The sequence below is a fragment of the Mercenaria mercenaria genome, chromosome 4, assembly GCF_021730395.1.
Source record: "Mercenaria mercenaria strain notata chromosome 4, MADL_Memer_1, whole genome shotgun sequence".
Classification (NCBI taxonomy): Eukaryota; Metazoa; Mollusca; class Bivalvia; order Venerida; family Veneridae; genus Mercenaria; species Mercenaria mercenaria.
In genome coordinates, this window is record NC_069364.1 from 100,153,959 (window position 1) to 100,215,236 (window position 61,278).

At 35.3% G+C, this 61,278-nt stretch overlaps 4 protein-coding genes across 5 annotated transcripts; 3 read left to right on the forward strand and 1 right to left on the reverse strand.

Moving 5' to 3' along the window:
- The first annotated feature begins 336 nt into the window (after positions 1-336).
- On the forward strand, positions 337-11,291 carry LOC123552527 (eukaryotic translation initiation factor 1A, X-chromosomal-like). The gene is made up of 6 exons (XM_053542032.1): positions 337-497; positions 3,455-3,538; positions 4,093-4,196; positions 4,578-4,710; positions 7,437-7,528; positions 9,259-11,291. Exons 1-6 carry the CDS (start codon positions 482-484, stop codon positions 9,262-9,264), a joined length of 435 nt encoding a protein of 144 aa, XP_053398007.1. The 5' UTR covers positions 337-481; the 3' UTR covers positions 9,265-11,291.
- Positions 11,292-15,739: 4,448 nt separating this feature from the next.
- LOC123552525 (all trans-polyprenyl-diphosphate synthase PDSS2-like) lies at positions 15,740-24,321 on the reverse strand. Its single transcript, XM_045342243.2, has 6 exons — positions 24,015-24,321; positions 21,496-21,624; positions 20,659-20,857; positions 19,379-19,627; positions 17,699-17,830; positions 15,740-15,977 (listed from the first exon to the last, which is right to left on the reverse strand). The coding sequence occupies exons 1-6, from the start codon at positions 24,278-24,280 to the stop codon at positions 15,804-15,806; spliced, it is 1,149 nt and encodes a 382-aa protein (XP_045198178.2). The 5' UTR covers positions 24,281-24,321; the 3' UTR covers positions 15,740-15,803.
- A 528-nt stretch (positions 24,322-24,849) lies between these two features.
- Positions 24,850-29,642, forward strand: LOC123526280 (uncharacterized). Its single transcript, XM_053542364.1, has 3 exons — positions 24,850-25,091; positions 25,139-25,296; positions 29,061-29,642. The coding sequence occupies exons 1-3, from the start codon at positions 24,850-24,852 to the stop codon at positions 29,609-29,611; spliced, it is 951 nt and encodes a 316-aa protein (XP_053398339.1). The 3' UTR covers positions 29,612-29,642.
- A 1,488-nt stretch (positions 29,643-31,130) lies between these two features.
- LOC123552524 (malonyl-CoA decarboxylase, mitochondrial-like) lies at positions 31,131-53,416 on the forward strand. Of its 2 annotated transcripts, none has more exons than XM_053542033.1 (10): positions 31,131-31,260; positions 39,818-39,985; positions 40,648-40,788; positions 42,184-42,324; positions 42,554-42,703; positions 43,300-43,464; positions 45,932-46,055; positions 48,398-48,547; positions 48,933-49,208; positions 50,624-53,416. In XM_053542033.1, the coding sequence occupies exons 1-10, from the start codon at positions 31,189-31,191 to the stop codon at positions 50,824-50,826; spliced, it is 1,590 nt and encodes a 529-aa protein (XP_053398008.1). In that variant the 5' UTR covers positions 31,131-31,188; the 3' UTR covers positions 50,827-53,416. The 2 variants fall into 2 exon arrangements, with proteins under 2 accessions (XP_053398008.1, XP_053398010.1); XM_053542035.1 differs by having other exon boundaries at positions 39,818-39,984; positions 40,652-40,788.
- Positions 53,417-61,278: the final 7,862 nt, after the last annotated feature.

Sequence of the window (61,278 nt, forward strand, 5' to 3'; positions counted from 1 at the left end):
GAAAAAAACCCAGAAAATCCTCCTTGTTAAATCGATTTTTTAAAGCAAAAAAGTTCTTAAAACAAACGAAAACTTATGTACATTTTTAGCATAAAATATACTTATTTGAAAGAAAAAACCGTCTTAATTTATTATACTTTGATTTTTTTTTCAAAAATACGTTTTAAAAAGGGGGGCCGAAAAGGGGGGACGAAATGACCAATTTGAAATCGCCGAGGGGGACGAAATGACCAAATCGGGGACGAGTTGACTGGGGGACGAGTTGACTAGGGGACGAGTTGACTGTAAATCGAGATGACAGCGATGTAGGGAGATATCATATTCGATAAAATTTACACCAATTCACCCAGAAGGCTGTTAACTTCCTGTTGAATTTCCAGCGCAATATTTTTCACGTTTTTCGCAGTTGTGAAATACGTTGTTAATCAAATCAAAAAGAAGAATTGTTTATTTATAGAAAAGTAACTGAAGTAAGACAGTCATGCCGAAAAATAAAGGTAAACGTCGGAATAAAGACGTCTCATTGTGAAACTGCCCTTGAAAACCTGGTCTCATAAACCTGAATTGATAAAATTTGTTCTTAAATTTTTGACATATGGTAATACCTTACTGGTTTGTTGCTAAATGTATCAGTAATAGTGATGTCGGCTTGGTTGAATTATAGCCAAGATCAGTAACTTGTTCTGTAACATTGAAATGACCAGATTTTCAGAAGGGATGGAAACTTAACAGGCTGGGCACATCTCCCCATCAGGGTAAAATTATACCTCTTGTGGGGTAACATACCTCGATCGGGGTACAACAAGAACAGTATAAAAGTACAAAATATTTGATTACTTTTTTCATTAATAAGGAAGTGCTAATGCTCATATTCTCAGATTAACTTTGTAAATCATACTAAATGTAAGGTAAATTTTATTTACCGTCGCTTTGTGAAACAATTAAAATAAGCATATGAAAATAAGCCCTACAGAGCTTTTGAGCGACCCTATTTTAAGAACAGTTAAAACCAATTATACCTTACCCCAAGCAATTTGCTGGTACCCATTTACAGCTGGGTCGACTGTAGCTAAAAAATTTCAGATGAGAGATGTTTATATGCTGCTTCGGATCTCTGAGCTGAAAGGAATCCTGCCGGAAGTCTGTCATGCTATAATTTCATCAAATGAAATGCAATGGACTCACCTTTTACTTAAAAATATTTCTAATTCATTTTCCTTTTGATCTGGCATAAAATAGTCCATGCAACATAATTTGAACACAAGTTATACACACAAGTTTCAAATTGATACCCCTGTCTGCAATATTTTGTCCGCCATTGCAATTGTCACCTGATCAGGGTACTCTTCATTTTGAAAACCAATAGGCGGTACAGAATCGTTATTTATTGACCTTTTCTGAGAGTTTAAACCTAAGGTGTTTTTTATGAATTTTATCTAACATGGTTATGTTTACGATTAAATTAAATTCACAAATAGGTAAAACTCTGATCTTGAGTTTCAAAAATAACCACGTGCTCTTAACTGTTGCATGACGTCATCAGTTTCTCACGAGAGGCTGTGCGAGATGTTGCGGTTTGATACTGGTTAGTTAACCAAATGGGGTTTCGCCATAAGTTAATGGTCACAGGTTTTTTTTCGGCCGTTTTTATAGCCGTTATTCGGCTATATTCCCAATGCCAAAAAGTATGTATTTTTCCCAAAATTAATGCAAAAATTCCCAATCTACATTCCTGAAAGTCTGCGAGTCCTCCTGAAAGTGTCGTAGACAGTTCTGAATGTTTTGAAAGGACAAAGGGATTACTTGGACGGTGTTTTCACCCTTGGCACCAATTCCTGGAAGTCTGCGAGTCCTGAAAGTGTCACAAGACCAAGAAAAATTATTTAGAATGAGTAAAGAATCTTTGGCATGATATAATCTCCCTTGACATAGATTCCTGAAAGGCTGCGAGTCCTGAAAGTGTCGTAGACAGTTCTGAATGTTTTGAAAGGACAAAGGGATTACTTGGACGGTGTTTTCACCCTTGGCACCAATTCCTGGAAGTCTGCGAGTCCTGAAAGTGTCGCAAGACCAAGAAAAATTATTTAGAATGAGTAAAGAATCTTTGGCATGATATAATCTCCCTTGACATAGATTCCTGAAAGGCTGCAAGTCCTGAAAGTGTCGTAGACAGTTCTGAATGTTTTGAAAGGACAAAGGGATTACTTGGACGGTGTTTTCACCCTTGGCACCAATTCCTGGAAGTCTGCGAGTCCTGAAAGTGTCGCAGACCAAGAAAAATTATTTAGAATGAGTAAAGAATCTTTGGCGTGATAAAATCTCCTTTGACATAGATTCCTGAAAGGCTGCAAGTCCTCCTGAAAGTGTCGCAAACAGTTCTGAATGTTTTGAAAAGACGTAGGGATTAATGGGATGGTGTTTTCTCCCTTGGCACTAATTCTTGAAAGTTTGCAAGCCCTCCTGAAAGTGTTGCAGACCAAGAAAAAAGAATTAGAACGAGTTCAGAACCTTTGGCATGATGTTATCTCCCTTGGAACTGATTCCTGAAAGTCTGTGAGTCGTCCTGAAAGTGTTGCAGACCGAAACTATCGATTGTGGAAGGAACTATCGGCGATTGTTATTGGATCGTGACTTTTCTATCGATGCATACTATCGGGACACCCAGTATCGCAATGCATCGATATTTCGATGTATCGTTACACCCCTATAATTTATCATATTTTGTTTATCTAAGGTAGCAATATTTAAACATTTTTTGTCTGTTTTTAATTTCTTCTTAGCAACATATGTATACAGCTTTATCAAATTGTCTGTAAATCCATCACATTGAAGCTCTCTAATGTTGGTGCCCTGATAATTTATGAGGTACTTATTTTGTTTCCTACTTGCTGTCATTGACATTATCAAAGGGTGTTTTAACAGGTGAGTAAGAGTTTGTAAACAAGGTGATTATGTGCTGTTAAAAATAACTTTTTTTATTATTTTTAAATATATCATCCATGGCGAAATGTTTAATAACACTATAATGCAGAATTAAATCAAGTTTGAGAGTAATTTCAAGGGAGTTAAAGACACAGCGACTATCAGATTGGACTAAAAAAAGCCATGAATCAGGGTTCGAATTCTGGTTGTAGCTGATATCCAGACTAATGTTCAGTAAAGATGATTTACCTTTTATGTAAATTGGTTCTGTATCCAGCAGTATGACGACGTCGGTCAACTATTCACCATTAAGAATTCCTTTTTTAGCTTTTTTACGTGTTTTATGTTAGAATAATGTAACACAGTTTATTTCCTGTTATAATATCTGCAGGAATCTCCTAGGATTCATTGTTGTCAATGTCTTTTAGATGTTCTTTCATCAGACCTGTGCTTTTGTTTGAACATTAAGCCTTGTAGTGGAGGATTGATTAAATAATACTTGATATCAAATTTTTTATGTATAACATTTCAGGAAAGGGAGGTAAAAATCGCAGGAGAGGGAAGAACGAAAACGAAAAAGAAAAGAGGGAATTGGTGTTTAAAGATGATGGTCAAGGTCAGCTGTTGTCTATTCTTTATGTGATTTAGCCTATGTGATTAGTAGAATATTACTAAGAATTTAAGTAACATTTCAGTTTTGACGTCACATAGATATTTTAGATACAATATTTATACCCACTCTGACTTTATTTGTATGGCTTTAAGATCATTTCTCGACCTTCTAATGAAATTAAGTTTTGCAGTAACAGCTATAGTGAAGTGAAAGCATTAACTTTATTCATTAGAAGGTCAGTAAGTTATCTACATGTATAACCTATTTATAACTTAACATATATTAGTTACCCCATGTATGTCATCTTAATGATCTGCTTATTGGATTCACTTAATATATACTGGCTAAACTGGCTTGATTAACCATGTGAGTCAAAAATTTGGAAGTCTGGTTTTTGACTAGTAGCCATAAAAATTATAGTAATTGATCCCTGCTGGTAAAACACTGGTAGTCAAACTAGTGACTGTCACTTCTATTGTCTGCCATAGTTATTCCACAATATTAAGGAAACTTGGTATTTCCAGGTTCAATTTATGACATCTTGTCTTGTTTTACAGAATATGCTCAAGTTACAAAGATGCTTGGCAATGGAAGATTAGAAGCTATGTGTTTTGATGGTGTTAAAAGATTGTGTCACATTAGAGGAAAATTAAGGAAAAAGGTAATGGACAATAAGTCACATTAATGTTTTTAAGTTTTTCATTGTATGTCACTCCAATATAAATACTGCCATTTTAGCTAATATCATTGTCACATTCTCCTTATTTGAAGTGTCTTTATCAAAACAATTGAATATATTGTGATGTTGAAAGAACAGTATTGCCTCTTTGGATTTTGTGTTTTGACTTCATTTTGATTACCGGTATCTGTCCGACTGATCTGTGCGATAATTAAGTGGATTCTAATGTAGAAATGTGATTTCTTTCATAATTCCTTTCATAATCATTCCATGTCACTTTATGTAAGTAAGTAGGCTGTTCAGTTAAAAAGTTTTAGTGTAGATACAAGTTTTTAATTCTGACGATCATTTTTTAATGCTTAGGTTTGGATAAATTCTGGAGACATTATTTTGCTGGGGTTGCGAGATTACCAGGATGCTAAGGCCGATGTGATATTGAAATATACACCAGATGAGGCTAGAAATCTGAAAACATACGGAGAACTGCCAGAATCAGGTATTTGGTTAACATTAAGATAGCATAATATCATAAAACTTATAAATATGTGGAGGTGTTTTACTTGCCTTTTCTCCGGTGTTTGAGGGGCCTCTGCAGGCCTCGATCTTAACCTACTTTTGCTGGTAGCCAGCAGGGCTACCAACTTGTGAAATCAAGTAGCCCGACCAGGTTTCTGGTAGTCCCGTTTTAGAAAAGAGAAAAATATATTACAGTCTTCACCTTAATTTTTTTTTCAGCAATTGTCCTTTCAGGCAAGTAAGTTAAGAAAACCATTTGCCAGAAAACATTTTTAATTGCCCGAAATCATTTTGTTTATAAATTTGATGTATTTTAGTTTATGCTTGATTCAACATTCAGTTATTTAAATGGTAGGCAACAAACCTACCCACACTATCCATGGGCAGGCTAAGCCAACGTAAGTGGATAACCATGTTACAATATTCAAGTAACTAGCAGACAGAAATTATGGGAGAAAACTGTAGAAAAAAAGTAAGACCTATACCAGTATCTAGTTATATGCCAGGCGTGGGGTTCAAATTTGCACTACCCTTCTAAAACTTACTTTTTTTAGCAAGGGCCTTTAAAATATAGTGTAGCTGTTCAAATTTAAGTACAATAATCGTTCAGCCTGGTTAGCCCCACCCCCACCCCCCTGCCCCCAACCCCCAAAAAATGTTGTGTTTCTGGTGGCATGGCCAAAAAGAAGTAGGGTCGGTAGGTCGGTATTTGTTTTTTTTGCATTATGATCAAGTAAATGTAGCCTATTATCACAGTCCGGGGCGACGTGGACACAATAATGTCTATAATCATCATCAACCCACCCGTGTTTAAAGCGGAAAAAAAAACATTAACAATTATCGGTAATTATTCTGTTGATAAACAAGTAATTGGCCTTGTTTTCATCATCAATTAAAACCCCTCAAAGAGCTAAAAGAAGTGTGTCGGTATCATGGCATCTAAAGTGGAGATCAAAGGGGTTTAGTTGCCCGAGATTGTCATGGCATTACGTCATTTTTTCGCGCCATGTGACACATCACTGTCTGATCGTACTGCCTCGGTTCTTTAAATTGCTGAGAAGAAATCAGTAAAAAAGTATCTTCTTTAATTTTTTTTAAAAGCGAATGCAATATCCCGTATAAACTGACAGGTAAATGTGTCAAGCGATAATAGTAGATATCCTACCTCTGTGACCTATTTGCCCTCAAGGAATTTACATAATTGTTTGAAAAGAATATCTGACATAGTGTCGAGTCAAAAAAGACATGTACAAAGATTCATTTACTTATTAAACTTATTAAAAACCACAGCGACATCATACTGCTTTATTTTAAAATAATCATTGTTTTTATTTACGTTCACGAGGTCCCGTAACCTATTCATCCGCACTTGCAGAAATCTGTTTGCCAAAATCGTTTTACTCGATGTATTTAAATTGCTGCCGCTTTTTCATTATTTAAGATTTTTTAATTCTGTTTTTTGTACTTCCTTGTCAAAAGTCTGAATTTTATGACCATAGTATGTATTATTTATTTACTTTAGAAATAAATAAATAATTAAGATCGCGCTGTTTGAAATTTTACAAATAATTGTATGAAACTTTGATCGTTTTTATAGAATTTTGCCTACATTTCTGTCGACATCATATTAAAATCGTTATAGAATTCAAACTGTATTATTTCTAAAGCGGTGCTGAAAATTTGAAGCGATTATATTAAAAAATGAATGCACTACAAGCGTTTTTTGTGTACGTGTCGATAAACATTTAAGTAACGGCGATACGATAGGTCGCACGTGCTCGTGGAATGGAAAATTACTGGCATGACGTTTTGATATCTTTACGATTCGCGGGTAAATTCCAGTCAATCCAGGTAATTTTTAGGGATGTAATTTCTGAATTTTGTAAAGTTACTTTATATATTGCAAATCTGAAGACATCAATTCATGCATAAATATACGAAAGCTAGTATTTAAGATGTACATTTCAGATTCATGAAGTTCTTTTTGTAATTATTGTGAAAATTAAGGGATTTAAATTTCGGAAAAATGGCCGACCGGTGTTATGCGGACCGAAAATATCGTTGTCATTTAAAAGGAAACATCAGATAAATCGGTGAAATTTCACGCTTTTATTATTAACATGTTTGAAAACTTAGTAGCCCGACGGACTACCCAGCTTGGGAAATTCGGTAGTCCGTCTGAAAAACTGGTAGCCTCGGGCTACCGGGCTACCGTCAAGATCGAGGCCTGCCTCTGTAGTTCAGTGGTTCTACGAAGGTACCCTTCCATGCCTGTAAAAATGACCTGAGGGGCACCTTGTTTCTTTCTTCACCATCAAAAGCTCGAAAGTCACCGTATGACTTATTTGTCAGTGTGATATTAAACACAAGAAGATCTGGTTTTTGTTAAGCTTTATTTTTAATTTTTTGGAAGCAGGACTCCTCATAAAAATTTAGGAGAGGCTTTAGAGGTACGATTCTGTAGCTCATATTTGCATGTACAAAGGTGCAGCAAAGTTTTGATCTTCTTTTGTTAATGTTGCTTTCTCTGCAGTAATTTCACAAATAAAGAAGTATGTTATAGAGCAAGGTAAGCCTAATTTGCACAAATTAAAATAAAGAATATGTTAAATTCTTTTGATGATATAGATTAATTCTGATTTATGTACTGGCATTTCTAGCATGGGTGGTAGTGGTTTAAAATAACATTGTTTTCTTTTTTTTCAGCTCGTATTAATGAGAATGTTGATGATGGAGACCAGGAGGGAGACAACATCACATTTGACGACTTTGATGGATCAGATGATGAAATTGATGACGTAAGTTGTTACATCAAAGTACATTGTACATATAATGTATATTGCCGTTGTGGAATACTTTAGAGGGAGTGTCACGAGTATGATGGTTCTTTTTCTGCTACAGCCAACACTGGAGAGTAGAAACTTAAAGATTTTCTTTCTAACAAAAAAGCAACACAAGTGCTTGATTTAACCTCCCCGCAACACACTCCCAATTTTTACCAGGAATCCAAGACTGGTAGAGAAGCGTCCATGGTCAAGTGTTTAAGGTCACCAATTCTGAATCACTCCCCATTTTGCTGTAGGTTCAAATGTTCCATTTACACTTTTTTCATGTGATGAAGCTTTCCAGCAGGCTTTCAAAGATTGGTTGTTCTGCCCAGCTGAGACTGCGTGACTTTAAGTCCAATTAACAAACAAATAAGACCGTTAGACTTTGACTGCCGAAAGTCTTACATGAAGACTCAGTTTTGTTTTAAGAAGTCACCATGGCAGAGTGATTGAGGTCATAGACTTCAAGTCACTTGTCCCTCAGCTATATGGGTTTGAGTCTCACTTGGGATGTATAAACTTTCATGTGAGGAAGCCATCCAGCTGACTTACGGAAGGTCGGTGGTCATACACAGGTGCCTGCTCGTGATGAAATAATACCCAGAGAGGCACCCGAGGTCATCCTTCACCATGAAAAGCAGGAATTACTATGCGACATTGAACCAAACAAATACAAAACAAACATGTACTCTAATCATTTTTGTCGAGCTCGCTTGCGGTGAGCTTGACTTAGTTGTCACATTTGGCCGGTTGATGTATGTCTGTGCATGCGTGCGTCCGTCCTATTTTGTCCGGACCATAACTTTGACATGCATGGACTGATCTTCTTGATATATGGCATGAATGTTAACTTCAATGAGGAGTGTCATGCGCAAACCCCATGTTCCTATCTCAAAGGTCAAGGTCACAGTTGGGGGCCAAAGTCAAATTGAAATTTGTCTGGACCATAATTTTGACATGCATGGACCAAATGTGTTTATATTTGGCATGAATGTTTACCTCAATAAGGAGTGTGAAGCCAAACCCCATGTTCCTATCTTAAAGGTCAAGGTCACAGTTGGATGTCAAAGGTCAAATTGAAGTTTGTCTGGAACATTTCTTCATGCATGGTGGGACTTTGATGTAAATTGGCATGAATGTTCACCATGTGCAAGAACCATGTCACTAGGTCTAAGGTCAAGGTCACACTTAGAGGCCAAAGGTCAGATACAAGAATGACATTGTCTGGAGCATGTCTTTTTCATTCATCAGAGGATATTGATGTAACTTGGCACATGTGTTCAGCACCATGAGGCAACCTTGTTTTTTTTAGAATTACTTCCTTTTGTTGTTACTATAAATAGCTTATATTGTAACTTTTTTTTACTGGCCGTGGGGATAAATTGAGACTACTTTTCTGTGGTACAACATGCATGTTGCATCCAATTTTTATGTGTATTTTGACCTATCTCTATCTGGTAAGGAGTTTTGTGTGGACTTATATTATATAGATTATTGTTCATTAATGGTCAAAAAATTCCATATGCAAATACAGGTGCTAATGTAAATCAGTTCTGACACCGCCAAATGGTATGATAAATGTTACTTTTTTTAGACAGCTGGCGGGCTTGACATTCTGCCCATGGGCATGCAAAATGTATTTCTAGTTTTTTTCACAGTTTAAAAGAATGATGATTGAAACTTAATACCATCTTTTTCAGATATGATGAAGTTGGATGTAAAGTCATTGTGTATGAATGCTGTGGAAAAAAAAGAATGCTTGGAATCAGGAACATTTTGTATATAGAATAGGACAGTTAATAAATTTTTAGAAGACTTAGAATTAAGTCTTCCATGAGTAAGTCTTTCAGACATTTGACTTGAACAGAGATAGTATATGGATACTACTGTGATTTTCATAAGGGATTATACAATGTGTCTAACACAATGGTTTCTATTGTGTTAAAGATGTAAACCTAGGCTGTGAAGGATTAATAATTGATATACACATGTTGCAGATAGATATAAACCATTTATGTGTGTGTGTGTGTGTGTACTCATACTTCTGTCTGGCTGGTAACATTTATGTATTAAATAGAATACAGGCTGCATTTCCATATCAGGGAAATAGTAATTATGTCTCCCACCTGGTGTGGGAGACATATTAATTTACTCCTGTCTCGTGTATCTTTGTGTCACAGATCTTGTCCGCACTGTAAGTCAAACATTTCTCATCCGATCTTCACCAAACTTGAACAAAATTTGTTTGCCAATAAGTCCTCGGCCAAGTTCGATAACTAGCCAAATCGGCCCAGGCACTTCGGAATTATTTTGATAATCAAAGCACTGAAAGGCTGATAATACGGTTGTGGGAGACATGCACTTTTCTCAAAAGCAGCTCTAGTTGTAAGTAATATCAAGAAAATAAATCAAGAATTGACTCTTAGAAGGTCAAGTATTTTTCAGAATGCATTTTACTTAATTACTGTAATACAGTATCTGCCCTTTATGCAGTTTAAACAGAGTTATGGGACAAAAAGTTATCAACTTCTCTTAAAGAATCTGTACACAAGAAGAATGAATGATGTTGCGTGATGTTCAATTTATTATTATTTGTTAAATCCATGTTAGGAGAACCAGTACTGTTGTAATACTTGAAAATGTTTATAAAAGCATGTATTTGTTTAATGGTCATTTGGAGAACTGTATCTAGGTAATGGCCTTTCGGGAATAACTTTCAAACTGTTGCTATGGGTCGATCAGCTGAGGGTAACAGGCCTAAGTTTTGTCCCCAAATACCAAGACAGAGGGACAGTAGTTTTGACTTGTTTCTAAAAATCATGTTCTATTATTGAAGTTGTTAAAAATCTGTTGATTCAACAGTGCTTTGAAATGCGGTCTGTAAAACACGAGTATCAGATAATATTAGTTCTCGATTGTCCATTGTCTGTATCAGTAAATAGTTTCTACGTAAGAGGTTCAGTAGCTAGCATACCGGGTAAATATTACAACATATGGTTAAAAAGCTCTTCTTAGTTTTAGATTAACAATCATTTGGGTCAGTTCATGTGGAAATGTAAAAAAATTTAATGCAGATAATGAAAAAAATGCTATTATTTATTGTGTTTTGTAAAAGTTTTTATTTAATACGAATATGTCATTGAAAAACTTGATGTTTAACATTGTTAAATTGACAATATTACAAATGCTTCATGTAGAGTCAAGTAATTTCTAACAGTTGATTTCATTTGATTTAAAACATTTTGGCCTTAGAGATATTTTAGAAGTAATTACCGGTAATATGTATTTAAAGAAGCTATCACAAAGTAGTAGATTGAAAATAGGACTCACAATTAAGATTTTCTCAATATACATGTACTTTTTGTAAGGTTTTGACAGTATACTTAATGTTAAGATTTTCTCAATATACAGTGTGTTAAGTTTTCTCAGTACACAAAGTTAATCAAAATAATGGTTCACAGGTCTACAACGATGTAAACCAAATATGTGTAGCTTTTTGTGCCTCTTTGTTTCATTATTGTTTTGTCTTAAGTCTGCAAAACTTTATTTAAATATCTGGGTTCTCTGGTCTTTGTTTTCTCAATTATGTCATGTCAAATAATCTCCATCATTTAAATGAAAAAAAAAACAAGAAAAAAAGAAAGATATTTCAAATTGATATTGTTCTCCGAGAGAAAAAAAATGTTAAAAATTTTGAACATCAATAAAAATTAATAAAACATTTCCATTTAAACATTGTTTACTTTTACTTTGTCTAAGTTGGCGTAATTTGTACTTTCTCAAGGTAATTGAAAAGAGTGGCTGACTTTGTTACATTTTTCATAATTCATTGGGACCTATTTTGATTACGCTGGTATCTTTACAGCTTTTGAAATGAGTCATGGTCCTTGAAAAAAAAAATTTAAGCTGACCAGAGCACAATGTGCACAAGATGAACTATTGTGATCACCCCGTTTGTGTGTCGTTTGTGACCAAGAAATTTACTGTTAAGACTCCTAGAGGTTGCAATATTGGCCCAGTCTCAATGAAATCTCAGAAAAGTTTGAAACTGGGACATCAGCAGTAAAAATCAAAGGCCTGAATGGCCTGAGTCGGCTAATGAATGATGTACTGACAGTATAGTCTACCAGTTTCAGTTTGTTTTTAGTCTTTTTCTTAAAATTTCATAACACAGCTCGATATTTACCGAAAATATTATATCCGGATACGATTACACTTTTCTCCAGTTTGAACAATATATTTTACAAATTGTGATGATAAGAAGACATTTAGCAGCAATTGGCAATATCTGACATTGAAGTTTACGGTTAAATTACCTCTTATTTAAATCTTTCCATAAAAAAGTTGTTTCGTTTCGCCAAACATAGACGATCTACTTTCGATTTCAAAAACTACAAGAAAATACAATTTAATGTTTCGCCGATTTGTTTATTTCTCGAAAAATAAGAATTAAAATCATTTTTAATATCAGTAGTAACTAAACAAACCAGTAAGAGCTTCTTCTTCCGATAATTTATCCGTTTACTGACTGCAAAATTCAACCCACGCAAAGTTTATAGAAATCATACGATGCGTGTTTACGTTCAATGTGGGAGAATTAAGGCTGATCGGCTATGTTACCTAACGCATCCAGACGATTCAGATTTTGTTTTTAAAAAAGCATTGTGTGCGTTTCTGTAATTTTATATACGTTTTTATACGCTTAGAAATTATTAGACATGCGTATTTGCATTATTTCTATACGTAATTTACGCTAATACGCATCTTATCTGGAGCCCTGCTGGAACTATTTTTTGTCTTTCGCTGGATGTTACCCAAGCTTTGTAAGCCTGCGCAATTCTTAAAATGCACATTTATGCTTAATGAGTTACATTCGAGAATTGCACAATTACAAGTCATAAATATGACAGATTACATAGTATATTGGTCATAGCAAAGGGAATTGACACAACTTAACTTCATTCATGCAGTGAACTGTTTGAAGTTTGAGTAATCTAATGGAACTACATCCCTTCACTGTGTTATTTGGTCCATTTGGAGAATCGTTGGATAGCAAGGACTCGTCAAAAGGCTTTCAGCCTTTAGCCGACTCAAAAACCAGGCCACTTAATAGGCAAACCTTGTCAACACCCTAGTGCACCTGGTATTCTGTCTGGAATTCCACTAAGCAAGACCACAGTTATAATCCTTGACTGGGTTAAAAATACACATAAAATGGTTAAAAGTTTATGTTGGATGTATTTTAAAAATATTAAATTTCACCTAGTCATATAAAACAATGTACAGTGACAAAAATGGGTTTAAAGGCACCAGTGTCCTATGGACAGGCATCTACACTGACGAGAAATGTAAACGACACATTCAAACTCATTGTACAATCTTTTGCTATTAAACCATGATTCAAAACTAGAAAAGAAAAATTCCTTTTGCAAATCTGATGATTTAAAAGAATTGTTGGTTAATTAGATAGCATGGTCGCATTATGCTTCAAATCCTCAATTTCAATACACTGGTCAGAGGAATTTCACCGATACAATCAGTAGCGGCGATGATAGCTAATGTGGCCAATTCTACTGGCAACCACAGTTGCAAGACATCACCCCATGGACCTGCACCATGGATGTAGCAGATACCATATGATTCTGACCCACTCTTGATAGAAGTGCTGCTATCAGTTTCTCAATGTTGGCAGGCTGAGGCTGACCTAACTGCCGTCCACGGTAATGTATGTAATTGTCCTACACATGGTCTACCCTATCAACAAGTGTTCACATGTCTCTGACACATCAAATAAGATACAATATTATCAAATGAGAGACGTTAAAATGTCTAGCGACTTGTTCTTGCATTCGCCCACATTCGAGCATGGCCAAAACTTGACCCTTTCTAAAATTTAGCCTCGGCATAATCAAAAACTGTCAGGAAATCTGGTCATATGTTGACAAACACATGAACCTGTGTAAAAAGTTGCTCAGTAAAACCACATGGTTGACACACACAAGCTGCATAAGGAAATCATCGGCAGGTTCATGAATTTAACAATGGGCTGAATAAAATCCACTGAGTTTCGGTTGACTGTGTTTGTCGGTCAGAGTACATGTACATTTCTGACATTGCCCAACAAGTTGAAACTATGTAAACGAAAATAACACCAGCTTTCGATGAGGCGTTTCTTTATCTCGTCGTTATAGTTTCAACTTTCCTTAAGCAGTTGGATTGTTTCACTGCATTGTCTGGCTGCTAAGTTCAGGTTAGAAAGTATTTCATCCTGTATGTCATTACCAGCATGTGTATAGTATTGATGGAACTGGAATATTGTTTATCCACATGTTGAAGTTGTAGATGAGGAGGTAGACCAACTGAAAATGAACAGTCACTGTGATTTACAGATGCTAACTCAATGGTTTCAATGGTTTGCTAATTTTAGTCTTAGAATTTTACATTCCTGGAACAAGAGCAAAAAATAAAGTACCTTTGTGATAAATTTACTGCTTACTAGAAACTGTCCTTGAAAAGGCTAAATATTTTTTGCTGTTAAATTAGTACCGGTAAAATTTGTCGGAATAAAATTTTGTTACGGCCAAAATGACTATTCTGTTGGGATATGAATTTGTGGATTTCAACTTTTGAACATAAAATGAATAGTTTTACTTGGTCGTTGCAATGTGTGAAATCCATGAAAATTAGCACACCCCAACACACACGAACAAATATTAATGATTTCGAAGTATTTCATAATTTTATTAATCCCCCGCCACAAGTGGTGGGGGGTTATAGGAATGGTCTCCGTCCTTCCATCTGTCCTTAACACTTTCATGTCCGCTCCATATCTCCTAAAGCCCTTGAAGGATTTTCATGAAACTTTGGTCAAATGATCACCTCATCAAGACGATGTGCAGAACCCATGAGTCAGCCTTGTCGGTGCAAGGTCAAGGTCACAATTCAAGGTCAAAGGTTTGAGCCTTCCATTTTGAAACTGCAAAAAACTGAAACTGCTTTATTTGATTAAACGCCTAATTTTACACATAGTATATTCACTGGCGTTGTACATTGAATCATACCTGATTTATATAGCGCCCAAGGCGCTTTACATAGTTCAAATGCAGCCACACAGGGCGCATAATTCATCCTCTACTAGTACAGACACAGAGCGATCTGACCAGAGGGACAGAGTGAGACAAAGCCCCCACGACAGAGAGATCAGAAATCAGATACAGGCTTATCCGGCTAACTTAGCCTAGCTCGTTTCGAATAGACAGCCTGGTTCTTTAACGTGCCCAGTGTATAGCACTGATACACGCAAGGATTGCCTGGGTTCCTGACCAGTACACCTCTAGTTGGGTGGGAAACACTGAAAAGCGTTTCTGAAAATTCCCGAGTAGCTGTCGGGGATCGAACCCCGACCTCAGGATTGGAAGGCCAGTTGTGTCCACTCTATATCTCCTAATCCCCTTGAAGGATTTTCATCAAACTTGGGTCAAATGATCACCTCATCAAGGCGATGTGCAGAACCCATAAGTCAGCCATGCTGGCTCAAGGTCAAGATCACAACTTAGGGTGAAAAGTTTTAACCTTCCATTTTGTGTCCACTCTATATCTTCTTGAACGATTTTCATCAAACTTGGGTCAAATGATCACCTCATCAAGGCGATGTGCAGAACTTATGAGTCAGCCTTACCCTGCTAAATTTCTATAATGAACTGTCCATCTTTCAATTTTGACAGCACTTTTAACTGTTAAAAGGGGTATTTACCGAAAATATACTGTATGAATTGCGAACAGTGCAGATCTTGATCAGACTGCATGGATGTGCAGGCTGATCAAGATCTACTGATCACAAAGGCAGAATCACTGAATCAGTCGTTTCTAGCATGGTAAGGGTTAAACTGCTTGTTTGTGAAACTCGCTAGACTCCACTTCATCGGAGAGGAATGTGACAGAAAGTTGATGCAAGCTTGAATGGTAAAATATCGGTTACCATATTAAATTGGTCAAATTCAAAGTACTTGGCATTATTAGAGGAGTAGATGCTGCTGTTAACAGATGGTGTGACTATTCCATTGAAAAAATACCGTACCAATACAACAGCACTGAACAATTTTCTTTGACTTGACAGTGCAAAGTGGACAATTTTTGTACTAGATTTTCTTAATACTGGGAAATTGGACAATAAACTATAGATTCGATAGCATTTAATTTATTCATGAAAATTTCATAAAAGAATATGATAAAATATAGATGTATGTCAAGATTTTGATGATTTGAAATTTGTTGTAGCTTGCACTATTTTAGTGAGAGCGTTTTTAGCGTCTGAGGGTTTAAAACACTCGAGACAGTCTATTGCAGTGTGTCCATATTCTCCACATTTCTGTTTACACCATTCTATAGCTGTACCATTCTGTTTAACTGTACTGATGATCTGAAACAGAATTTAATTGGTTTTTGTTTGTTTGTATGATTGATTGACTTTTGGATTAAACACCATTTATTAACCTTACATGGATTTCAGTTATGCACAAGCATCAGTCGACCTAACCAGTGTTCATGAAATCTGTATCAGTGCTACCTAGTTCTGTGCAAGTAAATGACAACTTCCACACCTGACTCAGAGGGAAAATGAATGACTTTAGACAGGCAGCGTTGTGTCAAACAGACAGGAAGAATATATGCTGTACCACTGAATCAAACTTGTGGCCTCTCAACTGATAGATGATTTGCTGTAAATTACCTAAACAATGGTTACTAACTCACATTCCTGGTAGGGCACAAATAGCACTGCACATCCACATAATTACACTTCTGCTAATTGTACCTGTCCTATATTACAACACAATATCGTGTTCATAAATGTGACCTTTTGTTACAAGCAAAAATGTAGTGCCTCGCTTATAAAATACTGAGAGATACATCAAATGATTAAAAGGTGTTTTTTTCCCCAACAAATAATCTAACTAAAACATGTGAAGCAAAGGTAAATCATACATAGATTAATACGAATACGGTTACAAATCAAATCTCAAAATTTCAAAGTTCTGATATAAAGAAACTTTGACAAAATTTAAATGTTTAACATAATCTCTGATTATCTGAAGGAGAAAGAAATCAGTTTCTAGACACCACTTTAGTGTTTCAATCTTTGAAAAACTGAGCATTTATCTCTACAAATGGTATTTTAAATGTAACCAGTCTCTACTTTTATTGATTTCATACATAACAAAAAGCTGCTGTTTATCGTATGTAGTCAGTATTATGCAATAACAAACATAATATATTTTTAGCATAAAAGAAGAGTGATGACTGAATAATTCATCTGCACAAAATTAAACCACCAGCTTGAATTTGGTCTCGAAAAACATATTCTGATTTTGTGTTGCACTTATATTTTCTAAAATCCATGTAACTCTAAGAAAATTTAATCAAACAGAAAGTGGAGAAGGTTTGTTTGTTTGTTTGTTTTGGATTTAACACCATTTTTCAACAGTATTTCAGTTATGTAACAGTTGGCAGCTAACCTAACCAGCGTTCCCGGATTCTGTACAAGTACAAACCTGTTCTCCGCAAGTAACTGCCAATTTCTGCACACGAATCAGAGGTGGAGGACGAATGATTTCAGACACAACGTCTTTTATCAAATCGCCACGGAGAACCATTATCATACACCCCACCCAGGGATCAAACTCACGACCCCGTGATCTGTAGATTTTCGGTCTCTCTATTGAGCTAAGTGGGTGGGCTTTGGAGAAGGTAGGTCCAGGTTGTACTGTGTACCTTTCAACAAAGTTTGAAGAATTAGCAGTGAAGAGGGGTGCAGACTATTGATTAAAAGTGTCTGAGTGTTGACGAAATCCGAATTGGTTTATTCTGATTAAGTCATGGCTGACATTCTCCCTTTAATGTTGGAGAAAGATAAAACAGAACCCTTACTTTTGAAAAACACTAATGGCTGTCTGAGTAGAACCAATGACCTTCCAAAATTTAGCTTTTTCACATTATTCGTTTCTATATTCAACCCATAGCTGTGAGTATGAGACTTTTAAATTAGCAACCTTCACTACTCTACTCAAACAAAAAGCCTTAAAATTTGTGCATAATTTAAACAGTAAGTTTTATACTGAAAATTGCAACATTATCATTCCATACCTGGTCGCTTGTAAAATCGTGGTTAATGCTGCTGTGTCCGAAGTACTCTGTATGTTTTATAACAGGGGCTGATGATAAGATACCGTTGGCATCCATACCTTTATTGGTGAACGGTAACATATCCTCATGCATCTAAAAGGAATAAAACTTCCCAGTCAGCATTTTGTTATTTACAACACAAGTACAGTTCAGAAGTAGCATGTGGCCTCTACATTTTTACTTTTTACTTCTTGAAAAGGAAAAATAAAGCAAGCAATTTTTGTGCAAAATTTGATAGCAAAGCATTATATTCAGTCAAAAACTAGAGCTGCTTTTGAGAAAAGCGCATGTCTCCCACAACTGCGTAATCATCTATATAGATTGGCATTTCTCCTCCATCATGTATCTGAGTCAACCATGCACCAAGACCTGTATCTCTGGCATCAGTATTTTCGGGTCAAGGACCATAATTCCAAAGTGTCTGGGCCGATTAGGCTAGTTATCGAACTTGGCAGAGGACTTATTTACAAACACACTTTGTTCAAGTTTGGTGAAGATTGTATGAGAAATGTTCCACTTAGAGTCACACAAGATTTGTGACAGATTGACGGACACACACACAGACAGGAGTAAATAAATATGTCTCCCACCACAGTGGTGTGGGAGACATAATAAGGAACCTGGTTCAGAGTGGTAATTTCATGATGTCAAAGACTTATGTAGGGATAACGCATGTTTTTTCGTGTTATAACATCTGCAGAATCCCGAAGGATTGGTTGGTACCCGAGCCCATAGGGCGAGGGTACCAACGTATCCCAATGGATTCTGAAGATGTTATAACACGAAATGAACATGCGCTAATGCTATTCTAGCATAAAAACGAAAGAAAACACTAATAAATGAATACATTCTCCCTTAGCGTCATTATTCCATGAAACGCGCGGGAACATCTGCGTGGGTTTTTTTCACGTTGACGTCATTTCCGTTTTAATTATCTGTTTTGGGCCCGTAATGCGTTTACGCTTTGCCACGGAACGCGCATATATAAAAAGGTGTTATAACAGCATGTGAGCGCGAGAATCTCTCTGTTAACACACGTTTTCTCTCTTGTTAAAACACCCCCGAAAAGTGACAAGAACAGAAGTTTTATGCTAGAATGAAGAATTTGACAGCATTTAGTACAATAGTTCCTGATAAACCAGCTAACATGCAAACTTTCACCATAATTTCTATGTTATGAAGAGGCATAACATGTGTGAAGTTGAAAGCATTAGGTCTAGTAGTTTATGAGAAACCTGCTTTCATGCAAAACTTTAACCTGAAATTCTAAGTGAAAAGGGGGCATAATTTTGACAAAATAAAAGCTAGAGTTATATAACTTGTCCGAGAAGGTTAATTCATTATGCCGAAAATGTGTGAAATTTGAAATCTTTTGAGAAACTTGCTTACATGAAAAACTTTAAAGACGCAGAGGCAAAGGAAGTGTGATTACAAAAGCTCTACAAGCTGAAAAATTTCATACTGTTCGGCTTAATACAAAACTCATCACTATTTTCCCAGACTGGCATTCCTTGCTGTAAAGGGTAAGGTACTGAGCAGTTATGCGTGATCATTAAGAAACTGTCAAAAGAAATCTTTCAAATTACAGAAAGAATAGAAAACTGTTTGTGGTATGTGTTATTTAAGAGTATATATGTATACCTGTCTGGCATAGGCAACATTTTCACCAAACTTTGCAGCTGCCTGTTTCAGATCATCATCATGTCCCGCTAACTCCAAGGCAGCTTCACAACTTCTCGACAGCAAACTTCCTGACTGGAGATACGTCTGGCGCTCCCAGTCTGGGAACATCACAGTATCTGGAAGTAACATTTGGCCATTGCGGTCCCGCAACTTGGTGAACTCTGCTGACATCATATCACCAATAGCTTTTGAGATCATTTCTACAACCTAAAAAAGAACACTTTCAATAAGCAGTTCTTTTAAATTTATTCAAATTCATAAACCAATATCAATTTAGAGAAAGTATTAAGTCAACAACTTAACTTTCAAATGGCAGCCAAATTCATGACCATAACATGCACCCAATCATAGCTATCAGTAATGAGCTGTGTATGACTGAATGCCAGAAAAAAGTTTTCAAGCTACTCAAACTTTGCATCTCAGTGGCCAAGTGGTTACAGTTGCCAACTTCAAATCACTTGCTGCTCACTTCTGTAAGTTAGAGCCCTCTATTTATGTCATCATATGAGGAAGCCATCCAGCTGGCTTAAGTTAAGTTGTTGATTCTACCCAGGACCTGCACATGCCTGAAATGATGCCCCAAGGGGCAACTGAGGTCTTCCTCCATCTGACCTATGTCCTTACCACTTAAAACTCTTTTTGTAACAAAGTAATTACCGGTACATTATCATTTTTACAAATAATGATTATGAAGCCTTCCTACCACCATCTGTAAACTATATATTTGTCTATATTTAGTTAAACATCGCTTTTTAACCAAATCTTGAATTTTTTAAACAATAGTCAATTAACTGAATTTCTGACGAATATACAGTTATCTATTTGTTCTATGTAAGAGACTGAAGACTTGGAAACAAGATATGTTGTCACATAATTATGGGAAACAAACATTTTCTCTGCAACAACTCATGCAAATCTTAGACATTTTTAGTTTGGATTATATGGTGGAAGAAGTTTAAATATAAGAAATAAGTGATGTATCTAATAAAACCCACTGAAAGATATTTACTGTGATCACACTTTTTACATTTCACTATATTTCCATAACGCTTCAATACAGGAGGGTCACCAGTGCTAGTACCCTTAGTTCCATGCAACACTTTGTTGTTACTAGTTAGCACTATAGTTTGAAATGGCAGTGTTTATTTCATTGCCACAGAAGGGACAATAATTATTATCCGAACTGAAAGTGCCCATTTATAAAGCTAGCTAAAACGGGCACAGTCTGATGCACTTACCAATGTATTATTTAGTTCAGCAAGGCCTGTGCTAGCGCTGGTAAGCAGAAAATCTCCACTGAGTACAGCTATCTTGTTCCCAAACTCCATATCTTTATATGATCCATTACTCTCCTGCAGGGTGTCCAGGTTAATCACACCCTGATGTACAAGTTTTGCTGTGTGAATCATCTCCGTGATTTCTGCCAGCTGCCTTTGACTGGAATACAACATAATTCTTACATAAATCTGGTATAATAATAATTCTTGATCTTAGAATACTCATTGATAAGTAGTGTGATCATTTTCTACACCCTTTAATGAACATTACAATTGTTGCTTTTTTTACACTACCAGCTTTGAATCTCGATACATTGAAAAAGTTACCTCCAGAGCTACTGTATATACAATGTATAATCAAAATGATCCTAATAAATTACAGTCTATGTTCCTGCAGATGATGTTTTACCTGACTAATTGTTAATATGATAAACATTTTCAAAGGTGGTTTACATACAAAAGCAGCCACTACTCCTCTAGCAGAAGAGACACAGGGTGATCTGAACAGAGTGAGACAAAACTCCCAGAAAAGAAAGAGAAATCTTAAGATAAAGGCAGTCCGGCTAATTTAGCCAAGCTCTTTTTGAAAAGACATGCCTGGTGTTCTAAGCAATGACACAAGCAAAGTCCTCTTTCCGGGATGGAGACATTCAAGAGCATCTAAGAAATTTCTACTGCCTGGACTTGAATTTACATATCCATTTTACAACTCCAGCACAAAACTACAATTACTGTATTAAACTTGGTAAATAAACAGAAACTGCAGTTCACATTTGTTACTAAACAAAACTGACCTACTTTGGGTATATACCACTGACCATCTCATGTTGGTCAAATGATCCCTCTATGGCTCCAGCTGCTTTAGCCATCAGCAGTACAATCAATCCTCGAGTCTGTAAACTGTGCTTGCCATTGTCAAGAAATCCCCTGTGTAAATTGATAAGTACTATAGCAGTCACTATATTGCTAACAAATGTGAGAAGTTTGAACAGATATGGGGTCAATTACATCGAAATGCAATTAATTAATGTACAATTACATTTCAGAGACCTTTAATTAATTACCATTACATAGATTTCAAATATAACTACTTAAACTACAATTACATTGGAATGTAACTGACTAAATTACAAATTACATCAAAATTAATATTTTTATTTTAATTCAATACTCCTGAACAGAATTTTTGGTTGTCTAAATGGAAAACCGGTGGTCCCAGAAACTCCTTAATATGTCCCTCAAATCTATTGACAAAAAAATTAATGTTACAAGATGATATAATAAATAGTCAAACATAGACCTGTCTAAGATTGAATAAAGACAACAGGTCCTCCCCCAGACCAAATAATAGGACGTTTTAGGACAGCATGATAACTTTTGAGTGTCACTGTCCCGTCACATCTTAACTTATTCTGCATATTTCTGTTAGGAAATTCCCAAACCAGCGTACGGGTAGATATTCCAACGCACATATTCACAGATTTAAAATCTCTTATTTACAATTATGTTAGATATGTGTGTCGTACACACACTGAAAGAGATTGTAAGTAATTCTTACAATATGTAGGTTCCTGGCAAACTGGACAGAAAATGGGCCATTTATGAAAAATTGGAAACAATTGTGTTTTTCATGGCCTAATAAAACAAAACTAACCGAAAGCTAATTTTTTCCGATTATTTGGACTAATCTTAAATAATTGCTCAAACAAAATGCCGACATACAACTATGAAAAATTGAGAACTTTGTTTCTATCTACTCTAAATTCTGAAACCATAGGCTTAACTTATTGCTTCAAAATGAACATACAGTCTAACCTGTCTTAAGCAGCCAGGCAGGGGAAACAGACAACTTGGCTGCTTAAGCCAGGTGACCGCTGATCAGAGAGGCAGCCAGTATATATATATTTCAGACTTCTGACCAGTGTTCAATCATGACTTGAGCCTTTAGGCCCAATTCCTTTTTGTTCTACTCTTATGATTTTACCAGGATACAATGATGTGCATTTGCCTTCGCAATACGAATGGTCTTCTTAGCAATCAACAACTAATGCTTCTTTTTTTACAACTAAATTTCTATAGACGATTTTCCAACTTCAAAACAAGTTTACGATTTTCGCCATTTTGGTAAAGGGAAGCTACTCTCTACGCTTACTGTCCACACTAAAATCTAAGATTGCCGTAACTTACTGTCTACACTAAAATCTAAGATTGCCGTAAGGTTCCGTAACAGATCAAGTGGTTTACAATAAAATTATATTTCTTTCAAACAAAATTAATTTCATATAAATTTAATAGTATTTTGATGAAAGAAATATAAAAAAAATCACAAATTTTATGATATTAATTAAAGATTGAGTATTATTTTTAACCGAGATCAAACTGTGAACAACAAAATTGACATGAGGTGACACGCTAATTGCTGATAACTGCTGGCCATTTGATCGTAACAAAAAGAGGATCACATCTTTGGTTATCAGTTTGAATTGAGAAGCTCATGTCATTTCGTCGTTTTTGTGGTGAAGTCACGCGAAACTTAGCAATCACATGTTTCTCAAAATGTCATCATTGCACATCAAATATACAACTTCTATTGTCTACTGGCCGTTCGATTAACTTCGGTGTCATGTGCCTGTCATCTGTGGTTGATTTCTTGTCTGTTGCTATGGACACATCTTGCAATTTAGCAACCTGTTAAATCCAATTTTAAACATGGCTGCGGGACTGACCACTGACCGTCCAATGCAGGCATTTTAGGCTTTGGAAGCCAATTTGAGTGACCGATGGCAGTGGACAGGAGGTGACCGCCAAATCAAAGTATAAAATAGAGGGAATTTCATCAGGGGCGTCTCAAACTGACCGTTAACGTCAGGTAACTGCCGATTCAAGGTGACAAGTAAGGCAGGTTAGACTGTATCTCAAATTCCAAATCAACCTAAGGTATATGTAAATTGCAGGATCTTTGGGAAGAATCATATTCATCAGCAAAGGAAACTGACATTAAAGCTAGAATTATAGGTGTAGACGCTCAGATGAAGTCTTTTGACTTCATGTTTGGTGAAAATAGAATGTGAACAGTTGAAGTTTGTTGTACTTTGTAAGACAATTATCATGATTATAGGAAGTATTAGGTATTTTTACTTCTTCTGAACAATTTCGTATATATATATGCTATGTTTATTATAGATCTGTCAGGTATAATTTCCAAAATGAAAATTTACCCTAGGGCTGGTCTCGAATGCTTAACATGATCCTTTAAAACTGAAACCACTTGCCCCACTTACATGTAACTCTTAATTTATCAAGACAACTAAACTCACCTTGCCGTTTTTAGTAGTGGATGTTTAGTTCCCACTAATTTTCTTATCTGTACGGCAACATTAGCTAGTTCATCACTAAGTAAACATCTCAAACTCATAAACGAAGTTGGGTACCCCACTATCTTCTCCGCCTCCGAGACAGCCTGCTTCCAATCGCTTGTTTTGGACTGATCAAAGAAACTTATTTGTCTTGCTTGGACAATATCTAACTTACTTCTTCTTCCTAAATGACGAGAAAATTGATTAAAAACTTGACTAACCTTCATGCTCACATTTCATAATTTTTTAGGGGAAGTAACTCTCATTCCACTATTTCAAGCATTTTATGTCATAAAATCTTTTAATTAACAAATATAACAGCGATCATATAATTTATGGTTTTATTTGGTTCTATTCTATTCTATTCTGATAGTCAGAATGGATAAATAATTTGGTAAGCAAGATTTCTTCCCCTTTAATACTCTTCATAATGAAAGTCAAATAAATCTTAAAATTTACACATGAATAACTTTGTATTCATCCGCCGATAGTTTAAATCAGCTGTTTTGCTGGGACTACTTTACAGTTTTTGTTTGACACGATACTATACACATCGTTTTAGAAAATCTTTGTTGAATTTGGCGGTCTTCACTGTGGCCATATTGAAATTTGGATCAGTTTAGAAAAATTAAAGCAGAAATAACTTTTGATGATGGACTAAATTTTAAATTCTTGAGTGAGAGTTTACCAGTGGGGAATTACATTGTATAACGTTTTTTAAAAACGGCGAAATCCAGTGACTTTGTTCATGAAGAAAAGTGAAAGATCTTCCAGAAAGAAGATAGATTATAAGAAGATGGCGTCGGGGTTAAGCCCGGTTACCGAAGTGAAAGGGAAGGAGAAGAGTAAAATCGCCGAAGTGACAGCTCCCGCTGGAGCCTCAATAGCAGATAAACTTTCTGAGCCGAAAGACACATCTACACCGGTAAAACTCACACTTCCGGTGAATCCAGGTGATGAAAAAAGTTCACTTCTAAACAAGTTAGCAGAGTTGGATAAGAAACAGAAGCAACTCCAAGAGAAGAAAGAACTAGAAACGTTACGGAAACAGGTCGAGGAACGAGAGGAGGCGGTGCGTGAATTAGAGAAATCCCTCACATTGAACCGGTACGTAAAGGTAAATCCAAAGAATCATCTTCAGAGGAATCAGGCGGTGCCAAGCCGAAAAAACACAAATCAAGATTAGCAGCTAGTTTTCAGGAAGGACAAACACCATCTACCTCAACAGAATCAGGACAATCAGGTACGAGTTTATTAAATATTGATACGTTGAGGCAGATGCCCAACCTCAGAGAACAAGTCAGAAAAGAACTGAAAAAACTAGGGCTTGAGATTGCAGACTCTTCTAGCAGTAGCACTGACTCTAGTTCAGATTCAGATAGCTCAGAGGACGAAATTGATGACACAGTGGTAGAACAAGTGTTAAAACGTAAAAAACATAAAAAACACAAAACAAAATCTGGCATTACGTCCAAGTCATCAGATTCAGTGAAGAACAAACAAAAATACCCTCATTCGAATCTAAGATATGATTTTGTAAACAGGAACATCTCTTTTGAAAAAATAGAATTCAACTTATTTATAGCAGGAGAGTTGGAAATCATTACCTCCACAAAAACAGGAACAAAAGAAAAAGAAGCACGATTAAAACTGTTAAAGAAATTAATGTACCTTAACAGTTCTTATGAATTTTCAGTAGTTAAGTCATTATATGCCGCTGTTCTGAGGGAAATCGAATTAGGCCATAGTCAATGGGGAGATGACTTTCAGTATGTTGAATCGACGGTTTTACCCAGGTACAAAGTACGTTATAGTAGAAACCCAGAGCCCGTTTCATTAAGACCTAAACCGTTTTTTGAATTACCCCAGGAAAGCACAAGTACTGGTTCAAATGAAGAACCTAGAATATGGTTCTGCAGTAAATATCAAAGGAATAAATGTCCTCAGAAATCTTCACATATTATTGCACTAAAAGGAGGTAAAACTCGTTTTGCAAAACATGTTTGTGCTACGTGTTGGCAAACAGACAAAAAAGAATTAGTACACCCGGAATGTTCAAGTGCCTGTCCTCATGCCAATCCGTGACTCTTTAATGGTATTCAGTCAATGTCTTCAGATTCAAAACATGGAAAAAGTTCAAATGAATTAGTTGATATTTTCTTACCAAAATTTTGTAAAAAATCTATGAATGCTCCAGATTCAACTAATAATAAATCTTGGTCAACTGATTGCTTCTGTAATCACAGGAAAGATTGCAAAGTTTGTTCATCTGTTAAAAAAGAATTATGTACTACGTCTCAAAGAAAAATTGAGATTAGTGAAACAGTAAAGGCATCTGGTAAATACAATTTTGAAGGCTGTAAAATTCCGGTAAATGAAAAGATTGATACTGAATTTCTTCGTAAAATGTTGTGTGGTTATACAGACACATTAGTATGTGATTTATTGAAATACGGATTCCCTATTGAAGTAGATCAAGAAGATAAAAAGGTTTTAATTTGCAAGTCAAAAAGTGTAAAAAATCATACGGGTGCTCTAGCTTACCCAGGTCACATGTTAAATTACTTAAAAACGGAAGCCTCACATGGTGCTATTATTGGTCCATTTACTACATGTCCTTTTCAAGAAGGTATGGTTATTTCGCCCCTCAACACAGTACCTAAGGCAGATCCTAATAAACGTAGAGTTATTCTAGATTTAAGTTATCCAAAGGATGGTACTGGAGTGAATGAATTTGTGTCAAAAGAGTTATATCTGGGTGAAAAAGTAGATTTGGTTTTTCCAAAGATAGATGACTTTGTGTCTTTAATTAAGACTAAAGGTCAAGGTTGCCTGATGTTTAAACTTGATCTTCAACGGGCTTACAGACAAATTAGTATTTGCCCGTCCAGTTATAACTTTGTAGGATTTACTTGGAAACACCATATATTTTTTGACACTGTTCTGGCCATGGGTTTAAGGTCATCTGCTCATATTTGTCAGAGAGTAACTAATGCCTTTGCCTTTATGATGTATAAATTTGGGTTTTGTGTCTGCAACTATTTGGATGATTTCTGTGGAGTTGAAAGAAAAAAGGAAGCTATATTTGCCTTTTCTTTGCTCAGAGAACTGTTCGTTAGGAGTGGTATTGAGGAAGCCTTAGATAAAGCTTGTCCTCCTTCAGAAATAATGGTTTTTCTTGGTGTTCTTTTTAATAGCCGTACTATGACAATGGAGGTCACGGAGGAGAGACTTGAAGAAATCAAACAACTAGTTTCAACTTGGTTAAACAAAGAAACTGCTTCTTTAAAAGATATTCAAAAATTACTAGGAAAATTAAATTTTGTAGGTGCATGTGTTAGATCAAGTAGGATTTTCGTGAATAGAATTTTGAACTGGTTACGTGAATGTTATACTGATGCAAAAAGTGTGTTTGTAATTCCAGTTGAAGTTAAAAAAGATTTGATATGGTGGCACAAGTTTTTGCCTTTATTTCAGGGGAAAGCACTCATTGATTATGGAGAATGGTTACAGGTAGATTCGGTTTTCAGTTCTGATAGTTGCATGACAGGTTGTGGGAGTATTTGTGGAAACAAAATTTTTCATAGTACTTTCCCTGAATTTGTTCTCAACCAAAATCTGAGCATCACTTGCTTAGAAATGTTGACAGTTGTTGTTTCTGTGAAGTTGTGGTGTGATGAATTACGTGGGAAAAGGGTGGTTATCTTTTGTGATAATCAAGCAGTATGTATAGTTATCAATTCAGGTAAAGCCAAAAGTATCTTTTTACAGAAGTGTTTACGTGAAATCTGTTTCATTGCTTCAGTAAACGAGTTTCAACTCCGGGCAATACATCTCAGTTCTAGTGAAAATCGTTTATCAGACTGTTTATCCAGATGGGATTTAGATCCTATATACAGGAAGCAATTTTATGACCAGATTCCTCATGTGTCTCCTCTAATAGATGTCCCAGTATCGGAAGATCTTTTTAGATTGAACAGTGATTGGTGATTTTGTTGTGTTTCAGAGTCACAGATTGGAATCTTGAGGCAGGACCTACAAAAATCCCTTAAATCAGCCTTTGCTGAAGGAACGCATGAAAATTTGCGTATTCAGTGGGAAAGCTTTATTTTATTTTGCTTATATTTTAAACTTTGTTTTTTACCTGCATCAACTGCTACATTACAGTTATATGCTCAATTTTTGAGCAGATCCTTTAAATCAGTTCAAAGCGTGAAAAATTATATTAGCGGGGTCAAAACGTTACATTTATGCCTAGGTTACAATATTGATCATATTAATACTTACTTATTAAACTTATCTTTTAAAGGAATAGCTAGATTGAATCCGTGGTCTGTTAAACGTGCTGAGCCTATAACATTGGAAATTTTGATAAAGATATTTTCAATTTTGGATTTTTCTCATGTAGACAATATTGTTTATTGGTGTTTATTTCTATTTGCCTTTTTTCTGTGTGCAAGAAAGTCTAATTTGGTTCCCACATCTTTAGATGATATTGAGAAAGGTAGATTTTTAAGCACTGATTGTGTTCAACTTTTTGACAATTACATTTTAGTACATTTTAATTGGTCAAAAACCATTCAATTTGGTGAAAGGGAAGTAATTAATCCATTATTAAGATTAAAGGATAAAAGGTTATGTCCTGTAGCTGCATATGAGCGTACGCTTGCATTAAAAATTCCTTATCATAGAAAGGTGTTATTTACTTTAACCAATGGATCAGTAATTACCTATTATTTATTTCAAAAGAAGTTAAGGGACTGTATAAAAGATATAGGATTAGATGCTGACCAGTTTTCAAGTCATTCGTTTAGACGAGGTTTTACTACTTTAGCTCATCGTCTAGACATTCCACATTCACATATACAAATTCTTGGAGATTGGAAATCTGATGCTTATAAAGCATACTTAGAACTCAATTGGTGTGATAAAGTTACAATTCTCTCTAAAATGTTCAATATTGAAAAGTAGTCAAGGTTGGTCTCAAGTCCCTTTTTGTTATTACAGGTGTGATGGTTCATATTATTTCGGATTCAATTGCCAAGGATGTGGGTGGTATTTGGCATACTAAAGTGATAGCCTTTCCTGGAATTGGTATTACTCGTCTATCAGTAAGGATTCAAAGTTCACCTTACTTAGTTTCTAAACCCGTCACAATTATACATGTGGGTACAAATGACATAAACCCTAGAAATCCCAACGAAGAATATTCTGTGGACGATATTATTAGTTTTTATAATAATATGATTACATTGATCAGAAATGTTAACCCACATACTCATATTGTTTTTTCATCCATTTTGCCACGTCCATGTGATTATGAACAGACTAAGGATAAGATCAAGCAGGTTAATCAGTTATTAGAAGTTAAGTGCAAAGAAAGATACTGCCAATTTATTCACTCATTTAGACCATTTTTCAAATACGGCAAACCAGTACGTGCTCTTTTTGCTGTTAGAGATAAAGGCCTCCATCTTAACCTGGAAGGTACTCGTCAGTTACGCAAGTTTTTCATTAACACAGTATCTCACTTACTTAAAGGTAAACTTGCAATGTAATCCTTAAAACATATTAAGGGTATCACCAACACATAGCACAAACAGATATATCCTTATCATTAAATATCAAACAAAAATTTTGGTTCATTGGATAAGGACATAAAATGTGTTTACAATATATTATTTGATTCTTAGAATACGTTTTTCATTACTCATTAGATTGTACTGGAAGTTTTGATCGTTTGTATGTGTTGTGATTTCAAAATTTTTTGGACTTGATAGTTGGACTTACAGGGTTGTGAAGGAAGTACTTTATTCCTTTAGACCTTTACACTTGTAATGATAGTACCTTTATATCATTCTAGTGAATTTCTCCTTCTGAAGAAGGTACCTTTACTTCTTTGAAGGTTTAAGACATGTGGTAATGGTAGCTTTCACGTTACTCATGTCTCACTAGGACTCCTTTGATGTTGAGATCATAACATTCACAATCGACCAGGGCTTATATCTTGTATGGTTTTTTATTTTAATATTGTAATTTATAAACATGATGTATATAGTGTCATTAGTAACATCTTGTCATGATTTATTACTTTACAGTTGTAACAGTATGCAGTCATGTAAGTGATTTCAAGTTACATAAGTATTTAATAATTTTTGCTTCATTGACTTCCTTCAATTTAATTACCATGTTTTATTTATTTTGTCTTATTTGCTTCATTTCATTTGCTATAATTTCTTTAATTTGCCTTTTTTTTTTGGTTTGGCGGGTTTTGGCGGGATTTGCTCAGTATAAGCTCTTTGGCTTATTCTTGTTTATTGTTAACATATGATTTACATTGAATTTCATATGATATTTATTAGTTAGTAATAACTGATTGAATATTACTGATTCATATAAAATAGTTTGATCTTTGGTATCGTGTCATGCATTTAGATCTAATAAAATTCATTTGATTATTTATTCTATTTGTTGTTTTGAGAACTGGTTATGAGATAATTTCAAGCATTTTATGTCATAAAATCTTTTAATTAACAAATATAACAGCGATCATATAATTTATGGTTTTATTTGGTTCTATTCTATTCTATTCTGATAGTCAGAATGGATAAATAATTTGGTAAGCAAGATTTCTTCCCCTTTAATACTCTTCATAATGAAAGTCAAATAAATCTTAAAATTTACACATGAATAACTTTGTATTCATCCGCCGATAGTTTAAATCAGCTGTTTTGCTGGGACTACTTTACAGTTTTTGTTTGACACGATACTATACACATCGTTTTAGAAAATCTTTGCCACACCCGCCCACCCAAATTTTGTTTAATCTTGTTGTTTATAGTTTTTGTCTTTGTATATTGTATTTGTCTTGCTTGTATTCCTATTTGTGTTGCTTGTATTGCTATTTGTCTTGCTTGTGTTCCTTATAAATAAGGATTTATCTGAAGTTAAGCAGTAGTGTTCCCATGATTCATATTAGTTTGATAGCGGGATTTGCTCAGTATAAGCTCTTTGGCTTATTCTTGTTTATTGTTAACATATGATTTACATTGACATTTTACAATTTACATTTATTGCGCAACATTTTATTTACATATCGTGAGAAATGTAATGACAGCAAAGTTCAGGAATCAGAATGAGAAAGTTGGATGCAATATTCAGATACTTGCGGCACTGGAGACATACAGAGAGAGCTTTTTCAACTATTGTGAGTATGTTTGCAGCCAAACATTGTCTGTTCGATTTGTTTGCAACCTGACAGTCACTAAGCAAAGACCCAGACAATGAATACAGTACTGTCAGTAGTCCGAGTAGACATACCGAAGAATATTCCTCCGGCCAATAATCGATAGCGGTCAGATTTTCTATATAGAAATAAGAAGGGCATGTACACATTTTACTTAATAACAAAATTACTAAAAATAAGAAACCTTAGGTGCAAACATATTACCAAAGTTCAACAGTTGATTCATCACAAGTTTTTTTTAAATTAAATTTTATCTTAATTTTTGATTCGTTCTTCGCATGAAGTTTGATGCCATCATTTCGCCATTTTTTCCCTTCTTTGTTTCCATATAAAATGTGCAAAAATCTCATACATGCATTTCTTCAAAGCATTTTTTTGTATAAAACCATTGATATGACAGCTTAGGTGCAAGAACTTTCCTACTCTCATTGAATTTATCTTTTGAATGATATTTATTTCATTTTTGTGAAATAAAAATTTGATTCGTTCTCAGACGGTTTATTTCCACTAATTTCGAAGAAAAATTAACTTCAGCGCGAAGTTGTTGTTGTAGCGTCATAAGCAGACGATATTATAGTATGCCGCGTGAACATGCGGTATTGTGATCAAAAGGTTAAAGTAATGATTTAATCATTTAATGTAATTTTACTTCGCGAGTAATTCATTTTGTGTTAATATCACAAAAACAATATAAGATAAATATTGCATTTTATTATTTCGGTTCTAAAAAGAAAGAGATGCGCATTTCTTCTTATGTTGTTGTTCTCACCTTATTTCATATACATTTAAATATCAAGTGTCAGTTATGCCAATTATGTCAATTAAACATTAAAAGAGATAGCTTTCCTATCGACCCTTGGATCACAAAAGCAAACTGTCGTAAAAAAGTAAAATACAGATTTTTTGTATATATTTTACTTAATAAATTTGAGTAAATAAATTCAAGGTCCGCCTTGATCAAATTAAAGCTGGAAAATATATCCGGAGCATGTTTTTGTGTACAAGAATGTTTTTGCAATGTAAATAATATCTGCATTTAAAACAGAATTGAATTTTACTTCAGTAACTTAATGATATATTTTTGTTTTCGTGAACATTTTACCTGGTTTCATGATCTTTTCAGTTATCATAAATGTCGTCGTGATTAACTTACTTTCATAATTTATTGTACATGTTCAATTCAAGATAATTTTACATGAAACAAATTTCTATATAGAAGTAATAAAATGTTGTATGCATCGCATAAATCCTTTTTATTGGACCTGTAATAAAACTTGCCAATTACCTCTAAATAAGGAACGTTAGAACAACACAGACGTTTATAACACTGATAAGGCTATAATTGCGTTTTGAATTTAATACGGGTATTTGTTTTGTAATTACAAGGTAAAATTATCATGCGATTTTAATCTCTTGCATATTTTTTATAGTTTTCATATATTGGTGGAATATGTGTAGTTATATTAAAATGAATAATGTCTGCTTGAATACGGCAAAATACCTGTACCACGCTGATTGCCAATATCTTTTTTTTTTTTTTTTAATTTTACAAACATACCATAATTTTCGATTCATTAAACTTCCTATTTTGTCTATATGTTAAGAATTACTGAATTGATATACGTGTGATGTTCAACCATTTCAGAATAAAATAATTCAAAACCTACACCTGTGTAATTATAAATTGTAAACAGCTGTTTAAAAACAAACAAACAACAAAATAACTTTGTTTGTTTTTAAACAGCTGTTTATACGTACGTAACAACAAAATAACTTACGTATGTATTTTTGTGACATAAGAATGGACGTGGTAGTGGCAGCAGGTATATCAATCAGACAATTTTAAAATATATTCGTCAATATTATCAGTATTTTGTGACTTCCCTGATTGATATTTTTCTTTGTTTTTCTTTTTTTGGACAAGAATGTGTTATGGCCGTAAAAGTTATAAAATCGGATAAAACATGGTTCGATCTTCTTTTTTTTTTGTTGGGTGTGTGTGTGTGGAATGTAGGACGTTTTGGCCAGCGGACGTTTTGGCCCGGACGTTTCGGCCTAGGATCTTTCGGCCTAGGATGTTTTGGCCAGGCATTTTTTGGGGGTAGGACGTTTTGGCCAAAAATAAATTGTGGTTCCATATCAAAGAATGTTATAGTCAAAGAAGTATAAAAAACATTTATTTTTATAGCTCTTTGTTATAGTGTTAGTGAATAAATTAAACTGATAATAAAACATACTCATGGTATTTTATTTTTATTTCTTTATAATCTTTTTATATGTATACATTGTGTATGTGTGTGTGTATGTGAAAATATTTGCCATTTACAACAAATCAAAAGAGTTATGAAAATAAATTTTATTCACAATTATTTTTCTTAAAAAATTATCAGTTATACTGTAACGTGTGATAACATATTAGTATCCAGATCATATTTTGCATATTATGGAAATAATTTTTTTTTTTGGCCAAAACATCCTACCTCAAAAATTTTCTTGGCCAAAACATCCTAGGCCAAAAGATCCTAGGCCGAAACGTCCGGGCCAAAACGTCCGTGGCCAAAACGTCCGTCCTCCGTGTGTGTGTGTGTGTGTGTGGGAAAGGAGGAGGCGGTGGTACCTAGGTCTTTTACACATATTATACTTAAAGACAGCGTTATTTAAAACAATATAAAATCAGATCATATTTCTTAAATATAAATATAACAGGATGTGTCTATGGGTACGAACCTCCTTTTTTTCTAGAGATTAAGGGTCATTTACATTTCAGATTTGGTTGAAAATGAAAAAAATATAGATAAAAGACTTCATCGATATTTGCCTTTAACTTGAATCTAAATGGTTTACAGATAGCAATGTTCAGCCGATTTGTTACATTGTTTTTCGAAAACATGTTAAAATATACATTCTTCTTATATAAGAATATGTATGAAAATAATTTTATATGAAAATATGGTTTTTATTGCTGATAGATATGGTCTATTGATATAAAAATTAATTTAATTATTATAAAATAACATGTTAAAAACGCTATGGTTCTGAAAATTACATATTAAACATTCATTTGATAAAAATGACTTCTTTTATTTCTAATGAAAAATCCCTTTTCCATAATTTGTAACTCCAGTGATAATTCAAGCTTGTTTAATTATCTTATGAAAAACCTTCTCTTTTATTACACTTGATATTGAAATAAACATCCAGGTGACAATACCCGGAAGCAGTAGATATCGACATCGCAATACCTATCACCTGTTACCAATATATGTTACCAATACCAAATAGCTGTTGTCTCCCCTGATATCGATTTTCTGCAATATCGGTCATGAGGTCAATTCTTCCTCATGTCTATCTTTGAGGGGTGCATGGTAGTCAGTATTCCTGTTTGTTCTGTCCATGTTATCATATGGAATTAGGCATGTCTGTTTAAAGGAAAAAGCCAGTCATATACGGTTATGTTCGACCTGACCACATTAAAAGTTCTTTTGAAATATCTTAATTAAATGGATTTACAGTCAACTCGTCCCCTAGTCAACTCGTCCCCCAGTCAACTCGTCCCCGATTTGGTCATTTCGTCCCCCTCGGCGATTTCAAATTGGTCATTTCGTCCCCCCTTTTTCGGCCCCCTTTTTAAAACGTATTTTGAAAAAAAAAAATCAAAGTATGATAAATTTAGACGGTTTTTTCTTTCAAATAAGTATATTTATGCTAAAAATATACATACGTTTTCGTTTGTTTTAAGAACTTTTTGCTTTAAAAGTGATTTTCTGTTTTTGTTTTTTTTTTTTTTCCTGTTTTGTTTTTGTAAGTCTGCTATGTTGAACAACATGATTGCTGTTTAAATGTCCGTATTTGATGCTGCTTATTTTCAAACTCTTGAATAAGATTAAACCTTTTATTAAACGTTTTTTATAATAAATAATTTCCTCACTCCAATCAGCTACTAACATTTAATTCTACTTGGGGAAAATTTTCACACATTTCATCCGGTCAATCAACAACTTCTCATGCAATTAAATACCATTAACACCTTCCAGTCAGCCCAATCAACGCCTTTTAATGTGATTAATAACCTTTAACACCTTTCGTATGCAGGTATACGCTCATTCTACTTTTTTTTAGAAACCACTGTCTCCCTACTTTTGAAGTATTTCTTTTTTTTTATTTTAATGACAAAAAATTAATATAAAGCATGTGACAGATATTAATTGTTTATTTGTTCTTTATTGTATTTCTGAAGAAAACTTTCTTTTATTATGACCAGGGGTAAGGATTTATTGTTCTCTCTTTTCTTACTATGATTTTTAAAAAGTTAATTAGATTTCCTATTATATTATATTTTAATACTAAGGGCATTGTATTTTTTTTTTATTTCAGTTAATTGTCTTATATTTTCAGTATATTTCTTTTATTATTTTATCAAACCTAATTATTTAAAGTTAACTATTTCCAATATAACTCCTTCAAAACTCACGATGATTTTATATAAGTTTTCAAAGTCAAAAATATCATTAAAAAAAAAAGTGCTTAAAATATTAAGGGGGACAAAATTACCAAAAGGGGGACGAGTTGACCAAAATGGGGACGAGTTGACCAAATTTTATGATGAGGGGGACGAAATGACCAATTTTGGGGGACGAAATGACCAAATCGGGGACGAGTTGACTGGGGGACGAGTTGACTAGGGGACGAGTTGACTTGATACCATTAAATGTACTTAGCAGTGTGTATATTTTAGCCTATGATTCCGATTGTCCGATTAGCTCGGTTGGTAGAGCATCTGATTTGCAAGCAGAAGGTTGCGGGTTCGAGTCCTGTATTGGGCTGCACATTTTTCTGCTCCTATTATATTGGTGCCATGAGTGTGGTGACTAGCCTTGGAATGCTAGAGCTACAATGTAGAGTGAAACAATGGTTGGGTTAGTCAAAAGAATACAAGATATCCTTCCCCCAGCCTTAACGTACTAAAACGTATTAGCGTCTGATGGCCCTTTCACGCTTCCGTAGAAACAACATTTATTACACGAAACTTATTTTGAAAATATTTCTGAAATGTCTAGGTCTGCAGCTCTCAAATACGGTTATATCTTACATCTGAGGCATATACTGACACTCTCAGACAGCATCAAAAATGACATTTTGAGCGATTTGATGAAGTTCCAAAATTATCAATGTACCCTTGGTCCGTTATGGACCCCTGTGGGATTTCTGTTTATCCAGAGCTCAAATAATTTTTCATAGATTAAAAGCTGACATGCTGTACTAAAGCCCAGGTAATTTCAATTCGTAATAAAGTGCTGAAAATTGGCTCCCCAATAGCAAAAAAAAAAAAAAGAAGTCCACACGCATACATTTAGATGGGGTGACCGCTGCGCGTGACCCCTGACTATCTACGAATCAAAATGCGGTTTTCGTTTTCAAGTTTAGCATTTCTACTTTCATTTTATTTACTTCTGGAAATAGCTGAAGGTCGAGTGACGTCATTTTCTGTGTTGTCAAAAACATACATATGCCTGGCGAGATTGCATAAATATGTGCTGGCCATCCTAAGGTTATACAAGATACAAGAAGATTTATTTAACGTCGGATAAGTATAAACATATAACACTAGCTTAGAGCTATTTTCCGACAAACACGTAAATAAGCTCAACATAAGTAAAACAGCTGTAATAAAATGCATATATGTTAAAGCACATTAAAGCAGATGAGAGGATCTGTCTTTATAAGTAGATAAGAAACAAATCACAAATTATCACATACATGTTACAGCACATTAAAGCAAAACAGCACATAGGTACTAGCAAATAAAAAGAAAAAGCAATTAACTACATACAGATTGAAACACATTTAAAGCAACATAAAAAAGATCAGCGTTAAGAAGAGTCACATTTTACAACATGCATTTTAAAAAAAACATAAAAGAAGAAATCATATACATGCTAAAGCGACATAAGAACTACTTAAAGCAGCTGAAAAACACATTTGCATCACCAGCATATAGCATTCTGTAACTAAAACTAAAAGAGGAAAACAAGGATTACACACACAACACTAAAAGTACATTTAAAACCATTGGTAGTATACATTACAGATGACAAAGCAAGCAAACCACAAAAAAGAAACTAAAACAAAAAAAACACAAAAAACTAAGACACACAGGAGAAGCAACTAAAGCAGAGCTATAATCACATGGCACATTTGCATTTGGGGCCAGTCCAGGTGCGGATCAGTCTGACAAATTCCTTGTAGTTATCAGTGGTCAGAATCTGAGTTCTTCTTTGAAAAAAGGAGAGAGGAATGTAGCAGTGTGTATATAATGTATATATTTGGCCTATGGTATCGATTGTCAGATTAGCTCAGTTGGTAGAGCATCTGACTTGCAAGCAGAAGGTCGCAGGTTCTAGTCCTGCATCGGGCTGCACATTTTCCCGCTCCTATTACAGTACATTAATGTTTATCAGTTGTGTTAGTCTTACTTATTTGGCTTACCAGGATGACTTATTTTATGATATGTTATTTTATAGTTGTCATCCCTCTATTATTTGTTAATTCTTTGTTTTATACAAACAAATGTGCCTTACAGCTTAGACCTGTACACTTTTTAAGATGTAAAGTAAGATATAAACACATGTTTTGCTCTGTAAGTAGATCTATCATTTTCTCACATTGGCAAGTCTAGGTCTATCTATCTATCTTGCGTTAATGTCAAACCCCTCTTGGGGACGAAGACATTTGGCGCGTCAAACAACAAAGAATCATTAAAAGACTGAAGTGTAAAAAGATAGTTAAAAGCAAGGATACGTAGCTTGGTTAAACATGTTAAAAGTAAAAGTTTAAAAGCAGAGCTCTATCAGGCAGTTTAAGGTGAGACATGATCAGTACAGCAAACGGCTGCATTGAACTGCTCAGGGATTAGGGGGTGGACAACAGCAGGGGGGAGATAATTCCAGTGATACACGGTTCTGGGGAAGAAAAAAAACTTTAAGTAATCTCTAGTTGCCGTGAATATCTTGTAACTGAAGGAATGGAAGTGACGTGTTGGGCGAGTGAAGGGAACTAAGAAGCCTTCTTTGGGGATGGCAACTAATTCATGGTGGACTTTGTACATAAGGGAAAGTCTACTATCAATACGACTGAGATCAAGGTGACGAAGTTTGAGGGATTGTAACATGTCTGTGACACTGGAGGTTTGACAGTAGTCTGAGCCTTAATCCAGCGAGCTGCCCATCTCCGGGCAATCTCTATCTGGTCAAAGAGGGTTTGGGTATAGGGTGACCACACTTCAGAGCCATATTCCAGCTGGAGTCTTACAAGCATCTGGTAAGCCATGGATTTAATAGCTTTAGATTTGACCTTGATGTTTCTGCGCAGAAACCCTAACATTTGATTTGCTTTCTTTGTTGACCTATTGATGTGGGCGTCCCATGAAAGATTATTTGATATATTGACGCCAAGGTATTTGGCCGAGATGACTGATTCAAGTAGCCTCCGACTCCATTGGAGGTAGTACTGGGTGGGAATAGGATGTTTCCTTCTTGTGACGTGAATAGTTTGACATTTGGAGGGGTTAAATTCCATATCCCACTCCAACTCCCACTCTTCTAACCTTTTGAGGTCATTTTTTAGGGTAACTGATTCATTTGCAGATGACAGTGTGAGATAGACTGCTGTATCATCTGCAAAGAGACAGACTTTGGAGTTAATATTTTGTGGGAGCTCATTTATATAAGCTAAAAAGAGCAGGGGACCAAGAACGTACCCCTGGGGAACACCGGATGGGACTGGGATGGCATCGGAACTGGTGCCATTCAGAACAATTGATTGGATATGGTTATCAAGGAAACTTTTAATCCACTTGAGTTTGACTTCTGTCTCCATAATTGTGCATTTTCAGTAAGACTTTCTCATGGCTGACCTTATTGAAAGCCTTACTGAAATCTAGTAGTATGAGATAAGTTGATCAAGTTGCTTTTTATCATAGTACTAATTGAGTGACACATGATTTTTTTTCACGTAACCCATGTTGTAGGTCATAGAGGATGGTGTGGCCAGTGAAATGTTTTACAATTGAGGAGGAAACCCTTAATTGTCCAGTTAGTTGTGCATGCCCTAGAGACGTCTATATAGAGTGGGTCAAGCCTGAAATTTTGAACAAGAACCTTTAGCTTTATCTTGGTTGAATGTAGTTTTGCCTTATAGATTCTGTTATTGCCATGTTATTTACTTACCTGTTACCTATACAAATGACACACACACACAGAGGGAAAGGGCCCTATATAAGACCATTGTATTTTGCATCACATACATAATGTGACTAGGCTGAATGCTGCCATCTACTTTTATCAAAAGTCCCAAAATAAGCACATTGCTGTACTTCAGGACACAAAACCTCATTAACCAGACGTAACAAAAAACTTGCAGGAAGTTATGACATCACCAGTTATATTTTTGAATCACCATTGTTTGAAACGCTGAACAGTGATAAACTTTTTCTTTTTTTAACCAAACAATTTAATTTCAGGTTTACCACCGTAACAGTTTACCTGCTTTCACCACTAGTCACACAGCTGTCCAGCAATACAGATACAAAAGCCATGACAGTGCTCAACCTAGCCAGAATCTACAGGACATGTACAAGTTCCTCCAGTCATTATACTCTACACAGAAACATGGAGTTCTCTCGATTGAGGTGATATATACATACAGTGAAATACTTAAAACAGAAGAAGTTTCAGACCAAAAAGGAAAACACTCAAACTTAATAAGGATTTGTCAGCAAAGGGAGACATCCAGGAAAATTATAATAATTAGCCAAAATTTTTGAGTTTCCAATTTTGTAACTAACCTGGATGAGATATTAGTATAGGTAGATGGTCTGTTATTTATCATCCTCCGTCCATAATTTACATAAACATTTTCTCCTCTGAAACTACCGGTACTGGGCAGATTACACCAAACATGGTCTGTAGCATCTCAAGGCTCTTTTAGGGGCCACTAGAGGAAACATTTAAACAACTTCTTCTAATGAACTCTTGAATGATATTTGTCGAACTTGGTCTGTAGTATCACTGTAAGGTCCTCTCCCAACTTTGTTCAAAGGGAGGCACTTGACCCCGTTTAGGGTCCACTAAAATCTAAAACTAGAAAAACCTATAAATGACTTCTTCTCATGAACCACTTGAGGGATCTTCATCAAACTTGGTCTATTACATCATTATAAGGTCATTTACACATTGCAGTGATTTAAAATTAAAATAAGATATGTGTCATATAAACTGTGCTACTTTGTTGTTACATATATGTATAAAAGTTACTGTATAGACATATTAATCCTTTCTTTTACTTTTTTAGAGTGGATGCAGACAGTTCTGTCAAACATACCGGCATATGGAAGAATCAGAGAAGCTAGCGCTACTGTGTCATATTTCAGAGAATTATGGTGTAAACCAGGAACTCATTGTGGATATTGTCAAGAATTTCTTGGAGTCAAAGGTTAGGTATGCTTTAAAATATACAGATGATCAGTCTTACAGACAGATTTATTTGTGTTGTTTTTATCCGATGTTAACTGTTACATTTGAGCTTTATTCACCAACTTTTTGTTAGTTATATAACTTATATAGAGGATATTACATGAGTGTCTTCATATCGAATTTATTAAACGAGTTGAATAAAATAATAAAACGCGAGGCTCTGACGAGTATTTTATCAATTTTATTCAACTCGTTTAATATATCTATGTGGAAAGTCACAAATGTAATATTCGTTTTTATCACATGTAAGTTTTTCCAGCCGAAACATAAAAAATTCTACTTTCTTTAACTATTATAAACAAGTCAGTTTGACCAACGTCTCCGATACTTTAAACAACGTCGACATCAAAGCTTTATTACACTAGACTAAGTGTATTATCAAATTTATGTAATGGCTTTATTTCACTCCCGCGACATCAAACATGTGATAAATAACAGTATGTCCGTTGAACAGCACAGCTTTTGCAGAGCACACACTGTTAGGTCTCTGGCAGGTCCTGGTGCTTGATGGCTTATGGAGTGTAACTGCTCTATCAGACTGCATTGTGTCAGCAGATTTCAATGATGCCATATTGTCAGATTGTCATTTCATTTCTGTTGTAACTTTTTTCATGCAAACAGAAGTTTAATTTTTAACTGTGAAATAGCATTGAAAAAAGCTTTGATAGTGTGTATAGTCTTGAATATTACAGGAGTGTGATTGTGTATACCGGTAGTTACGACTATTACAGGAGCACTGCAAGGCTGTGAAATTTGTCATATATATACATATATATTATATATATATTATATATATATATATATACAGATGGGCCGGTGGTCTAGTGGTAACACGCTTGACTGTCAATCCAGAGGTCTTGGGTTCAATCCCGGTCCAGGCACTGGATATTTCTGAGATGTTCTTGAGTGTCTCCTGCCTAACTAAGAGGCCTGTACTGGTTCTTCCCAGGAAAGATGGCTTTGCGTGTATCAGTGCTATACACCGGGCACGTTAAAAAACCAGACTGTCTATTCGCAAAAGAGCTAGGCTAAGTTTGCCAGACAGGCCTGTATCTAAAATGATTTCTCTCTATCTGTTCTGGGGGCTTTATCTCACTCTGTCCCTCTGGTCAGATCGCTCTGTGTCTGTACTAGTAGAGGATGAATTTCGCGCACTGTGTGGCTGTGTTTGCTATATGTAAAGTGCCTTTGAACATGTTTATCATGAAAAGGGCACTATATAAATCTGGTATTATAATAATAATAATAATAATTTACGTAGAGATGACTATTATAGGAGCGTGGTAAAGCTTTGATATTACATATAGAAGAGAAAATGTGTCTTCACAATTGGATTTATGTATGACTGTTACAGGAGCGTGGTGAAGCTGTGATACTGCGTATAGAAGAGAGAATGCGTGGAGCATTGTCTGCCAAGTATCAGGTGCTCTTCAGTGATATAGGTAGAATAGAAGGTGGAGTAAAGTTTCTTGTAGATATGAGAGCTGATATCATGGTGAGTAAATATTACAGCTACATATTTATTCAGTCTCTTAAATACAGCTGATTCCACTTATTTGAATACAGATGTACTAGTTATTGGAATATTCCGCTTATTTGAATACAAAGTTAAAGCACCAATCAATCTTTATCAGCTTGTACTACTCAGTCACTGGTCGTTGTGTTTTAATTTATTAGCTGTTTTAATTTGTTGTCTCTTTATACATTCATGTATATTATTTCAGCACCTGCTGTCTTCCACTAAGGATATTGACAGAGCCCACCTTCTAGACCTCCAGCATGCTCTCAAGGACATTCTGTCTCTATGGTTTACAGTAGGATTTTTGAACCTTGAGAGAATCACATGGCAGTCTTCCTGTGAAATGTTACAGAAGGTGATATTTGAACTGTTTTAATAAACCTTTAATTTCTCTTACAGTAGAGATTTAAAGATACATTTTGCCCAAATTTCATATTTTAAAATTTGATCAGTTACTACATACAATGTAAATATTAAATAAACATGTAAGTGCATATAAGCAATACAGTGTTTAGTTTAAAAATACTGCACACTAATAAATACATAAGTAAACACAGTATGAATATGTATTGTCATTAAAAAAAAGGGATTATTGAAACGAATGACTAATTGTGTTTTAGATTTAAATCAGTATATAATAATGAAATATTTAGTGAAAGATGAGCATAATACATCTTTAAGCAAATCGTTGATATTGCTAAACGATGTGCAACAGATTTATTATTTCAATATTTTGGATTATATTTCATTATTATGTAAAAAATTTGATCTTTCATCTATATTATATAGATTATATATTACCTATCTTTTTTTAAGGGTCTCTTTCCTAAAATATTTTTGTTTATTATCTAAATTGTAACGGTACTATGGCAAACATTTTTCTGTCCGAGTCATTTCTTTTCTTCAAAATATATTCAGACTGTTACTGTCATATTTTTTTTTAACCTTTAGATTTCAGAATATGAAGCAGTTCACCCTGTGAGACACTGGCAAGATTTGAAGAGACGTGTAGGACCATATCGTCGATGTTTTGTGTTTACACATTCCAGTATGCCACATGAACCCATTGTAGTATTACACTGTGCCCTGACCAGTGAAATTTCCTCATCTATACATGTAAGTCTGTTTATGATGTTTGTCAGATGTATACCTGCTCTGGCCAGTTTTAAGCTCACCTGAGCACAAAGTGCTTTAAGTGAGCTATAATGCTCACCCTGTGTCTATCATCCATCGTCAAGGATTTGAAGTCGCAGATTTGGCTCAGATCAGATTGTTACCCATATTTTCTTCCTCGTCTTAATAAAACTTTGTCAGAATGTTCATCTCTATAAAGTCTATGTCAGGTTTGAAACTGGGTTATTTAAGGTAAAAAAAAAGTCTAGGTCACTAGGTCAAATCATAAGAAACTTTGTTAACACTGTAGTGGCCACATTTTCTACTTTATCTCAAGAAAACTTTAGAATGTATGTCCCTATGAAATCGAGATCTAGGTCAAGTGCAAAACTGGGTTACCAGAGGTCTTTAACTAGGTCACCAGGTAAAACCTTTTAGTACCTTGTTAGCTCAGTATAGGCCACATTTTCTACACAATCATTATACGTCATTAGTCTCTAGGAAGTCTAGTTAAAGAACAAATTGGATTACTTGTGGGAAAAATCTAGATCACTAGTTTAAATCATAGACTGACCTTGTTAACACTCTTGAGGTCATATTTTCTAGTACTACTTGATCTTTATAAAACTTTGACATGTTTGACTTTATAAAAATATACCAAGTTCAGAACTGGGTTACATAAGATAAAAAACTAGGTCTCTACATCAAACCATAGAAAAACCTTGTTAACACTCTAAGGGCCATATTTCCCATTTGATCATCATATTTTTTTTTCAGAATGGCTATCTGACAGTATGAAATTAGGTCATATTCAAAACTGGGTTCCATGAGTTTAAAAACTAGGTGACTAGGTTAAATCACAGAAAAACCTTATTGATGATTTAGAGGCCACATTGTCTACTTGATCTTAATTAAACTTTGTCAGAATGTTTGTGTCTTTGAAATCTAGGTCAAGTTGGAAACTGTATAACCTAGGTCAAAAAGTAGGTCACCAGTTTTTTTTTTGAGTTTGCCCTAGGGCTAGTTTTCCCTATATGGCTATATGGAAAACTTTGAAAATCTTTTACTCAGAAATAGCCAGCCCAGTATCACAATAATTTTACAGCGATGTTCTTTGGATGACCCTGTACAAATTCTCTCATGTTCAGGGGCAACAAAATCTGATTTTGACTTACTTGTCCTTTTTTACCAAGAGCTGTTTCTTGCTTTTCTATTTAATGGTGATATGATAAAATATGGTGAAATTCTGCTTGTCTCTATGGACTCTGGGACAAGCTGTGCAAGTTGGACAATTGATTTTGCTGCTCCTGTAAGTTATTTTGATTTGACTTAAATATTACTAGCAAAAGCCAGGCTAGTTTTCTGTATATAGCTTCAGTTATGGAAAATTTCGACAAATCTCTCAGAAACTGCTGGCCTGATTTTGAAATAATTTCACAGATATGTTCCTTTGATGACCCTCTACCAAAATTGCTTTCATTTCAGCTCTGAAACACAGGTTAGCAATCTATGGCCAACATGACCCTATTGTTTTACATACTGTGAAATCATTAATATTCGTGGGGGACTAATTTTCGTGGATTTCTTGGTTGAGTCAATCCATGAAATTTAATCCCAACGAACAAGTAAATTTTCCGTTCATTTTATGTTCAAAAGTTGAAATCCACGAATTCATATTCCCACGAAATAGCCGTTTGACCGAAAGCACGAAATTTCATGCCCACGAAATTAAATGATTTCACAGTACTTTATGCCCATCAAAGATAAACGAGCTGTATTGCTTTGAACATCCCAGTTCATCTATCTGGGAGGTCTGATTTTTGTCAAATGTGTAGTCATACTGGCCAAAATGACAGCAAATTACACATATCTTCATTCATCCTAATTATTACAGTCTATCCACAAAATAATTACTGCAAATTAACAAGAGGCCATAACCTGTAACTGTAACCTGTAACTGTAATGATGGTGAGTTTAAAAATTTCAAGACAGTTGGGTTTTCTCAGTCACTCTTGAAATAGTTGAAATTGTGAAAATTGACAGTGTCAACTTAATGACTTAAGCAGTTCATATATAGTGCTCACTATAAACTTAGACTATTTATGGGCTTATTATCTTGATAAAGTTTGAAAACCTGATGGATAGTTTTTGTTGCTCTAGAGTTATGGCCCTTGAATAAGAATTAGTATGCTCATTTAGTAGAGTACTTACAAAGTAGTTTGCTGGGATAGTAGGTATTGTGACAGTTTGTCACTCTTGTAATTGGTTAGAAAAATCTGTTTATCCATTATGCTGTCCAGAAGCAAACTAGTAAATGATGGTTACCGTAAACGACTGGTTCCAGTTATCATTTGACTGGTTCCAGTTACCATTTGACATAGAAACAGACCAGAAGTGTTTTTATTTTTTGCTCCTTACTATATATTGTATTGTAGTAAATACTTTGTTTTTTATTGTTGAAATATTTCAGTCCATCATTGGTAACCGAGGTTACTCTACAAGTTCTCTGGAGCAAGAGAAAGTAGAGGAAGGACCAGAGGACCCAAACAAGATAAATACAGCAATGTTCTACTCTGTCTCTAATACACAGAAAGGTTTGTACAGTAAATCCATTCCTGTAATTATTAGTGTCAGACTTTGCAAGATGTAAAACACAAAGAAGTGCATTTATTTTTCATAGAACAAACCTCCTGTACATGTATCAATATGATCTAATCCCTTCTTCCAAAAATTCAAAGTGAACAAAATTTTCCTATGATTTTTTATGCCTCTTGTCAAAAACTTGGTGGGCACATAGTATTTGAATTGTCAATCTGTCATTCTGTCACACTTTCTTGTGTACTAACTCCTCCTACATATGCATATTACTTGGACTTCAATGCCACTGGGGGAGACATATTGTTTTTGCCATGTCTGTCTGTCTGTCCTTCCGTATGTCACACTTCATTTCCAATCAATAGCTGGAGAATCATTTGACCTAGAACCTTCAAACTTCATAGGGTGGTAGGGCTTATGGAGTAGACGGCTCCTAATGTTTTTGGGGTCATTCCATCAAAGAAAATAATAAAAAAAACTTGACCCAGAATGTTTAAACTTCATAGGATGATTGGACATCCAGAGTAGATGACCCCTATTGATTTTGGGGTCATTCTATTAAAGGTCAAGGTCACAGGGGCCTGAACATGGAAAACCATTTCCGGTCAGTAACTTGAGAACCACTTCACCCAGAATGTTGAAACTTCACAGGATGATTGATCATGCAGAGTAGATGACCCCTATTGCTTATGGGGTCACTCTAATAAAGGTCAAGTTCACAGGGGCCTGAACATGCAAAACAATTTCCAATCAATAACTTGAGAACCACTTGACCCAGAATGTTGAAACTTCATAGGATGATTGGACATGCAGAGTAAATGATCCCTAATGATTTTGGGGTCACTCTATTAAAGGTCAAAGGCGCAGTAGACAGAGCATGGAAATCCATTTCCAGTCAATAACTTGAGAACTATTTGACATAGAACCTTCAAATTTCATAGGGTGATAGGACTTACAGATTAGATGACCTGTATTGTTTTTAGGGTCACTCCATCAAAGGTCAAGGTCACAGGGGGCTGAACATAGAAAACACTTTTCAATCAATAACTTGAGAACCACTTGACCCAGAATGTTGAAACTTAATTGGATGATTGGGCATGCAGAGTTGATGACTCCTACTGATTTTGGGGTCACATGATCAAAGGTCAAGGTCACAGGGGATGATTAGACATGCCAAGTAGATGATCCCTATTGCAGCCAACCATCAGTGTCTCCTGTCCCCTATTGATTTTTTGCCTATATGAGTATGCATTAGGGGAGACATGCGCTTTTCTACAAAAGCATCTTCTATTTGTTTTTTGAGGTATTGCTCATTTTTTCACATTAAAATACTTCAGCCACAGAACATTGTGTACTCAACTCCACTTACAGTTTCCATTCAATTCAAATGAAGCTTTGTGTATGTCATCAGCAATGGGGGACATGCATATATTTGTGGGACTTCCATGTCCAATCATTTTTATGCCCCCCGGCACATTTATGTGGGGGGTGGGGTGCATATAGCATTGCTGCTGTCTGTACGTATGTCCGTATGTCATCCATCTGTCCGTCTGTATGTCCCAAAATCTTATGTGTCCAACTTCTCCTACACTATTAGCCCGATTTGCTTCAAACTTTCGCAGATGGACAACCTTGATGTGGGGATGATCATAAAGGAAAGATTTTTTTCTGCAACTATTTTTACCACAGTTATGGCCCTTTGATAGTTTTTGCTATATAGAATATAGAGAAAAATCTTGTGTGTCCCACAGTATTAGCCTGATTTGCTTCAAACTTTCAAGCTTGATGTACAGATGACCATAAAGGAAGGATTTCTTTTCTGTGACTATTTTTACCTCAGTTATGGCCCTTTGATTGTATTTGCTATATAGAGGATGGCACAGTATGTGGGGGCATCTGTGTCCTATGGACACAATTTCTAGTTCTCTACTTACTGAGGGAGTCAGTGGCACAGTGGTTAGCATGTTGGACTACAACGCCAGCGGTCCGGGTTCGATTCCCAGTCTTGGCTGATATCCTGACTAGTGTTCAGTGCTGTATGATTTACTTAAAGTTTCCAGCAGTATCAGCCTAGACTAGATGCTGGGGAGGTAAATATGACACCTGCCATGGGCTCGGCTGGAAATAAGTTGTTCCATCCATTACAGGTGGGGACTTTCGTCAACTACCCACGTTAAACAAGAAACTTTACCTTTTACTGCCGTGTTCTGTACTTTATTCTGTCATTCTTTTTCAGGGGACATGTGCCATGCAATGTTGATATCATTCTTGTTTCTTTGATTGTTCAGCATGTGTATTAGTACACTTCTGACAGGATTCAGTAGTTTTGTTATATTTATAGGTTTACAAGGTGTGGACCTAGGTAACTACCTGATAAAGAAGGTTGCGGGTGAGTTACAGCATGAGTGGCCCCAAATGACCCAGTTCTCTAGTATATCCCCTATACCTGGGTTCAGGGATTGGTTAAACAGGGAAATCAATGCAGCCTGCAGTAAGTACCAAAGTATTAAAATAATAACTGAATTTTAAAGGTATAAAATAATAACTGAATTTTAAAGGTATAAAATAATAACTGAGTTTTCACCTGTCTAAAATAATAACTGAATTTTAAAGGTATAGAAATAATAACTGAATTTTAAAGGTAAAAAAAAATAACTGAACTTTCACTGGTCTAAAATAATAACTGAATTTTAAAGGTATAAAATAATAACTGAATTTTCACTGGTCTAAAATAATAACTGAATTTTTAAGGTATAAAGTAATAACTGAATTTTCACTGGTCTAAAATAATAACTGAAAATAATAACTTAATTTTCACTGGTCTAAAATAATAACTGAATTTCCATTGGCATAAACAGTCTTCAATTATGTTCCAGGGGAGGACACCCAGGATGATCTGCAGCCCAGAGAAACTGACAAGGGAAGTCACTCTTCACAGTTACTGACTGAAACTGACATCGAGTGTTTGTGTAATAGTATAAATACTGACAAAAGTTTTGCCTCTGCATTACAAATATTTAAGGAGCATGTGATGCAGCATACTTGGGTAAACAAAGAAGATACAGTGACGGCAATGAAAGCTCCATTAATGAGGTTGTGTGCGAGATATCTGTACCTAGAAAAAAGAAGAGGATATGCTTTAAATTCAGTTGGTAGGCAGACTTTGTTATTCGAGTCCTTTAAACAAGCAATATGTCTTAATAAGACACTTTAATGGACGTATTTTAAGAAATAAATAGTAGAGTGATATTTGGTAGACATTTACATCCATACATGATCATGCTGTTGCACACTTGTTCCAAACTAAACAGTGCATGGGCAGCAGATTTAATATATCATAAATAAAGGACTCGCCGGACTGGTTAAACATTTTAGCATATTACAAGAAAGATTACCACATTCTTTATTAATCCCCTACCACAAGTCTGTCCGTAACATTTCGTGTCCGCTCTGCATCTCCTAAACCCCTTGGAAGAATTTTCATGAAACTTGTGTCAAATGATCACCTCATTAAGACGATGTGCAGAACCCATTAGTTAGCCATGTCGGCTCAAAGTCAAGGTCACAACTCAAGGTCAAAGGTTTGAGTCTTCCATTTTATGTCTGGTCTGTATCACATAAACCCCTTGAAGGATATTAATATGACTTGGCTGTAATATTCCCCTTAACAAGACAATGTGCAGAATTCAAAATTCAACCTTGCCAGCTTAAGGTCAAGGTCACAACTCAAATATTAAATGGTTCCACCCGATACTATCAACCCTTTCACTATCCATAACAGTGGCAAGGGATATAGCTTTCACTATCCATAACAGTGGCAAGGGATATAGCTGTCTTCCAGACTGCCTGGTTAGTATTAATTGTGCAATCTTTTGAGCTCACCTGAACCAAACTTGATTATGCTGTGTCCATTGCCTGTCATCTGCCATCCAACATGTCATCTGGTATTAGTTTTTTACTTTCAAATAACTTTTTCACATCAGTACGTTGATTGGTCATCACCCAACTTGCTTTGTAGCATCATTGTAAGGTCCTCCCTCAAATTTATTCAAACGGTTCCACTTTACTGATGCACATTTGTAATCTCCTCTCAATTTTTTCAATTCGTTTCACTTGATTAATTTTAGGAGCTGCCAGAGCTTAAAATATAAAAACCTTTAAACGACTTCTCCCCAAACACTGCTTGATGAATCATCATTAAACTTGGTATGTAGCATCCTAGTAAGGTCCTTCCTCAGATATGTTCAAATGGTTTCCCTTGACTGATTTTAGGGACTCAGCCAGAGCTAAAATTATAAAAACCTTTAAATGACATAATGGACTGCTTAAAAGATGCTCATAAAAAAATCATCAAAAGCAAGGTCTGAAGGTCACAGTCCTCCTTAGGTGAGCTAACAATGCCCGTTTATGCCTCATGGCTGTAACATAAATTGTTATGTGATCAGGTTAGTTGTTACTAGGGGACTGCCATTATATTGATTCAGTTTTGGCTAAATTTTGAAAAGACATAAGATTTGAAAATGAATCATAAATAGGTACTAAATATATCATTCATGCATTTTTGTAGCAAACTTCCATTTACAAAATGGTGCCGTGTTATGGCGTTTGAACTGGATGGCGGATACAACATTGCGTGGATTGACAAACTCGTGTGGTCTAATGGTGAACTACAGATATTACCTAGAAGATACTGTAGGAAACAGTCAACAATACATTGAACATAAAGTTATCAATACGTCTGATCATATACGTCAGCTGTGTGAAACATAATGAACATGTAATCAAACAGTAATTAAAAGTTCAAAGATGATTTTTTGCTCTGAACTTAGATACATTTTCAGCCTTTTATGATACATCAGTCAGGTGTAATATAATATATGTCAATATAATATATGTCTCAAAACTATATGTGTATAGTTTGTGTTATGTTTATAGTCCCATTGGTTGCCCATATATCAGTTGCCCATATATTCCTGGGGGCCTTCATGGCCAAGTGCTTAAGGTCGCTGACTTCAGATCACTTGCCCTGCACCTATGTGGGTTCGAGCCTCACTTCGGGCACTGAATTCTTCATGTGAGGATGCCATCCAGCTGGTCAGTGGTTCTACCTAGGTTTCTTGTCCGACAGATGTTAGTAATCTTAGTTGAAGGAGTGGTGTATCAAAGTTGGAATCCCTTGTTTCAGACTCCGACATGAATAACTTAATATTTACTAAATAGGTAGGAAAAACATTTTGTTTTCTTTAAATAGTATAAATGTCAATGAAATATAAAAGAAAGTGGTAATGTTTATAAAAATGAGAAAACTATGCGCTATGTATAATTTTTTGGTATTACCGGTAAAACAGTTTTCTGAATTTTGATTTTGACATCGGAGTATGTTTATGTAACAGGGTCCAATCATAACAGGGTCCAATCAAAAAGTAAAAGGCATTAATTATTCCATTCAAAAACTTGTATGTCTCTTACCAGTATAATAATATAAGAACACCAGTTCAAACCATAAACTCTACAGCAACAAATGCTTATATTTTTAGCTCGACTATTCATAGAATAGTAGAGCTATTGGACTCGCCCATGCATCGGCGTCCTCGTCCGCGTCCGCATCCCGATTTGGTTAAGGTTTTGTATGTAAGCTGGTATCTCAATAACCACTTGTGGGAATGGATTGAAACTTCACACACTTATTCACTGTGATAAACTGACCTACACTGCACAGGTTCCATAACTCTATTTTGCTTTTTTACAAAATTATGCCCCTTTTTCGTCTTAGAAATTTTTGGTTAAGGTTTTGTATGTAAGCTGGTATCTCAGTACTTACTAATGGGAATGGATTGAAACTTCACATACTTGTTCACTGTCATGATTTGATATGCACTAAGCAAGTCCCATAACTCTGCTCTTTTTTTTTCAAAAGTATGCCCCTTTTTCGACTTAGAAATTTTTAGTTAAGGTTTTGTATGTAAGCTGGTATCTCAGTAACCACTTGTGGGAATGGATTGAAACTTCACACATTTATTCACTGTGATAAACTGACCTACATTGCACAGGTTCCATAACTCTATTTTACTTTTTTACAAAATTATGCCCCTTTTTCGACTTAGAAATTTTTGGTTAAGGTTTTGTATGTAAGCTGATATCTCAGTACTTAATAATGGGAATGGATTGAAACTTCACATACTTGTTCACTGTCATGATCTGACATGCACTAAGCAAGTCCCATAACTCTACTCTTTTTTTTTTTCAAAATTATGTCCCTTTTTTGACTTAGCAGTTTTTGGTTAAGTTTTTGTATGTAAGCTGGTATCTCAGTATCCACAAATTGGAAAGGATCGAAACTTCACACACTTGTTCACTGTCATGATATGACATGCAGTACAGAGGTTCAATACCTCTACTTTGCATTTTACCAAATTATGCCCCTTTTTCAACTTTTGTATTAATTCAATTGACAAGGCTGTTGAATAGTCGAGCGTTGCTGTCCTCCGACAGTTCTTGTTTGTACAAGAATTGGCAAGGTTAGGCTGATTTATTTATTTATTTTGGGTTTAATGCCATTTTTCAAAAGTATTTCAGTTATGTAACAGTGGGCAGTTAACGGATTTTATACCAGGACAAACCTGTTCTCCCCAAGTAACTGCCAACTTCCCCTCATGAATTAGAGATGGAGGACAAATGATATCGGACACAATGTCATTTATCAAATCGTCATGGTGAACATACGCCCCAACCTGGGCCCAAGATCCGTAGATCTGGGCTCTCCCTATTGAACTAAGTGGGTGGGGCATTGAAATAAGTCATTTAAACACAATCTGTATGTTGAACCCTTTTGACTGACATAATTTTCATCTGTGTAAAGGTTAGTGAATGTTTCACTGCTTAGATATTGATAGTATTATGTTATCTACTGTACGTAAAACATAAAAAACATAAATTAATAGGCATTTCATTATCATATCTGAGATGTGCAATGCAGTGTTAACATTTCACTGTTTTACAGTTACTGTACATAGCCATATCCTGTGAGTTATAATTTATAAAATAGTTTAAGTTTGTGAAATTTAAACTGAATGTCAGAGAAAATGTACTAGATTGTCAAACTTTGTAGAGTTCAATAAAATCCATCCGTTTATGTCGAATTGCTTTGACTTATTAGATTTCCATGTGTGTGAAACATGAAACATTGATAACATAATTTTATATTTTTACTGAGTGAAACACAGTATATATGTATCAAGAATTTAAAGTATAAAGAATTTGATACACTTGTGTTATAGTATGGAGAATTTGCATTTGAATTTCTGTGATAAATCAAAATTATTGCTATACTAGTCTGATGAAAAATAAAGTTGTTAATGGACTAGTGCTTGTGTCTTCATTAATTTACAGCAATATTAGAGGTAGTTAAGTGGATTGCATGTAATGAATATATTTGAAATGTGAACGACTGATCACTTGTATCTATTTCTGTTCACTGAGAACTTAATTGGTGTTACATTTTCACTGGAGGTACTTTTAGCTCACCTGTCACAAAGTGACAAGGTGAGCTATTGTGACCGCTTGATGTCCGTCGTCCGTCGTGCGTCAACAATTTGTAAACAAATCTTCTTCTTGAAAACCACTGGGCAGAATTTCACCAAACTTCACAGGAATGATCCTTGGGTGGCCCCCTTTCAAAATTGTTCAAAGAATTGAACTCCATGCAGAACTCTGGTTGCCATGGCAACCGAAAGGAAAAACTTCAAAAATCTTCTTCTCAAAAACCAAAAGCCCTAGAGCTTAGATATTTGGTATGAAGCATTGCCTAGTGGACCTCTAATAATTTTATTCAAATCATGACCCCGGGATCAAAATTAACCCCGCCCCAGGGGTCACTTGATTTTACATAGGAAAATCTTAAAAAATCTTCTTCTCAAAAACCGGAAGCCCTAGAGCTTAGATATTTGATGTGAAGCATTGCCTAGTGGACCTCTACCAAGTTTGTTCAAATCATGACCCCGGGGTCAAAATTGACCCCGCCCCAGGGGTCACTTGATTTTACATAGGAAAATCTTCAAATTTTTTTTAAAAATAAACCAGAAGGCCTAGAGCTTAGATATTTGACTTGTAGCGTTGCCTAGTGGACCTCTACAAAATTTATTCAAATCATGACCCCCGGAGTCAAAATTGACCCTGCCCCAGGGGTCACTTGATTTTACATAGGAAAATCTTCAAAAATTTTCTTAAAATAAGCCAGAAGGCCTAGATCTTAGATATTTGACGTGTAGCATTGCTTAGTAGACTTCTACAAAATTTGTTCAAATCATGACCCCCGGGGTCAAATTGACCCTGCCCCATTGGGTTACTTGATTGTACATAGAAAAATCTTCAAAATTTTCTAAAAATAAACCAGAAGGCCTAGAGCTTAGATATTTCATATGTAGCATTGCTTAGTGGACCTCTACAAAATTTGTTCAAATCATGAACCCCGGGGTCAAACTGACCCCACCACAGGGGTCACTTAGTTTTATGTAAGAAAATCTTCAAAATTTTTCTAAAAGTAAACCAGAAGGCATTTCACATGTAGCATTGCCTAGTGGACCTCTAGAAATTTGTTCAACTCATGACCCCCGGGGTCAAAACTGCCCCTGCCCCAGGGGTCACTTGATTTTACATAGGAAAATCTTCAAAAAATTTCTAAAAATAAACCAGAAGGCCTAGATCTTAGATATTTGACATGTAGCATTGCCTAGTATACTTCTACAAAATGTGTTCAAATCATGACCTCCGGGGTCAAATTGCTTGATATACTTGATTGCACATAGAAAAATCTTCAAAATTTTCTAAAATAAATTTTTAATTACTTCCCTTTTATGTTTCTATAAATAGCTTCTTGTCCTTAAGCTCAATGATAACAGGTGAGTGATATAGGGCCATTATGGCCCTCTTGTTTAAAATTGAGTTTAGCTATCCTAGTTGCCCAACCAAGACAAGAGTTATTTTAGCATATGTATAAATTTGATGAACATATTTCCTAAGGAATGATATCATATAAGACAATGTGTACATGTCCAACAATTCACATTGACTTACATATCCCATTTCCAGGCACCGGAACTCCTGAGATGCTCCTTGGATTCTCTTGCAAACTTCTAGTATCTGGGTATTCCAGTAAAGACAGCTTCGAAATAATATATATTTATATTTAAGCTAAATACCATTAAAATGAAAGTTTGAAACTTATATAACCTCCTTGCATATTGGTTAACAACCAAAATTTATTAGAAAAAAAAAGAATTCATTCTGAAGCAACAGGCAAGACATATTGTTAATTGCCCTGTCCGTCTGTCAACCGTCTTCTTTAAACTTGTTATTAATTATCCTTGTTCGGATTAAATTAATAAACAATCACAAGTTCGTATAAACTCAATTGTCTAATTATTGATCTACCATTTCATTATATTTCAAAACACTTATATTAATTTATCATCTTTCTATTTTGTCATAACCACTTCTTTAAATTTCTTACAGTATATTCCTAAACTCTCAATCTATCAAAACTTAACTCTGTCTTTCAAAACCTAACCTTAAACTCTCTCAAACCTAACTTTCAACTCTCTCCAAACCTAACCTTCAACTCTCTCCAAACCTAACTAACTCATCTCTCATTCCTAGGCCCCTCTCCCTAATTCCAACTGCCACACTCTTTACTGACATATAACTCTTCTCATCCAATCAGCATCCATAATGGCCATCATCATCTCACTCACTAAGCACTCACTCAGATTTTCCGCTCTTTTCCTTATTCCAGTTGCAACATCTTACCTAACACATTACATGCTATATTCTTTCATCTCCCAAAACTCCCTAGTAGTCCAGTCTAGAGCCCTATCAATCATTCTGCTAATTTGATTAACTAAGGTCTGCTCAGCTTTCTTGATGACCTCTTATTACACAATCATGTTACTATATATTATCAATTTCAATTCAATCAATATTAATATAAAATAGTAAAAATATTCACTGTCACACTTCACACTTCATTCGATCAATAACTGAGAACCATTTGACAAAACCTTCAAACTCATAGGTGGTAGCATTAAGTAGACGACCCTTTAGTTTTGACACTCCACAAGTCAGTCAAGGCCGAACATGAAAACCATTTCCGATCATAACTGAAACCCTTTGAACCCAGAATGTTGAACTTAATAGGAGACCCTACTGATCTGGTCACTGATCAAAGTCAAGCACAGGCTGAACATGAAACTGTTCAATCATAATTAACCATATGCCAGATGTAAACTAGTGAGATTGACATCTCATAAATCCTATGCAGCCAACCATCAGTGTTTCTTTGACTTTTGCTCCTGTCCCCTATTGACTTCTTGCATATACAACTATGCATTTGGGGAGACATACGCTTTTCTACAAAAAGCATCTTCTAGTCTTTTTAGCACTTGTGCCAAAACATAAAAAAAATCCACTTTTGTTAACTATTACAAACAAGTCAATTTGACCAATGTCTCCGATACTTTAAACGATGTTATCGTCAAAGCTTTATTACACTAGAGTATTCCCTGTGGGCATTCGACGTTGATACGACGTCGGATACGGATGTCGATTCAATGTTGCATTTTGGTTAAAAATGTAAGTTTTTTAGACGTCGAAGTCTGACGTCGATTCAACGGCGGTTTTCTGACATCGATTCAACGGCAGTTTTCTGACGTTTTTTAGACGTCATATTTCTGATATTTATAATATTGGTTTTCTTTCCAAGAAACAACATTAATCATTTCATCTTCATAAATCATTTTATTTACAATGTAACATTAAAATTCTTTTCAATCGACATCTATCATGATAAATAAGGTCAACATAAATTCGTTGTAGTCAGTGGAGAACTTTCTGCTTTGATTGTTGAATCTCTCAAAATCATCACAATTATCAGTGCAAACTTCATCTGAAATATATATTAAAATGTGAATGTTCAGTTACTTCAAAGGTATTCTGAAAGTTTAAATTTTAAACATTATATTCAATGTTTATTCGTCTATCAAGTATGGTTATGCATATAAGCTTTATTTTACAGTTAAAAGTTTCTTGTTCTTACGAATTGTATGAATTTTCTAAGGCGGATAATAATTGATATGATAAGTCAAATAATTAAGAAATAAATATATAAATACTTACTTTCTACAAATCATGTTTAATATTAATCCATACAGTTGCTCTAAATGTCTGCAAAACTCTCGCGAATGTATCAAATTACCATGAGAATGTGTAAACATCTCTGCGAGTTGCGTGTGTCTAACTGAGCTACATGTGTAAACTTCAACGCTGGGTCAGATTTCGTAACTCATGTTCCCGTTTTGATCCAGGTATATCATCTGACATCATAGTTTAAAATTTAACCAAAATGAAATTCTTGCGCCAGACCAATTTAGTTTGTTGAATGCATACTAATAACTACTCATTCCCTCGGTTACAGGTCGGATGTTTTGGTTATTTTTAATTATTCAGACATAGTTTTATAGAAGTGCCTGTTCAACCTATACTTAACAGCTACATCGTGTAAAATAAAATTGAAATTATGATTTTGTGTTAAAGACTAATGTCTCCATTCAAGAAATGAGTTCATCATTGGAAAATATAATTGTGTTTTTGCTGCGAAATATTAAAAAAATCCGACATGTATCCAACGTCGCTTAAATGTCTACTACCAATGTCTGTTAGACGTCGTGGTTTCAACGTCTTTTCGACGTTGCATTTAGGTCGCCGAGGTCGCGACCTAAATCAAACCAATATCCAACGTCGATTCAACGTCTACTACCGACGTCTGTTAGACGTCGGGGTTTCAACGTCTTTTCGATGTTGCATTTAGGTTGACGACGTCGTGACCTAAATTCAGTCAATATCCAACGTCGATTCAACGTTGTATGCCTGCTGGGTTATGAAATTTATGACAGTTTTTTATTATGTAATGGCTTTATTTGACTCCCGCGACGTCAAACATGATAAAAGACTTTATAGTATGGTAACTAAATAAGCCCCAGTAAGACCTCTCCAGACTCTTTACTGGCATGACGTATAGTGTTTAAATAAAAAAGTATTTGATATTATTATATATTTGATTTCCAGGAGATAACAGAAAACAGACCCACTGTCTTCTAGTAAAACAAGAAATTTTGCTTCTTCTCCCTTTCTCTACATATTAGACTGCTTGTACCTTGTATTAGGTCTAGACAGTTATTATGCCCCCCTTCAAAGAAGGAGGGGTATATTGTTTTGCAGATGTCGGTCAGTCGGTCGTTCTGTATGTAGACCAATCCGTTACCGGATGATAACTCAACAACGCTTGGGCCTAGGATTATGAAAGTTGATAGGAAGGTTGTTCATCACCTGCAGTTGACCCCTGTTGATTTTGAGATCTGTATGTCAAAGGTCAAGGTCACAGTGACCCTGAACAGTTAAACGGTTTCCGGATGATAACTCAAGAACGCTTGGACCTAGGATCATGAAAGTTGATAGGGAGGTTGTACATGACCAGCAGATGACCCCTATTGATTTTGAGGTCAGTATATCAAAGTTCAAGGTCACAGTGACTCGTAACAGTTAAACGGTTTCCGGATGATAACTCAAGATTGCTTGGGCCTAGGATCGTGAAAGTTGATAGGGAGGTTGGTCATGACCAGCAGATGACCCCTATTGATTTTGAGGTCAGTAGGTCAAAGGTCAAGGACACAGTGACCAGGAACAGTAAAACGGTTTCCGGGCGATAACTCGAGAAGGCTTGGGCCTAGGATCAGGAAAATTGATAGGGAGATTGATCATGACCAGCAGATGACTCCTATTGATTTTGAGGTCATTTGGTCAAAGTTCAAGGTCACAGCCAGGAACAGTTAAAACGGTTTCTGGACGATAACTTGAGAACGCTTGGGCCAAGGGTCATGAAAGATGATAGTGAGGTACGTCATGACCAGCAGATGACCTCTATTGATTTTAAGGTCAGTAGGTCAAAGGTCAAGGTCATATTGACACGGAACAGTTAAACCCTTTCCAGACGATACCTTGAGAACGTTTGGGCCTAGGATCACTAAACTTTATAGGGAGGTTGATCATGACCAGGAGATGACCCCTGTTGATTTTGAGGTCAATAGGTCAAAAGTCAATGTCAGATTGAACCATAATTTATGTTTCTTGTGCAATTACTGAATGCATCAAGGGGGGCATTTCATGTTCGACAAGCTCTTGTTGCCTTTGTTTTACCTACAAGCAATTATTATTCAAATATATGTGTGAACTCTATCAGATATTTTTAGCCAAGGGCAGGGCATGCTCTGCTCATGATGTTAACTGGTATAATTATTATACAAAAAAAAATCCAAAAGTGGGGAGAGTATGTCTCCAAATATACATCGAAATGCACTACAGCAGCTGTTTCTACATTTTTTTTTTTTTTGCATGCCCCATAACAGCTAATCCCCCCCCCCCCCCCCCCCCCCCCCCCCCGCCCCCACACTCCCTTATTAAATAAGTGTATCTTGTTCTTTATTTATATACAGATATAATAGTTTCACGCTCAGCCCACTATTTGTCCAGATCACCATCCAGTTTAGGCCAGCTTTGCCACTTGGGGCTCATTCATCTCCTAGGTAGCAATTATATAATTTTTCATGTATATTAACATTAAAAGCAATTTTTTACCATTTTTGTAAATTACTGTGTTCAAAAAAAGGAACTGTAATTTGGGTCAAATTGCTTCTTTAAAAATTAAATCAAAGAGATATGCATTTTATTATAGATATTTCATGAATAAGGCAAATTACAAATTTATCCCTACAGGTTACACAACACAGAGTTAAAGTCCATCTCATCAGCTAAGTATCTCTAGTAGGAATATCACCAATGATTTGAACTGGTCACAACATAATAGAAAACATAACCTCTAAGGCAACCTCTTCCCTTCGATTTATTCAGAGAATTGTCAAGACAGACAATTTAACATAAAGTTTTAACAAGCTGCATACACCGCACCTGCGTCCGCCCCCAGTTAGAATACTGTTTAAGTGTGTGGCATCCCTGGCAGAAATCTCTCACCCATAAACTTGAACGGGTCCAAAGGTCAGCAGCTAGGTATGTTATGAATGATTACAACTACACAAGTAGTGTAACTGAAATGTTGAAATCCCTAGAATGGAAAACTCTCCAGTATCGCAAGTTAAACTGTTCATTACCTTTGTTTTACAAAATAAGCACCCAGACCATCACAACTGGCCAAGGTTACCTGACCCCCATCAGAAATCTTAATTACTTGATCCCTCATTCCAGCACTCAATACTTTGCTAACTCTTGTTTCCCTAGAATCATCCGTCTCTGGAACTCCCTCTCCACATCAGTCAAAGCTAGCTCCTGAGCCTCAGTATCTTTACAGATCGAGATGCTGGCAGTAGTCAGTTTTGTCATTCTAGCTTCCATTACAGGGTTGGCATAAAAGGGGGAAATACTAGTTTTTACCAGGACAGCGGGAAATACAGGGAAATAGTTTGAAATACAGGTATTTCCCGGGAAAAAGTGGGAAATAGTGGGGAAAAGTCAACATCTCATTGTATGAGCAGAGACTTAAACAAATGTAATTCAGTTAACATGAAATATTTCTCTCAATTAAAAACAAATAATATAAATATTCTTTTTAAGCACTAAGTGGAATCCATTCTGTCCTATTTCAACTGTAGCCTACTGTCCTTTTATCTTTTACTTTTAGATATTCTAAATTTCTCATGTTAAGCTTTGTCGCTTCTTAGGCCCATTTGAATTTGTTTTCCCAATTTGGTACTAAATTATCTTTATTATGGTTATCATGAGTTATCTTTCATTTATTTAATTCTATTCCACTTGTCATAATATTGGTATGTACATTCTGAACATATATTATATTACTACTATTTACAGTTAAAATTCCTTATATGGTTTATTCTTAAAAAAGATTTTTAAAAAATCATAGTTTTTAGCACAGTCTATGCAATATATACTTGTGTATGTACTATCAATTGCTTGTTGGGGCACGGTATCCATTGCTTGAATTAGACTGGCATTGCATTTATATGGTAAAAACCAAGTTTTTTAAAAAAAGAACATAATTCATTTTCACAGTCATATAATATAGATTTTGCAAGTTGAGACCATAGCGCCTATGCTTGGGTTTAGACTAGCCTGGCATTTAAAAATATCAAATTTATAAAAATT

Excerpts from the sequence above, each read along its gene's own strand:
- LOC123552527 (XM_053542032.1), top strand. Across the intron at positions 4,197-4,577 it reads GAGGAAAATTAAGGAAAAAG|GTTTGGATAAATTCTGGAGA; the intron begins GTAATGGACAAT and ends TTTAATGCTTAG. Across the intron at positions 4,711-7,436 it reads CGGAGAACTGCCAGAATCAG|CTCGTATTAATGAGAATGTT; the intron begins GTATTTGGTTAA and ends CTTTTTTTTCAG.
- LOC123552525 (XM_045342243.2), bottom strand. The coding sequence starts at position 24,280 with ATGAAGGTTAGTCAAGTTTTTAATCAATTTTCTCGTCATTTAGGAAGA. Across the intron at positions 20,858-21,495 it reads GTCAGTGGTATATACCCAAA|TCAAAGGCAGCTGGCAGAAA; the intron begins GTAGGTCAGTTT and ends GTTGTATTCCAG. Across the intron at positions 15,978-17,698 it reads ACGATTTTACAAGCGACCAG|ATCATCAGTACAGTTAAACA; the intron begins GTATGGAATGAT and ends ATTCTGTTTCAG.
- LOC123552524 (XM_053542033.1), top strand. The coding sequence starts at position 31,189 with ATGAGAAAGTTGGATGCAATATTCAGATACTTGCGGCACTGGAGACAT. Across the intron at positions 42,704-43,299 it reads CCTGTGAAATGTTACAGAAG|ATTTCAGAATATGAAGCAGT; the intron begins GTGATATTTGAA and ends TTTAACCTTTAG. Across the intron at positions 46,056-48,397 it reads TGTCTCTAATACACAGAAAG|GTTTACAAGGTGTGGACCTA; the intron begins GTTTGTACAGTA and ends TTATATTTATAG.
- LOC123526280 (XM_053542364.1), top strand. The coding sequence starts at position 24,850 with ATGGCGTCGGGGTTAAGCCCGGTTACCGAAGTGAAAGGGAAGGAGAAG. Across the intron at positions 25,092-25,138 it reads GAGAAGAAAGAACTAGAAAC|AGAAATCCCTCACATTGAAC; the intron begins GTTACGGAAACA and ends TGCGTGAATTAG. Across the intron at positions 25,297-29,060 it reads AACAGAATCAGGACAATCAG|GTGTGATGGTTCATATTATT; the intron begins GTACGAGTTTAT and ends TTGTTATTACAG.